The sequence below is a fragment of the Peromyscus maniculatus genome, chromosome 4 (assembly GCF_049852395.1).
Source record: "Peromyscus maniculatus bairdii isolate BWxNUB_F1_BW_parent chromosome 4, HU_Pman_BW_mat_3.1, whole genome shotgun sequence".
In the NCBI taxonomy this organism is placed as follows: domain Eukaryota; kingdom Metazoa; phylum Chordata; class Mammalia; order Rodentia; family Cricetidae; genus Peromyscus; species Peromyscus maniculatus.
Genome location: NC_134855.1, coordinates 155,218,110 through 155,290,198, shown reverse-complemented (window position 1 = coordinate 155,290,198; position 72,089 = coordinate 155,218,110).

The following is a 72,089-nucleotide window of genomic DNA, read 5'->3' as shown; positions in this document are numbered from 1 at the left end:
GGTTGGCTCTGTTTGCTGGCAGTGAGCAGAGGTACTACTCCCTTAAGAGATGGCATCCTGGCTTAGCGCTAGTAACTAAAACAGACAGCTCTTTTAAAGGATCTACTAATCAAACACTTATATAGTGTTAATGAACAGCAGGGGGATGCTACTCAGTGGTGGCATGGACCCAGAAAATTCCCAGAGTTGGGGCAATAAACATGGCTTTCAGAGATGGTGGTAAATGTGCCTCCACCATGAGACTTGACATTCAGGGAACCAAGGGAGAGGATCCAGTAGCAGCATGCATGATCTAAGCTATGCAACAGTTTTTCTGCTCACACAGACAAAAAAGGTTACAGATACACACTGAGGATACAACCTCTAAACAGGTCACAGTGTGTATAAAATATGTTCAGGCTTGAGAGAAAAGAGAAAGAGTATATACACAGAGAAATACACAGAGAGTCTGGATCCTGTGTGTTATTGTGTTGTGTTTGAGTTTTTTGGTGGCTAAGAGACATTGGATTATGGAAACTGCTGCATTAAGCTAACCTATATATTTTGAAAACATCTTGACTTCATTTAAGTCAAAAGATATGTTACTTTGGGGGATAGATTATGCTTTTGTTTCCACAGGAAATGAGAGGCTATGGATTCATTACAGGTTAAGGAAAATCATGTTTGATCATGGAAGACCCCCTGAAATCTTTTTTTTGTAGTTTTTTGAGACAGGGTTTCTCTGTGTACCTTTATGCCTTTCCTGGAACTCACTCTATAGCCCAGGCTGGCCTCTAACTCACAGAGATTCACCTGCCTCTGCCTCCTGAGTGATGGGATTAAAGCATGACCCCCTGAAATCTTGACTATAGACATAAAGAAATAAACTTAGTAAAACTACAAGATGTGATGTATATTTTACCTACTCAAACACATAACAAAAAATCATCTTGAACTGACTTGTGTACAATACACAATCTATACTTGTACTAATACAGATATGTATGTTAACTTGAAAATGTTATATATTTTCAGAGCAAGGGGACCAGACACCAATAAAATGATGGCCCTGATGATCCAGCATCCAGAACAATTTATAGGCTGCTGGCTGAGATGATCCAGCCTCACAGAATACTATCGCCAAGACTTAACAATTATACTGATATTCTTAGGTTCCCTCAAAGATTACCAGTGCTGTAGCTGGAGAGTCTCGGGGTCCTGCCAAGCCCCAGCAGTCTGACAGCCCACTTATAAAATAAACACACAGATGCTTACATTATTTAAACTGTTTGGCCTAATGGCTCAGGCTTCTAGCTATCTAGTTCTTACATCTTAAATTAATCAGTTTCTATAAATCTATTCCTTGCCACGTGGTTCATGGCTTACCAGCATCTTCACATGCTGCTTGTCATGGTGGTGGCTGGCAGTGTCTCCCTCTGCTTTCCTGTTCTCTCAATTCTCCTATCTGTTAGAACTGCCTATACTTCCTGCCTGGCTACTGGCCAATCAGTGTTTTATTTATTGACCAACCAGAGCAACATATTTGACATACAGACCATCCCATAGCACAGTGCCCAAAATCAACAGAAAGTAGTCTACAAAACTACATTCACATTCCCAAAAAATTAGTTATGGATATTTATTATTATTTAAGGGGGATTGGTCACAAGTTGTTATTGGTAATGGTCAGAAAAAAACTAAACAAAGGACATTGGATTCAGGGATCTCATTCTGAAAAGAAAGGGGGGATGTAGAAATGGTAGGATAAAAGGGTAAATTATTAAATCAGATTTAATCCAAAAAACTATTAACCTTAAATATTTTACATGGGTAAGGATTTTAGTTTATTGATCCAAATTTAGAGTTAATTTTTTTACAAGGTATGAATATTTCTACTCTTGTTTAAGGTATTGTGTTTATGCAGTTCATTGAAAAATGTAATATACAATTAGGAAATACAGATTAATAGTCATCTATAATAGTCAAACTTATAGTCATGTTAGGTATGATTTCAAGGCAATACAAAGGTATAGTTAGATATAGATGGTCTTCAAACAGTTCAAAGACCTACAGAATATGGCATTTAATATGTTTAATAACATGAGACTTTTCATGACAGTAAGACATGTCTACTCTTGACAGCACTGATCTACTTCAGAGAAGATGATGGGCATTGAAAAACTCCACATGGAGTTTTCTTTCTTTGTGACATAAGCTAGCCATTAGGGCAAGAAACTGCCCTTACCTCAATTTTTGACATTACACTGTCTAAACTGGACCAGCAGGACACAAGAAATATGAGTGTCAAACTTTGCTAAGACAAAGTAGGTTGGTCCTTCAAAATTCCCTGCTTCACAGGAAAGTGTCAGATATACTAGGCCTGTGGGCCAAAGATATATGCTTCAATGTTACAAAAGAACTTTGGGTGACTGTCCAGACAATGAGATGTCCCTGTCATTGGGTAATATTATATCCTTCTGGGGTCTTTGTTGGAGTTGAAGACTAATTTACCTAGTATAATTTTTCTTAGTTATAATAAAAAGGTAAATTAGATGTGAAACCTTAGACTCACCAAAATGAGAGAGAAAATAGAATATTTTCTCTAATTTTGCCAAATACAAATACTTGATAACTGTTTTTGTTTTATATAATTTTTCTATGTTAAAGTTAAAACTTTCCTTTTTAATTAGAAAAAAGGGGGAATGCTGTGGAATGATCCCTTTGTACACTGTGTAAATTATGTTGTGATTGCTTTAATAAAGAAACTGACTGGATAATAGCTGAACAGGATAAAATTAGGCAAGAGAGCCAGACTAGGAGAATGCTGGAGGGAAGAAGGACAGAATCAGGAGTCACCAGTGAGATACAGAGGGAGCAGGAGATTAACATGCCATGCTAATAAAGGTTTGCCATATGACAGAGTGTAAATAAAAAATACAAATTAACTTAAAATGTAAGAGCTAGTTAGTAATAAACCTGAGCTATTGGCTAAGTATTTATAATTCATATTCAGCCTCTGAGTCAGTTATTGGGAACTGGTATGTGGAAAAGAAACATCCAACTATAGCTATGTTTTATTTTGATGCTTGCCTCCTGCCTTATTCAGTTCCTCTGGCAACATATCAATCACCACCATAGCTAAAATTACCACCAATCATGTCATGGTTCAGGCCCTGAAACCTTCCAACATAGGTGACTAGGTCCTCAGGGCTTGTGATAACACTTTTCCATTATAAAATAAAACAAAGGGAGGTGTTGGGAGGCCTTGCTGGTCAGATGTTGTAGTCTATCATGGCCTAGCAGCTCTTTCCAAGCTCGACAACATGAGGACCTCCCTCCCAGCAGGACTTCCTGCTCTCTATCTGCTCTTATCTGCAGAATGTCTCTAGGCCAGGAGGACTAATCTTATCTGAAAGCTGTCTCTAAGCCTAGATATTGGATTTATCTCTAGCATGACTCTTGGCATTATTCCCTACTAGAAACTTTCCCCCTTCTGCATTTCTGGTAACTACAACTTGTACTAGGAGTTTGCTACAGGATCCTTCTGTCACAAATGAAGCCTTATGATAGGAACATTCTTTTTAATGCAAATTAGGTGATGCCCTGGCCACTGTCCTCAGCCTTTATATTCCCTTTCCTTTCTGGAATAAAGTGGAGTTGTAACACTTAAACTATATCCCCAGAGAGCCGTTTCCATCAACTCACAAGCTGTCCCACCCTTCACTCACTTCAGCTCCCTCCCCCTTTGTGGACTAACAGCTGATGATCCCCAAGGAAAATGGAGACCAACAGCCAGGCCCAGATGATCCAACAGACTTTGCAGTGGATGAGGAATTTGGGAAGACTGGCCTACTTGGTTTATGCCAAGTGAGGAAATTAACTCCCTCAGTGTCCTGCTTGTCTATAATTTGGACAGGGTCCAGGAAGCAGGCAAAGTGAAGGGGTGAAGGGCAGTTTTTCCACCCATTGGCTCGCTTTACCACATTTAAACCAAGATCCAGGTAGAGGTTCTTCTGTGCCCATCATTTTCTTTGAAGGAGATTAGCTGTTGAAAAGCTTTTTTAAAAAATAAACTTTTGAATGTCATATTCAGCAGATCTCTGAAGAGTTTGAGGACCATTGTCTCTTAAGTATATCTAAACTAGACAAACTTTGCTTCTTTTTAGTTCCTTGTTTTAAGCTTAAATTTGAGAACATATACAGGAGGATAAATAAAACTTATTCCTTTAATTAATTAATAATTAAACACATTAAATAATTGATTATTTATATAGTGACTGACATTCTATCCCAGTTAGGCTTAACCTTAAAAACAATTTTTAAATTGAAGCTCTTCTAGTATCAAAATAAAAAATTTAATCATAGATACAGCCAGTAGAGTAACTGACAACTTTGCTGATCTTTTTATAGTGCATCATTATAAAATATTGCAAGTTTTTGTATGGCTTAGTTTATCCAAACACTTAAAGATTAAAGTGAGTAAAGACAAAGAATTACTAGACAAATATTACTGTGAACCCGAGTAGACCTTAGGCACTTATAAATCTTGATTATCAAATACACCTTATTCATCAAACTATGTTGTTATTTATCTAAAATTTCTAGAAGCTTGATATTGAAAGGTTAGCAAAGACAAATAGACATACATCACAAATTAAGTTTTGTTATTCTGAATAGACCTTTATAACCTTAAAATTTTATGATCATACAAAAATCCATTATAATCCAAAATATTTGAGATTTGTTGCTTCCTTAGTCTAAAAGGAAGAGATAATGTTAAACAGGGCTCATTAGGACTGAGAAGTTTTGTAATTGTTGCTTTATGCCATGTGGTCATCTTAAGGTGGTGAAGTCACATGTTATGTAGTGTTTAAGCTTAGTAAAGATGGCTGCCAGCCATGTGGCTGCTTATATTCTGATGAGGCCATCAGCCAAGATAGAGGAGAGCCACATGATAATTACTTAGAAACATCTGTATTCCTTGTAGATACATAGCTTTTAAAAGAGAATTGAATCCAAGTTACTTACACATATACTCACAGGGTTCAATCCAAGTTACATGCACACTCATGTACACACGCATGCACGCGTGCGCGCGCACACACACACACACACACAATGTGTCAACTCATCTTTAGGAAAAATACATGTAATTGGCCATCATAAGCTCATCAAGAGTGGAATTATTAGGAGGTGTGGCATTGTTGAAGTAGTTATGGCCTTGTTGGATGAATTGTGTCACTGTGTAGGTGGGCTTTGAGGTCTTCTATGCTCAAGCTATGCCCAGTGACACAGTTCACTTCCTGTTGCCTGAAGATCCAGATATAGACTCTCAAGCACCACATATACCTGCATGCTGCCATGTCCTGTCATGATGAAAATGGACTAAACATCTGAAACTGTCAGCCACACCAATTGTTTTCATTTATAAGAGTTGCCATGGTCATGCTGTCTCTTCACAGTTATAGAAACCTTAACTAAGACTGAAATTGGTTCCAGGGACTGTGACATTGCTGTGATAGACCTAACCATCTTTTGTTTGAAGGAATGTTGACTTTGGTACTTTGGATTTGGAAGACAGTGGAATGCTTTAAGTACTGCTTAATGGGCATGCTAGTAGGAACATGCATGATTTGAACTGTAGGAAATTGGATCAAGAGATTTCAGAGGGGAAGAATTTTAGTATGTTGCCTAGAGATCATTCTTATGATATTTTGGTCAATAATCTACCTGAGTCTAAAGTGAAGAGTAGTGGATTAATTGTGTTGGCATAGGAAATCTCAAAGCAGCCTAGTAATAGACTCTATCATGTGGTTATTAGTGCTAACTCTAATGAATATATATATTGAAAAGGAGCAAGTTAAGCAAGTAAAAACACAAAATGTACAATTAAAGGAGAAAAAGGGCACCAGGAAGTGGAATGGAGCTAAGTCTTTTGTTCAATGAGATAAACAGATTAGAAATAGAATATATGGGGCAAGATCTCACCCAACTAAGTTTCCAACATGTGAAAAGGAACTAAGAAAAATCTTAGAGGCCAGTGTGGTGTGGCACACCTTTAATCCCAGTACTCCAGAGACACAAGCAGGTAGATCTCTGAGTTTGAGACCATGCTAGTCTACAGAGTAATTTCCAGGACAGCCAAACTTAACTAGTTGTAGTGATTTTTTTTGTGTGTGTGTGCTCAAACAAATAAAGCTTGCTGGGGATCAGAGTATGGAGATAGCCACTAGTTAACGAGAGAGGCCAGGCAATGGTGACACACACCTTTAATCTCAGCACTTGGGAGGAGGAAGAAGAAATATCAGGAGTTCAAGGCCACCCTGGGCTACAGAAGATTGATCCAGTCTAGAAGAGAAACAGAGTCAGGTGTAGCTAGAGTTTTCCTGCCTTGCCCACAGTCAGGACAAATCTTTGTCACCCGCCAGTCCCACAGCCACTCAGACCCAACCAAGTCAACACAGAAACTTATATTGCTTACAAACTGTATGGCCGTGGCAGGCTTCTTGCTAACTGTTCTTATAGCTTAAATTAATCCATTTCCATAAATCTATACCTTGCCACATGGCTCATGGCTTATCGGCATCTTCACATGCTGTTTGTCCTGGTGGCGGCTGGCAGTGATTCCTTCTGCCTTCCTGTTCTTTCTTTTCTCCCCTCTGTTAGTCCCGCTAATACTTCCTGCCTAGCCACAGGCCAATCAGTGTTTTATTTAATGACCAATCAGAGCAACACATTTGCCATACAGAACATCCCACAGCAGTCAGGTGGTGGAGGCTCACACCTTTAATCCCAGTACTTGGGATCTCATGTCTTTGATCCCAGTACTTGAGGTAGAGATATGTGGTGGTTTGTGTTCTCCAAAATATTGTGTACCTTAATAAACTTATCTGGGGTCAGAGAACAGAAAAGCCACTAGGTAGGCGGTGATAGCACACACCTTTAATCCTGGCATTCCAGAGATAGAAATCCCTCTGGATCTCTGTGAGTTCAAGGCCACATTGGAAATAGCCAAGCATGGTGACACGCCTTTAATCCCAGAAAGCCAGCCTTTAATCCCAGGGAGTGGTGGTAGAAAGTAGAAAGATATATAAGGTGTGAGGACCAGAAACTAGAGGCATTTGGCTGGTTCAGCATTTGGCTGGTTCAGCATTTGGCTGGTTTAGCATTCAAGCTTTGAAGCAGCAGTTCAGCTGAGACCCATTCCAGATGAGGACTCAGAGGCCTCCAGTCTGAGGAGACAAGACCAGCTGAGGATCTGGCGAGGTGAGATAGCTGTGGCTTGTTCTGTCTCTCTGATCTACCAGCATGGACCCCAATAACTCACCTTGGGTTTGATTTTATTAATAAGAACTTTTAAGATTCCTGCTATAGAGATAGGACGTGATATGGCTGGGTGGAGAGAGGAATATAAAGAAGGAGGAGACAGTAGCTCCCCTCCATTTTGGTCTGAGGATTTGGTTGAGATAAGAAGTTCCTCTAATGTCTGGCTCCTTTACTTCTCTGAACTTTCAGCATTTACCCCAATATCTAACTCTGGGTTTTATTATTAAAACCAATTAGAATTTGAGCTACACATTACTGCTCCAAAATATAGGTAAGGTGGCATTGTAAGGAAATACTGGTCTAAAGCAAGACCAAAAAGCAGCTGGGCAAACTCCAATATCTGCATCTCCATGTCAATGTCAAAATGCTCTTCAGACCTCCAATTACTTCCAGCTTTTTTGACTGCAAAATGTAGCAGGAATCTTAAAGAGTCTTATTAATAAAATCAAACCTGAGCCAGTTATTGGGGTGAACACTGGAAGATCAGAGAGACAGAACAAGCCATAGCTAACCTCACCTGGCCAACTTCTCAGCTGATCTTGTTTCCTCAGACTGGAAGCATCTGTGTCCTCATATCCAAAAGGCTCTCAGCTGAACTGTGCTGCTTGAAAGCCTGAAAGCTTAATCAGCCAAATGCTTCTAGTTTCCTGTCTTCATGCCTTATATATCTTTCTGATTTTGCCATCACTCCCTGGGATTAAAGGCATGTGTCACCATGCCTGGCTGTTTCCAATGTGCCCTTGAACTCACAGAGATCCAGAGGGATTTCTACCTCTGGAATGCTAGGATAAAAGGTGTGAGCACCACCATTTTCTAGCCTGTGTATCTAGTGGCTGTTCTGTTTCTGACCCCAGATAAATTTATTATTAGGGTGCACAATATTTTGGGGAACACAATACCACCACAGCAAAATACTTCTTTCTCTTGGGCTTGTTCCACTCCTTGTTAGCAGCTCTCCTTGGCAGGTATTCCATGGCTCTGGCATCTTGATCATCTTGAGGTCTCCAAGGCAATTCAGACTTCAACTTCACAGCTTTGTGAAATGGCCTCTCTAGGCCTCCATTCAGGTATACCCCTGACACATTCATGGCCTCAGCAGTTTTCCTTAGTCTCAGAAGATCCCATAACAAGTTTCTTCTATGCTTGACTCTAAAGCCAGAACTACATGGTTGCCAAGTTTTGCTGCTTGATGGGACTAGAACATCACCCCCTCTTTCAATTACATCTGCAGCAGCTTTCTGTTTCCAAGATTTTCTTCACTGGCAGTAGCACAAATCCTCATTGGTCTTAATAAAACCTAGAGCCATACATTGTGGAAAATGCTGAAAGATCAGGGAAGCAGAGCAGCCAGACATTAGAAAGACTTTTACAGAATCCTCAGCCAAAAATCCATTGAGTTCCTGTCTCCTCCTGCCTTATATGCCTCTCTCTCTGCCCAGCCATATCACTTGCTGTTTTAACCTCCCTAGTTCTAAGATTAAAGGCATGTGTGACACTCAATCACTGGGAGCAAAGGTATTTCCTCTTTTTGTCTAAAATTTTGAAAAAGGTTATAACTAATATAAGAAAAATTATATACACAAGTGCAATAACTATATACAATATATATAGGCAATAAAAACATCAACAATGTCTAGTCCATAAACATGTGACAAATTCACAGAAAATACTCTATTATCTATTTTATTTTGGTGAGTCCAAAAGGTTGTACCTATTTCACTTCTGTTCTAAATTGCATTACTAAAACTATCTTTTAATGTCTCTCAATCCTATCCATTTTACACCTCATTAGTGAGTTTCTTTTCTGAATTTGTTAATAGGGAAAACTATAACTATTTAGTCATCAACTCCTAATAAAGAAATAATAGTACCCAAGTAAGCAGGAAGTACAAGCAAGTGATTTCCAAAAAATGTGAGAAATGACAGAAACAGCAGTCTGCCTGGACAGTCACCCAGGGTTCCTCTGTACTGTTGGGCATCCATCTTCAGCTTATAGGCCTAGCATATCTGACAGACTTTTCTAGAAGCAAGATTTTTGAAGGATTGTCCCACCTTGTCTTGGCAAGGTTTGGCAGTCACTCACATTTGTGTCCTGCTTGTCCAATTTGGACAGCATATTGTCAGCAGTCAAGGCAAGAACACTTTCTTGCCCAGTGGCTTATTTTGCCACAAAGAAAGTAAACTCCATGTGGAGTTTCTTTGATGTCCATCATCTTCTCTGAAGTAGATTGGTGCTGCCAGAAGCAGACATGTCTCATTGCCATAAAAAAGAACCTATGTTACTAAAACATCTAAATACTATATTCTGCAGATCTCTGAGGTGTTTGAAGATGACCTATCTAAATATCTATCTCTTTGACCTTGAAAACATACTTAATGTGACTACAAGTTTGATTGTAATAGGTGACTAATTACTAACCTGCATTTCCTTATTATCCTAAATAGTTGTTAATAATAACTTTCAAGGACTAGAAATTTGTATTACATTGTTAAATGAGATGTACAGGTATAATACCTTGAACAAGACTAGAAATGTACATACACTATATTCTAATAAAATAATCTTAAATTTGTATCAATATACAAAAATCTATATCAGTGTAAAATGTTTAAAACTATTAATTGCTTTTTTGTTTAAAATGTAGATTCAATAATCTAACTTTTTATCTTATTTCTATATTCCCCCTGTTTCATTTCTGAGTAGACTCAATAATCTACCTTTATATTCCTATCATATCTGCTTCCCCTTTTTTTCTTTTCAAAACCAGGACCCTGAATCTCAATTCCTTTGCTTACCTTTTTTCCCGACAATTACCAATAACAACTTGTAACCAACCACCCTAAACAATGACAAATATTTATAACCCAATGAAAGACCAAAAACCACCCACACCACCTCTTGGAAATGTGGGCATCATGTTCTTAAATTTACTTCCTGCTCTCTTTGGGCAATGGCATCTTTACAGGACCCTGAAAGGAAATATTTGAGATCATTGTCAAGTCTGGGGAGAGATAGTTATATTATTTGTTGTCCAGTCTCTATCTAATGGGAAAATACAGGGCTTGTATCAAATCCTGGCCAGAGTAGTCTGTGAGGCTGGATCATCTCAGCTAGCCACCTCAAAATTGTCCCAAGCAATTTGCAGTCCAAAGCCAATTTTTAGTGTTGTTTTCAGCTTAGTGGTGTTACCGTAGTCCACATGGAATCATCATTGTGTAGCCCCACCCTCCTTTTGAAGACTTCAAAGACAGTTGTTAGGTATGGTCATGGTTCATTGCAGAAAACATAAGCATTTTAAATGTCATGCAGCACATCTCAAAGAGTTTTAAGTATCAATATTTATTATTTGCATCCAGAGTACAAAAACTTAATTCCTAGTTAACTAATAGAGACTGAAACCCAAAACCATGTACACAAAGCTAGATGGAGCATTTTTCTAAAATTAGCTAGTACTCTAATGACTATTGAAATCATGACAAGAGTTTAAAATATAAATATGTATTAATCTGATAAACTTTGAGATAATATTTATACCTTAATAAAAGTGTTAAAGAGTTAAAATAAAAACAAAGTGTAAGACAAATTGCTAAACGATCTTATTAATAAAAACCTGAGCCAGATATTGGGATGAAAGCTGAGGGATCATAGGAACAGCACAAGCCACAGCCACAAGTTCTTACCCTAGGAAATCCTTAGCCCAAGAGAGAGCTACTTCCTGTACACCCATGCCTACATCCTTTCTGTGCCCTGCCATCTCACTTCCTCTCTCCACCTAGCTACACTACTTCCTCTTTCTGCCCAACTCTAGCACTTCCTGTGTGCCTGTAGAGACCTCCAAACCTCAATGGGATTAAAGGTGTGAGGTACCATGCTTGGCTTTCTTCCCAGTGCAGCCTTGAACTTACAGAGATCAAGATGAATCTCTGCCTCCTGAATGCTAGGATTAAAGGTGTGTGCCATCACTGCCTGACCTCTATGTTTAATATGGTGGCTGGCTTTTTCCTCTGATCCTCATATAAGCTTTATTGGAGTACACAAATAAAATATCAACACACTAAATGCTTATGAGATTAGCAGCAATTAAATAGCCCCTAATTTTTGGTTTTTCTTCTTTCCCATATCAGGTGGCTCTTCTGACATGAGACAGAGATTTTAGATTTTACTTTAACAAGCATCCTTGGGTTTAGAGAAGGAGAGACCCACACTTCAACTCCAAATTCAGCTTTAATTTTTAATTGGACTAGGACTACAAAAAGACCATTTGCATTATGTGTCTGTAGAGAACAGAAGAAACAAACATTAAGAAACATTTATGAAATTTTATCCTGTTAGATATGTGATATACTAATAGGGCAATTTACCCTTTTTCTTGAGACACTTTTTCTGGATTATTTCTCCTTTATCTTCAGATGTCTCATTTGTCAAATGGTCTTTATATTCCTTAGATGGATGCCTTTTATTCTCCTGAAAGACAAAAACAACCCTAGTTTTGGGGATGTTCCCTTATGTCAAGTTATATCTGATCAAATGATAAGCATTTGTTAGTCATGTAAGTTAGTTTAAATTGAATGGTCACACTGTTTAATGAACTATCATCTCTTCTAATTAAGAGGTCTCTCTTGTTCAAATCTAATCTTTACCAACTTCGATGGTATCCATAGCTTTTTTTTTCTCCTGAGGAAACAAAAGCAGAACCTCTTTCCCAACATAACATATATCCTGGTTTCCATTCTGAGGTCAGCACATCTTTAAAGTATATTTGCTGATTTAATTCTGTAGTTTTTTCTATTATTCAATGTCTCTCTGCAGCTATCATTACTTTCTCATTAGCATTTAGAAAATTCAAAATTAATAAAGCATTATGCAATCATTTCTGGGGGTCTTTATTACCTCTTTCTGTTTATTTAACATATCTTTTAGAATTTGATTTGATCTTTCTATAACTGCTTATCCTGTAGGATTGTGTAGTATACCTGTAATGTGCTTTATATTGTAATAAACAAAAAACTGTTTCATATTACTAAAGACATATGCTGGAGCATTGTCAGCTTTAATTTGTACAGGTATTCCAATGAAGGCCATGACTTCTAATAGATATGTAATTACAGAATCAACCTTTTTGGAACTCAAAGAAGTTGCTAAATGAAATCCTGAATGTGTATCTATGGTATGGTGTACATACTTTTATTTTCCAAATTCTACAAAATGAGACACATCCATCTGCCAGATTTCATTCCTTTGAGTACCCTTTGGGTTACTTCCTACATGTAGTGGAGTTTGGTTGTATAAAGAACAAGTATGTCATTTCCTTATAATTTCCTTGGCTTATTGCCAGGTGACGGAAAAATCTTTTCATCAAACCTTTGTTATTGACATGTTTTTTTTTTAATGAAACTCTGAGGACTCCAGCACAATTCCTATCAATAATTGATCAGTTTCTTCATTACTTTATGCTAGAGGGCCTGGCAGAACTGCATGGGACTGGATTTGTATTATATATGTTTGGGATGATTCCTATTTCTGATTATTTCTTTAAACTGAATAAATTATGAAGTTAATTCGAACTCATCAGGAATTAATTAAGCAGTTTCAATGTGTAAAACAACTCTTTCTGCATATGAGAGTCAGTAACTATGTTGAAAGGTTCTGTAAAATCCATTAATATCATCAGAATAACATGTACTTCTGACTTTTGGATAGAATCATAAGGGCTTTGTTGCTGGGTCCTAACAGCTGCCTTGGGGGAGGGGGTGAGAAGGTGCAGTGTCAATGACATAGACACCACACCAGGACTCAGGTGAAGGCAAACAGCAGATTCATTTATTCAATAACGAAGAAAGCCTTATATAAGCTCATCCCAGCACCCAGGCTATATCCTGTAGCTCGAGTTTTCCTGCCATGCCCACAGTCAGGACAAATCTTTGTCACCCGCCAGTCCCACAGCCGCTCAGACCCAACCAAGTAAACACAGAGACTTATATTGCTTACAAACTGTATGGCCGTGGCAGGCTTCTTGCTAACTGTTCTTATATCTTAAATTAATCCATTTCCATAAATCTATTCCTTGCCATGTGGCTGGTGGCTTACCGGCATCTTCACATGCTGCTGGTCATGGCGGCAGCTGCAGTGTCTCTCCACCTCAGCCTTCTGCTTTCCACAATTCTCCTCTCTCCTTGTCCCACCTACTTCCTGCCTGGCCACTGGCCAACCAGTGTTTTATTCATTGACCAATCAGAGCAATTTGACATATAGACCGTCCCACAGCACTTCCCCTTTCTTTTTTTTTAAAGGTTTTAACTTTTACACATCTCCAAAGTCAGCTTGGTATATTTGGGAATTTGGGCGTAGCTTCTCTTACTACTTCCTGCTGGAGGGGGGCGCTGTATCTTATGGGGACACAAAGAAAATTTTAGGATCATGGAATAGTCCGTGAGACCGTATCGTCTGAGCCAGTTGCCTTGAAATGATTCTGGATGTTGGATCATCTGGGCCATGGTGTCATCGGAGACCTTTCAGGTGGTCTTGGCTGGTCAAACCTGATGTATCTTAATCTGGAACAAATCCATAGCCTCTGGTTTTCTGTGGAAACAAAAGCAGAGCCTCCTTTCCAAAGCAACATATCCTTACATCCAAATTTTGAAGTTAAGGTACCTTTAAAATACACATTTTGGCATAACTCAACAGCTTTTGCAATCAAATGTTTCTCTTCAGTTACGAATATCAAAGAGAACATAATCCAGATTCTCTGTGTGGTAGCCATTTTTATGTGGCTTATATTACCTTGAGCCTATTGCTTTAAACTGCAGCCTTCTAAGCCTGAAACGGTGCTGTGGCTGCTGGCTCCTCCCACTTCAGCTTCCCAACATGGCGGTGGTACCTTTTCCACCAGCTCTGGGAGCCATCATGGGTCTGTGCTTTTATCCAAGCAGCATGTAGCCCAGAAACCTCTTTTTGTTTTGTACTAGTAAAGGCTAAATCCACCATGCAGCTTAATGTGCCACTTGCAGAGGCCTCATTCCCGCCATACTACAGATCGAGCGCACACGCCAGGAACCCGCCAGGAACTCAAACCGGCAGCTGCTGCTCATTTGAGAGAGACAATTAGGAAGCTGTTTTTAGCTCCGTTTTAGAATCTTTTCTCAGGTTTTAGGTGGAAACTCTTGCCAACATGTTGGGTGCCATTTGTAGCTAGAGTTTTCCTGCCTTGCCCACAGTCAGGACAAATCTTTGTCACCCGCCCACACCCACAGCCGCTCAGACCCAACCAAGTAAACACAGAGACTTATATTGCTTACAAACTGTATGGCCGTGGCAGGCTTCGTGCTAACTGTTCTTATATCTTAAATTAATCCATTTCCATAAATCTATTCCTTGCCATGTGGCTGGTGGCTTACCGGCATCTTCACATGCTGCTGGTCATGGCGGTGGCTGCAGTGTCTCTCCACCTCAGCCTTCCGCTTTTCTCCTCTCTCCTTGTCCCACCTACTTCCTGCCTGGCCACTGGCCAACCAGTGTTTTATTCATTGACCAATCAGAGCAATTTGACATATAGACCATCCCACAGCAATATCCCGATCTGGTGACACTGTGTGGTCATCTCTCATTAGCTGGTCATGATCAGGAGCTCTGACAGTGCCTGCTGCTAGGCCCTCAAGCAGCCTCCAGGTTGGCTCATAAGGAAGTATGTTATGTGTATGCCTTGGCAACTGGTTTGAGGCAATTTTCTGGACCCTGTGGACCTGTCTTGCTACATATTATCCACCCTTTTATCATGTGGGACCTCAGCGGGAGTCAGAATTCTTTGCTCCAGCCTTGTTGACCCCATCTTAGGGAGGCTCAGCAACTGATCTATCCCTGTCTTAGGTTGGCTTGCCAAACAAGCTCTTATCCATCATTGACTATCAGCCCTCAAAGAACATCCATCCCTGGGAAGTCACCCTGGGTGGGGAGGATCAAGCAGTTGCCTTTTGAATTTCAGAAAACCAGGCATGAACCACCTGTGGAGGGCTAAGAATTGGAAGTCTAGGAGCCATTAACACCTGTAGAGTCACCTTAGTGGATGCCCATTGTTGCTGGATGTGTTGTCGAAGACACTTAAAAAGGAGAAAGATTAAAAGCACTATCCACCCAATCAAAACATAAGTGAGAATCCAGGGAAGATCAAATAGTTTTTTTACATTATGCCAAACCCTGACAAAAGTCTAACCAAATGGTTTCATGCCCAAAGTCTAAACCAAAAGTTTCAAAAAATCACCATATCCCTTCTACCCAATCCCAAGTTGCCAATTCCTGGCCTGTGGTTTTTCCCTATAAAAACTCTCTACACCTGGGCTCATTGCCACCACCACATCTCCTTCCATCTGCTGTGTGGTAGCCTAAGTTGAACCTGAATAAAAGAACACTTATGCGCTTGCATCAGAAACTGGATCCATGGTGGTCTCTGGGAATTTTGTGAAATGGGTACAAAGCATCATGCAAAGTGAGGAGAAGTGAGGGTCCACAAGTCTTCAGTTTTTGGAGGGGCAATGAGATCAAGAAAGGGGAGTATATATATTACCCATCCTGGGTGATTTTCTCCTTGGTAGAAGCAGGCTGATCCATGGCCAGGTGCACATCTCTTGCTGGGATCCATATTGGCATAGTGACACTCTGAGGAAAAACACAAGCATACACTCTCCCAAGGGTCAGCAGGGGGGCTGGTGGCTGCTATTGGAGGGAGATAGAATCTCACCATCTCACTGGGGCAGGGGCATGTCCTTGGCAGAGATGTCCAATACTTATAAGCCAGGCTGAGCCCCTTGTCATCAAAATTGAGAAAGTTTATATGGAAAAGGACCTCTGTTAAGGCCAAATGAGGTTCACTCCTAGCCTCAAGCAAGATCATCCTTGCCAACAGCTCCTTAAGAGCTCTGTTGTCCTCTCCACAATAGCAAGTTCCTGCAGATTGTAGGGGATGCCAATTGTATCAGAAATCTTCCAGGACCCCCAAAAGTCATTGAATTATTGAGAGGCATAGGCAGAGCCATTGTCAGTCTTAAGTGTCCAAGGTACCTCCATAACTACCATGGCTGACTTAAGGGCCTTGATAGCATTGATGGCCTTCTCCCCAGAAAGGGCAAGGGCATAAACAAAGGAGGAACAGGTATCTATTATCACATGTATAGCTGGAGGGCTTCTCTCCAGGTTCCACCAAGCCCCACAGTCCCACAATCCACGTATAAAATAATCACTCAGACACTTAGATTACTTATAAACTGTATGGCTATGGCAGGCTTCTTGCTAACTGTTCTTATATCTTAAATTAACCCATTTCTATAAATCTATACCTTGCCATGTGGCTGGTGGCTTACCGGCATCTTTACATGTTGCTTGTCCTGGCGGTGGCTGCAGTGTCTCTCTCCCCTTCTTCCTGTTTCCCCAATTCTCCTCTCTCCTTATCCCGCCTATACTTCCTGTCTGGTCACTGGCCATCAGTGTTTTATTTATATAGAATGATATCCACAGCACTTCCCCTTTTCTTCTTTTTTTTTTTTTAAAAAAAAGGAAGGTTTTAACTTTAACATGGTAAAATTACATATAACAAAACAATTATCAAGTAAGAATTACAGTTACAATATTAAAGAAGATGTCCTATCTCTCTTATATTTGTGAGTTTAAGGTTTTATATCTAACTTATCTTTTACCATAACTGAGGAAATTACAACTATCTAGTCTTCAACCACATCAAGACCTCAGAAGGATATAATGGTACCTGAGAAATGGTAGATGGATGCAAGCAACTTTCGGGAATCTTGTAAGAGTAGACCAAGACAACTGGCAGCCTGGATAGTCACCTAATGTTTCTCAGCATTGTTGGTGCATTCAAATTGGCTATAGGCCTAGAGTATCTGACAGACCATTTTCAGAAGCAGGAATTCTGAAAGACCATCTTACCCTGTCTTGGCAGAGTACAGTGGTTGCTTTCCTTGTGTCCCGCTTGTCCAGGAAGGACAGCATTGCATTTGTACTGTCAGCCGTCAAGGCAAGGGCAATTCTTTGCCCAGTAGGCCATTTTGTGCCAAAAACACAAACTTCCAAATGGAAATGTCTTAGAAGCCCAACATTCTCTCGGGATCAAATTGGTGCAGCCAGGAGTGATTGTGTCTCACATCAACAGAATTCTAAGTTATTTACATGCCATATTCTCTAGGTCTTTGAAGTGTTTGAAGACTACCTATCTATCTGAAATATATCTATGTATACCTAGAAGACTTATCTAACATGGCTATAAATATGATTATCATAGATGACTAATTATTAATCTATTTCTTAATTATCCATTACAATTTTAAATGAGTTACATAAACATAATATCTCAAACAAGAATAGAAATATATATACAGGATAACAAAATTAACTTTAAGTTTGTATCAATAAACTAAAATTTATACCAATGTAAAACATTTTAAACATAAACTAAAATTTATACCAATGTAAAACATTTTAAACTAATTGTTCTTTAAAAGTAGGTTTATTAATCTACACCTTTTTTAATCATCTCTATACCCTATATATCTATATCATATCCCCTTTTCTTTTTTAGAAAGAGATCACATTTATAATCAACCTGTTTTAAATAAAAATATTGGTTTTTCTCTGTCCCACACCAGAGGGCTCTTCTGATTTGGGACACAAGAATCTCTTAACCATTTTGTTTTAAGCAATATGTCTGGGTTTAGAGGGGGAGTGAGCCAATTCCACCTCTAAAGCCAGCTTGGTATATTTGGGAATTTGGGTGTAGCATCTCTTACTACTTCCTACTGGAGGGGGGTGCTGTATCTTATGGGGACGCAAGGAAAATTTTAGACCTATGGAGTAGTCCTTGAGGCTGTATTGTGGGAGCCAGTTGCCTTGAAACTGTTCTGGATGTTGGATCATCTGGGCCATGGTGTCATCAGAGATCTTTCAGGGGGTCTTGGCTGGTCAAACCTGATGTATCTTAATCTGGAACAAATCCATAGCCTCTGGCTTTCTGTGGAAACAAAAGCAGAACCTCTTTTTCAAAGTAACATATCCAAATTTTGAAGTCAAGATACCTTTAAAATTTACATTTTGGCATAACTGAACAGCTTTTACAATCAAATGTTTTTCTTTAGTTACAAATATCAAAGAGAACATAATCCAGATTTTCTGTGTGATAGGCATCTTTACGTGGCTTATTACCTTTACTGTTTTTTTTAAACAATTTATTTTTAGATACTATTTGTTTATATAATGGTATATATATATATATATATATATATATATATATATATATATATATATATATATATGTAGTCTTTTAAGCCTACGTACATTTTTAGATGTATTATAAACTATTTTATCTGAGTCAGTCTTATTGACTGTAGCCTTCTAAGCCTGAAATAGCGCTGTGGCTGCTGGCTCTGCTCCCTTCAGCTTTTCAACATGGCGGTGGTACGTTTTCTCCAGCTCTGGGAGTCATTAAGTCTCAGAAATAGTAGGTCTACGCTTTTATCAAAGCAGCGTGTAGCCCAGAAACCTCTTTTTTTAAAATACTAGTAAAGACTAAATCTACCACACAGCATAATGCGCCACTGACAGACGCCTCATTCCTGCCATACTGTTGGTCAAATGCACATGCTAGGAACCCGACAGTGTTCAAACCTGTGTTTTGCGGTGTCTAGCTGCCTGTATGAGACAAGAAGAAGGAACCTGGATTTGGCTCTGCTTAGAATTGGTTATTAAATATTCTCACGTTTAAGGTGGAAACTCGAGCCGTTGGGTGCCATTTTTAGCTGGAGGGCTTCTCTCCAGGTTCCACCACTCCCCACAGTCCCACAATCCACGTATAAAATAATCACTCAGACACTTAGATTACTTATACACTGTATGGCCATGGCAGGCTTCTTGCTAACTGTTCTTATATCTTAAATTAACCCATTTCTATAAATCTATACCTTGCCACGTGGCTGGTGGCTTACCGGCGTCTTTACATGCTACTTGTCCTGGCGGTGGCTGCAGTGTCTCTCTCCCCTTCTTCCTGTTTCCCCAATTCTCCTCTCTCCTTGTCCTGCCTATACTTCCTGTCTGGTCACTGGCCATCAGTGTTTTATTTATATAGAATGATCTCCACAGCACACATGAACATATTTAAGATTACAAAAGGTGGCATGATGTGTGACATCCGTCTGCCAGATGGTGTTAGGCAACAAGCCCCATGGATTGACCTCTGCATGTTGAAGTAGCCCTAGTGGGGTAAGAGGGGCACAAGTGGCACATGCCCAGGACAAATGTTCACACTGGGAAATTGGAAATTCTGGAAGAAGTCTATACAAATTCTGTGGAGACAGATGGAACTGCTCATTAAGATCCCTGGCTTGCTCTAAGAGATCCATACTGGCTGATAATATGATGGTGTCTATGACCTCAATTCCTTGAGCCAATATTCTGGGTAATTTGGAGTGAGTTTTAATATGTGACAGGTACCAATGGTCAGTCCTCTAATTTAGGACATCTTATATGAGCAGCATGGTGCTGGTGATGGGGGTCAGTGAGTCTTTGACTTGAGAAAAGGCCAGCACATGAACTGCCTGTACAGCTTACTGGCTGTCAGAAAAAACATTAATGGGCTCAGTCTGGCACTCCACTAGAACCTTAGGAGGGCCAATAACTCACCTAATTTAGTGGAACCAGGGTTAGGGATAACATATATAACATCTTTGGAGCCAGGACACTGGGTAAAAACACCATATCTGTTTTTATTGGAATCTGAAAAGGCCAAGGTGGCATGAGGGATAGAAGTGGAGGAAGGGACTGCATGGGGCTGTATATGGATTGCCCAGAGTCCAGGGAAGACACTACATTCAGTGCGGGGTATCTGAGGGAAAAAAATCTATGTACACTATGCTTTTATGTCTGTTAACTTTATTCCCCTAAGACAAAATTTTATCTATACAGCTACAGCTCCATTGGGCATTCAGGGCAGGAATAAATCTAGATACACCAAGCTCTTTGTCCACCTACTTTATTTCTCTGGGATAAAATCCTGTCTACATAGCTTCAGTTCCATCGTGACACTCAGTTCCTCTTTGTCCCCTCTTTTACTGCCCTCTTATAGTCCTGCTAATGACTAAGCTCTTATGCTTCCAGTCTCATCTTGATCCTCTGTTTCTTTGCCTTCCATCTCTACTTGCTCTCTACTCCTGGCTCTGATGAACTCTACAAGAGTCCGGCCTTACCATCTACAAAACCTGTGTTCTTCTCTTCTCCCTGGTCATTCCATTCTGTCTGCCTCTACAGAAAACACCTTCCTCTTCTTCCCCTGGCCATGCAGTTCTCTGCCTCTTCAGGAATGTTGCTCCACCTTACCTTCCACCTTGATATATAAAAACCTATTTTGTTCTCAGTCAATTGCTCTGAAGAACTACTAGGCCTCAAGGCAAGGGGATGGCCTGAGCTTCATTTGCATAAGAAATAAAGCTATGCATCTACTGCCTGCTTGGTTTTGCCTATGTGACCTTATCCAGGTATTGGCCCAAGCAGGAAGTCCACACACACATTCTATAGGAATTGTGAGCACAAGAAATTCATAACAAGGCACAGCTGAATATTAAGCTGTGTAACACCAAACAGTCCATGCTAGATAGCTTCCCACTTGACTGACCCTTGGCATGGTCAAGGTATAGCTTTAATACACAGCTGGACTCATTATAACATATTCTTGTGGTTTGCCACACCTGTATATTTATTTGAAGTGTGGAGAATTCTGCTAAGATCTTGTTTTTTAGCAAATGATTATCAATAATTCCTGTGAATCTTGCAAAAATGGTTATTTCCTGGAACGAGATAGAATCTACCCAGGGTGACTGGGTATTCTATAAAGAAAAGGGGAAGACAAGCTTATCTGGCTTTTATCCATAGTTCTCTGTGCCAGCATCCATGCCTTAAGGCCAAGTTGGAAGGACTGGTCAAACTTAGACGTGACCTTGTACAGGTCAGAATGTGCTTGGTGTATCCATAAAAGGGGCCCAGATTGCTACAATATTCCCCCAAATCCCCTGTTTGTCCATAGGACCATTGCCAATAAGGATCGTTGGGGATCATGGCTTTGCAGACTGGAGGTGGCTAGAATCCCCAAAACCTTTTGCAGCAAATCTTTAGCTTTTTGGGTAAGCCTAACATTAATGGAAAGATAGGTAAGGCCCTCCAACAATGAAAAGAGGTGTCTCATCTCTTGGTCAAGGATGGGTAAGAAAGGTTTAAGCTAATTAACCATGCCACATTATAGCCAGAAGTTGCTCCAGTCCCACCCGGCCCCCTGCAGTGCAGATAAATCTCTCTCACCCATGGTCCTGCAGCCCCTCACACCCAAGTAAACACACAGAGGCTTATATTACTTACAAACTGTATGGTCTATAGCTTTAGCCACTTGCCAGCTACCTCTTTCATCTTAAATCAACCCATTTCTATAAATCTATATGTTTTGCCATGTGGTCCGTGGCTTTATCAGTCTGCTGGCATCTTGCTTCTCCTTTGGTGGTAGCTGGTATCTCTCCAGACTCTGCCTTTCTCTTTCTTGTCTCTCTCCTTGGATTTCCTGCCTGTCTGTCAGCTGCCTTGCCATAGATTCAAAGCACCTTATTTATTAACCAATGGGAACAACATATATTCACAGTGTACAGAAACATATCCCCCAGCACAACATAATTGGTATAATTCTGAGAGTGAATACAATTCCTTCATTTCCAATTCAAAGGAAAGGGGGCAGACTTGCTTAGCAATGGAAAAGCCTAAAAATGAAAAAAGGGTGTACCATTTGGCTCTTATCTGGAGCCACCATCAGATGTAATGATGTGAGATCTTCTAATACTCCCTTGGCAGTCTTTTGCAGGTAGGCTGCATCTGGGTATGCCAGGAGAGCATCTATATAATGTATCAAAAGAACATCCCTGGGGACATTGACCAAAGCTTGAGGAACATATAATTGGCCAATAGTGTGGCTATTCTTCATTTCTTGGGGCAAAACAGTTCATTGGTATCTCTTAGCTGGTTTATGCATATTAGGTTCCCACATATTAAAGGCAAAATGATCTTTATCCTGTGGTGCCAGGGGAATTTTAAAAAAGTAATCTTTAATATCTAAAACTAATATATAATCCGATGGAAGAATCACACTAGGGTAAAGAAGGCCTGGCTGTGTAGACCCCATTTTTTTCCATTTGACCATTAACTACATGAAGATCCTGCAGGAGGCAGTAGTATCCTAATCTCTTGGGGATAACAAATATGGGGATGCTATGTTTACTTGTGGATGGTTCTGTGTGTCCCGTCTTTAGCTGTTCTGCAACCAATTCCTTTAGGATTGACAGCTTGGATTCAATTATAGGCCACTGTTCCACCCATACTTCTTGGTTCAAAAGCCATGCCAATGAAATGGGGCTAGGGAGCTTGATCGTGGTGGATTTCATGGGGACAGTGGCCCTTAAAATTGGGAGTGCAGGTCTCATGCAAGGTCATAGATTACAAGACCCACCTTTTCATGGTCCTCAATGTCTTTAAAAAGCCCTGTTATCTGTAGTTAGGACAACACCCATATCCTCCAATATATCTCTGCTCTACAGGCTCCTAGGTATAGTGAAAATAATAGGGTGAATGGATTCCCAATTGCCATCAAGGTCCTTCCAATGGGTGATAATCTTAGAATCTTGTTGGCCCAACACCACTGATGGGAGGGCCAGGGTTAAACTTCCAGTGAGAGAAGCAAAGCACCTCAGTCTTGATTAAAATGGTGGCACCCACACCTGTGTCCACCAAACCTTTGATAGCTTGTCCATCAGGATAGTCAGCATTGGGGAGTGTGGAAAAATGGGCATTGTCCAATGTATTTTTGGATTTCCAGAGTTTAAAGGGGCTAGTGTTTTGGCAGACTGTGACCTACAATCCTTTGCCCATTGAAATTCCTTATTGTATCTGGGGCATTGGGTCCTAGGTTTTATTCCAGCGCAGTCACACCACAAATGACATGGTTTGCCACATCCCCAGTAAGTTCTAGCTACCTTGGAGCCCTTGGGGGTGTCATTAGCATGCTGTCTATCAGTGAGGAGAGCATCCTGGGAGGTGGTAAGAGCAGCAAATGGACTGGTGCTGGGGTCAAGATTCTGGTGGCCTGTACCCATTTATGTATGATTTAAGATCCTTGAAGGCCAAGTCAGAATCCTGTTAGTAGTTGGCTCAATGGCCAATATTTGCCTGAAGGATGGGATGGACAAAGTTACCTCACCCAGGGATCAGGTCAAGAGTTACTGGAATGTTAATGAAGGGGGTTCATTTATGCTTGAGCTTCTGCTTTATCAGTATAAGTTGATTTCCAGGTAAGAAAGGTGGCCAGCTCCAGCACAGCTTTGAGCAGACTATGCCAATCAAAGTATGTCTGTAGTTGCATTGCCCATTGAATGAGAACCTGTTTGAAATGAGTCTGGACCCAACTCATTAGCTGTCTTACAGATGAGGGAGAGTTTAGCTATAGAGTGGGAATTCAAGGCTGGATAGTGGCATTTAGACCCAGGTTAACTGCATAAGCTTCCACAGGTCTCCCAGTTTTGAATGGGGCTGGCTGTGGGCAGTGAGGGGTATACAGTGAAGCAGGCAGGGGAGTGGCCAGCCTCTGAGGCAGATGGGTCCTGGGGCAGATAGCCACCCATCCCTGTGGTGGAAGTGGGGCCAATGGCAGAGCAGCACATGGAGTCTTATTGACAGCTGAGTTCTCCTTGACAGATTTTGCAGGGGCCAAACTGTCTGTTTCCTCCTCATCAGATGCCATAGAGAGGTCAGACATGGAAGGGGAGGAGTTGATGAAGAGTTTACCCATCTTGTAGAGGGAGACAACAGGCAAGCAACAGTCAGAAGATGATAGTTAACAGGGGTAGAAATTTGTATTGGATCCTTATGTCTTGTGCTTAGTGGGGGACTTCTGTGGTTGTTCAGACCATGGCCATATGCCCACATGGTGTCTCTGGATGAGGGACAATGTTCAGAAGCCAAGCCTTGGTTACACTTCTTGGGGGTGGGTCAGCCCTTATGTGGAGGTGCTGGGCAAACTGGAACAGAAAAAAATGTGCCTTCCTAATGGGACAGGCAAACAAGCATGGCAGACAACAAAAAAAGAAGGAAAGAAATGGGGGTCCCAACTCTTACCTGCCAAAGGGACCAAAAGAACACAACACTGAAAGGCCTTTTCACGGAAACACACCATCTTGGGGGTGTTGTTCAGTGCCACAAGTGAATGGAAGGAGATGATCAGAACCTATACCAAGAAAGAGAAAGTAACAGAAGCCCCATGTTCAGGTGCCATATGTTGCTGGGTACTAACAGCTGCCTTAGGGGAGAAGGGGAGAAGGCACAGTGTCAATGACACAGACACCAGGAATCAAGTGAAGGAAAACTGCAGACTTGATTATTCAATAATGGGGAAGGCCTTATATACCCTCCCAGCACCCAGGTCATCCCTCATTGGCTGGGCACAATCAGGAGCTCTGGCAGTGATCTGGTGACATTGCATGGTTGCCCCTCATTAATCAGGACCTCTGACAGTGCCTGTTTCTAGGCCCTCAGGCAGAATCCATATGATTTAAGATCAGGAACTCTGGACAGTGCCTAGTGCTAGACCCTCAGGCAGACTGCAGGTTGGCTCATAAGGACATATGTTATGTGCATGCCTTGACAACTGGTTTGAGCCAATTTTCTTGACCCTATGGCCTGTCCTACTACAGGCTTTGAGCCACTTTGTTTAAATTTCCTGATTTATAACCTGCCTTCCTTAATTTGTTTGCAACAGAATAAAATGTAGGGGCTCCAGAAATTGGTGTTCTCCATACATGAGGAAGAATCCAGTCAGTTCTCTTTATAAATTGAATTCTATTGCTGGTGGGATATTTGTTGTTAATCTCTCAAAAAAATTACTGCAAGCTCTTTGCCAAGGTTCACTTTCTGCCCATAATCCGTCAATTTTATCATTAGTAAAAGGCATTACAATTTGTATGACAGCTGTTGAAAATGATATGGAAGCAATTTCCTCAATATATAGTTTGGTCTATTCTTGATAATTGATGAGTCTCAATTTTCCTTTTAGAATCAACTCAGAAACCTTTTCCACATAAGTTTTCAATTTTTCACTCTGTTTATGTGGTAAAAAGACCCATTCTAAGATAAAATCTTCCCTCTGCATTAATTTTCCTGTAGGAGAATGGATAGAGGGTTAAAAAAAAGCGGAATGCAATCAAGCTCTGGATCCAAATGATACACATGTGCATACTGTAATTTCTTCTCCACCAAAGCCAATTCTCTCTCAGCTTCAGCTGATAATTCTCTTGGACTATTAAGTCCTTATCACCTTAAAAGGTTTGGAACAAATTGATCAGTTCTGTATTTTTTACTCAAATGTGGGCCATATAATGGCAATGTCTCCCAGCAATCTCTGAAAGTCATTAAGTGTCTGCAACTGATTTCTCCTAATTTGTACCTTTGGGGGTCTAATTTTTTTTGTAGACCTATTTTATATCCCAGGTAACTAGTAGAATCTCCTCTTTGTATTTTTCAGGAGCAATTTATGATCCCCAAGAAGGCAAAATTTTTACTTCTTCAAACATTCTTTCTAAAGGATTTACATTTGAATCAGCTACTAATATGTCATCCATATAATGGTAAACTATAGATTGAGGAAATTGCTTCCATATCATTTTCAACAGCTGTCATACAAAATATTAGCACAGGGTGGGGGCTCTTTAACATTCCCTTTTGGAGAAACTTCCATTGATATATCTTAACAAGCTGAGAATTATTATAAGTAGACATTGTGAAGGCAAAATTTTCTCTGTCTTTTTCTTGTAAAGGTATAGTGAAGAAACAGTCTTTTAAATCAATAACTATAAGAGGCCATAATTTAGGTAATAGAGAGGGCAAAGGAATTCCAGACTGTAGAGAGCCAGTCTGAATCACCTTATTAATGGCTCTTAGATCTGTTATTATTCTCCATTTTCCAGATTTCTTTTTAATAGTAAATACAGGAGAATCCTAAGGGCTGGTTGATTCTTCAATATGCTGAACATTCAGATGCTCCCATACCAGTTGTTCTAAGGACTTCAGTTTCTCTGATGTTAAAAGTCATTGCTCAAAACATACATGTTTGTGAATTAACTACTTTAAAAGTTGGGCTGTTGGTGTGTTTGAAAGATGTTGTGCCTGTTCTTGTACAACTTGAGTGGTCGGTGACTGTTCTTTATAATACCTTCTAATATTTTCCCCCAGAAACATATGTTAATTTATAGCTTGTTTCTAAGATTGGAGGAATGTTAATCTGAGTATTCCATTGCTGTAACAAATCATGTCCCCATAAATTCATTGCTATGTTAGCCACATAAGACTTTAATTTTTCTCTCTGTCCTTCTAGCCCTATGCATTCGACCCATATTGTGCTCTGTTTCACTTGAGATAATCTTTCGGTCCCTAACAGCTGAACATTTACCTCCTGAAAAGGTCAATTTGGATGCCAAGATTCTGGTGCATTTATTGTTACATCCACACCTGTGTCTATAAGACCTTCAATGACAACATCATTTATTCATATTTTAGTCTTTGTTCATTTATAGAAGCTTGCCAAAATATTTGCTTTTCAGTTTCTACTGTTTTTTTGTTCTCTCTTCTATAGCTGTTCTATCATCCAGAGAAGTATGGCTTTTTACAATATGCATTAGGTTCTTTAATTGCTCTGGGAAGGTGTTTCCTCCACAATGACAGGTAATGACTTAACTGAATTTGACACGGGTACTGAAAGAGGCATTTCCCATTGGCAAATGGTTGCCTTGATTGTCCCTTATTGATCTACATTCATTAGTCCAATGTCTGCCTTTGCCACACCTTCTACATACTCTGGGAGAGGTACTCTGTTGGGATTATTCTTAGAAAAAACATTGTTTCTAGGAATGCCCTGTTTACAATACCTTTTTAGGTGGCCTTGTTTACTGCAATTAAAACACCTGACATTTTGATTTTTCTTCAAACCTCTGAAAGTCAACTCTCCTATCCAAGCACATCATAGTTATGAGATTTAATATTGACTGTATCTCAGATCCATTCCTCTAGAGGTGCTGATATTGCCTTTAACAGCCCAATTACCCTTTTGCATTGTGCAATAGCATTTTCAAAAGCTAAAGATTCTTTTATTATTTGTCTAGCTTCTGAAATTTATATCATTCTCTTTATAGCTGAAGTCAATCTTTGTAAGAAATCAATGAAGTTTTTTTGGGGGGCCTTTAATAACTTTAGTAAATGATTCAGTTTTCTTTCCTACTTCTTCATTCTGTTCCAAGCATTCAAAGCTGCTGCATGGCATAAGGTCAGACTGTGGTCATCCTATATAGATTGTGTTTGTACATTAGCATAATGACCCTCTCCAAGAAGTTGGTCTTGAGAATTTCCATACCTCTTGCCCTATTTTCTTATTCAGTGGTCTTAGCCTCATCTTTCCTTCAGGTCCTCCATTTTAATTGATGACCAGGCTCCCAAATTGATGTTACCAAATCTCTCCAGTCTTGAGGGATAATTCTATTACAAGTTGACCATGAGTTTAACATCTGCTTCACAAAAAGGTGAATGCATGTCATATGAGGTTATTGCTTCCTTGAATCTTCTTAAATCTAACATTTCCACAGGAGTCCAATCAGCACTTCATACAGCCTTGGAGATATCTACCATTTGGTAATTCCTGTAAGGTTACTGGTTAAATTAAAGTTGGTTGTTTGAAAACCTTAGGTTGTTCCATTCTAACCTTATAATTCAACACTGAGATTGGTTCTCCTTTAAATTCCTCGTTCTGCACCTGAATATCTCTATGATCTGTTTTAATAATTTTTTCTAAAACTTATATCTTAGCATTCATAGTAACCAACTTTTTAATGATAAAACAGATAATGTTTGTATTTGACGTTAGATAAATCCCATCTAAATTAGTTATCGTCTCATTTTATTGTTCCATTTTCAAACTTTCCAGTGTATTATCATACAAAGACCTAACTTCATTTATTGTAATAGTGTTTCCAATTTTTTAATGTGGGAAAACTCTCTTTTAACTAATTCCTCCCTTTAAGAATTTCAAATTGTCTCACCAAATCTGCCAACAATGACAAAGATGACAGTGAAATGTGAAGCTGACTGCTGCTTCATAGAATAGTAGAAGCCAGGGAGGGTTTCAAGGCAGCTACCTAGTTTGGCAGCAGCCTGAGAAGGGAGTCCAGGGAAAGCCTACAACCGAATGCTGTCTGAAAAATGCATACAGGGGACTGTGGGGAATAAACATGTGCAGTGGGAACTGCCTAAAGGCAGAGCTGGCTGGTGGTGAGGGGCCAAATCTGGCAGCTGATTGAGCTCATGTGCCTGTGGAGATTGTTGCAGAGAGGCTGCAACAAAAACTTAGCCATCAGGGTAGTGACTCTGGCTGTATGAAGCTCCAGCCTCTTTCACTGGCTACAAAGCCTCAGGCAAGTGGCTTTTTTTCATGAATTCTTGCCCTACAAGTTGGATGCCAGATGTAGTGTGAATTATAATTGGTCTTAATAATAAAAACCCAGAGTCAGATATTGGGGTAAATGTTGAAAGTTCTGAGAAGTAAAGGAGCCAGCCACTAGAGAGACTTCTTACCTCTACTGAATCCTCAGACTAAAAAAGGGAGAGCTCCTGTCTCTTCCTCTGTTTATTCCTTTCTCTACCCAGCCATATCACTTCCTGTCTCCGCCTCCCTCATGCTGGGATTAAAGGTGTGTGCCTCTTAAGTACTGGGATCAAAGGAATGAGATCCCAAGTGCTGGCATTAAAGATGTGGGCCACCATGTCCTGGCCTCTATGGTTAACTAGTGGCTAGCTCCACATGCTGATCTCTAGGCAGACTTTATTTGTTAGAGCATAAACAAAATATTACCACAGTAATGTATTTCCTATGCCATTATATGTTGGAAGTATGGGATCTGTTTTTTATTTTGATTTTACAGGGAATTACAGGTAAGAGATTACATGAATCTTAGAAGAGACTTTGAACTTTTGAATTTAAAACATTGTTGAGACTGTGATAGACTATGGGGACTTTAGTAGTTGGACTAAATGAATTTTGCATTATGATATTGTTACAAGTTTATGGGGGTTGGGGGTGGACTGTGGTAGTTTGAATGTAATTGGCTCCCATAAGCTCATAGGGAGTGGCACTATTAAGAGGTGTAGCTTTACTGGAGTAAGTATGGCCTTGTTGGATGAAGTATATTACCGTATATTTGGGCTTTGAGTCTTTTATGCTCAAGCTATGCCCAGGGATACAATTCACTTTCTCTTGCCTGAAAATCAAAATGTAGGACTCTCAGCTCCTTCTCCAGTACCAAGTCTGCCTGAATACTACAATGACCTACCATGATGATAATGGACTAAACCTCTGAAACTGTAAGCCACCCCAATTAAATGTTTTTCTTTATGAAAGTTGCCATGGTCATGGTGTCTCTTGAAAATGATCAGTACACACTTTAGGGGAGTTGGATCAACAGTTTGGTTCAGAGTAGATGCTTTAAGACAACTCGTGTGTGCTAGTGGTATGCACACTACAGCAGGCCTGCTCCTTCCCTTGCTTCTGACTCTCAATTTTACAAGAAATTTACAGATCCATCAACTGTAGCTTAAAGACAGGAGGTTTACACAGTGGATGTATGTGTATGTATGAGAGGGGGACCAGACAATTACAAACAGGATTTGGAGCAGAGGAAAAAGAAACAGGATGAGGAATTTCCATTTACACCTCCCCATCACTTGGTTGGTAGCATTTGGATATTGCAAAGGTTGATAAGTTTAGAGGCCCTTAAGTAGAGTGCTAGGTGAAGGGGTCAGAGGTTCTCCAAGAGGCATCCCAAAGGGGAGCCATGCAGTATGGATGACATAGTTACCATAGGTGAGGTAGAGGACAAGGTCCAAGACCTGAAGCCCAAGGCTTTCCAATGATTCAGGAGGGCTGAACAGAGGAAGACGCAAGCTGTTCAGTGGATTGTTACCACACTGGACAAGGATCAAGGCTAAAGGCTGGAGAAAACATAGAGCCTGGTACCAGGACATTTAAATGAAGCCAAAAGACTAAAATTGAGTTCTAAAACAAGCCTCATCCAAGGGCGAGAGGTCAGGTAGAGGGTCAACCATAGCTTTAAAGACCATGACTGGAAGTACCACTGCTTCCAAGAATACCAGATGGGTGTCAAACACTCAGCAGTCACTCCTTGGATTCAGGGAAGCATTTACACTGACCAAAGGGAAAACTTATCAATTGTTGCTGATAGATGGGGTACCCAGTGATTGGTGAGCTGGAAGGTGATTCTGTTATGGAGTGGGCAGATGGGGTCCTGGTGTGGCTTAGACTCCCAAGCTGACACCAGGAGACCCTACCAACTCATTAGCATGAATGTTAAGGTTTACATGGCAAAAATACCTTGGCAGATTGAAGCCAAGGAATGCCACAGCAGAGATCACACCACACAATAGAGCTCATGCTAGAGATTTATTAGTGGAGGAAGGAAAGGACCATCACAGAGCAGGGACAAGAGAGAGAAAAAGAGAGACAGACAGACAGAGTAAGAGAGCAAGATAGTGGTCTGGCCTGTGATGGTGGGGTATGAGTGTCACATTTGGCAGCTGCTGTTGATAGAGCTGCTGGCTCTAGTCTCTGAAAGCAGGCTGGACTAACAATGCTGACCTCTCAAACTCCACTGAAGGGGAGGCATCTTGTGTACATGAATAAAAAAGCTTTCTTTAATTAATTTCTTGTTTTAACTAATGTGGCCATGATGGTTTGTGTTAGAGGTCTTCTCCTCCATCTTTGAGATTAACATTGGGAGGTCCCAGCAAGATCAAGACCCCAACCCAAACTCAGAAATTCAGAACCCAGACCCTTCCCTCTGGCCCTTCAGGACTGAAGACTTTCTCCCTAGTTGGTATGTACCTTGGAGACATTCCAGGCCCTAAGACATACCTTCAGGGCTTTGGTCTGCCTGAGCAAAGGGCTGTATCAAAAACATGAAAAGTACAAGCATCTTCTTTTTCTTTTTTACAGAGGCCTCCTCTGGTAAGTCATAGAAACTTTCAAACTTTTCTGTGACATCTGGTTTCTAATTCTGTTCTGGTTCTGTGGGATCCTGATCTGGGAAAATTGGGGAGTCCCCAGTCCAGGATAAAGGAAGATATCCCAAGACCCTCTTGTTATTTCTGGTTAACTTAAGAGTTCATCCAGAGCTACCAATGTTTTTTTGACCTGCCTTGGAACCCTGAGGACATCCTGGTGATAGTGAAGGGTGAGAAAATCAGAGAGCCCTGGCACCTGAGTATCCACTGGCAGTGTTCCAATGCCTAGGCTGCACAACAGAGCTGAGGAAGCCTGAGGGCACTGTGTGATGTTGTGGGGGCAGCCCTTGTTTTGGAGAAGACCAGCACAGGATATCATGTAGCTGGAATTTTCCTGGTTCTGCCTGGCCCACTGTCAGGACAAATCTCTCTCACCTGCCAGTCCTGCAGCTGCTCAGACCCAACCAAGTAAACACACAGAGACTTATATTATTTATAAACTGTATGGTCATGGCAGGCTTCTTGCTATCTAGTTCTTCTATCTTAAATTAACCCATTTCCATTCATCTATACTTTGCCACATGGCTTGTGGCTCACCAGCATCTTCACATAGCTTGTCATGGCAGTGGCTGACAGCGTCTCCTGACTCAGCCTTCCTGTTCCCAGAATTCTCTTCTCTGCTTGTCCCGTCTATACTTCCTGCCTAGCTACTGACCAATTAGCATTTTATTTATATAGAGCGATATCCACAGCAATATCAGGCAGACTGGAGGTGAAGATGAAACTCATATAGGCCCAGCCTAACTGAAACAGGGAAACCTGACACTCAGGGAGCCTCTGGTGGGTTCCCAGAATCTGAATTGTGCAGGGAGGAACTGAAAAAATACTCCCATTTGTTATGAACGTGTCTTTGGTCAAATTGGTGAACCTCTGAATGATGCCAACTATTGTCATCAGCATCTCTGTTGATACTTTACTCTGTTTCTGGACTTGGGTTTTGCTTGTCTTTGTGCATTTAGCCTGGGGCAAGTTCTATACAATGGTTCCATTTTCCCTCTCTCAGTCTCTTGTGTGTGTTTCTGTGACAGTTACAGGTGAATTTGAGAGCTGGGCCAATCTTTAGCTGCCACCACTCCCACACTGCCAGGCTAGAGCAATATGGGTACCTCCCAGCATGCCATCCTATGTGTACCTTTTGTGTACTTCCCATGCACAGGCCCAAATCCACAACTGCTGCTTGCTATTGCTGCTTGGATGGCCAGGGCTCAGAATCCCTCATCTCTGAGCTTTCTGGTCACTGAACTCAGTTTAGCAGGACCTAGATGTCTTTTGGGTGTGGGTAATGTTGAAATACTGTTTTATGTTGTTCTGCTCTGTTGGAAAGCTGGCTCTGGAGTAGGAAAGTTTCTTTCCTATATCAGGAGAGCCACTTGACTGTGGCAGGGATAAAAAGAGCAAGGCAGAGCAACTAGGAAAATTAGACCATTGGTTTAATTGCCTAAAACTTCTGCTAAGATATAAACCTAATCTCTATAAAACTATTATGTGAGCCTTACATATTTCATGGTTTATAAATGCATTGAATATCATTAAAAATCTACAGAATCTATTTGTAGCAAAAGTTGACTTAAAACTTATAACACAAGGTTAATTATTAGAAGGCTATATAGATGTCCTAGTTAGGGTTTCTATTGCTGCAATGAAACACCATGACCAAAACACAAGTTGAGAAGAAAGGGTTTATTTGGCTTACACTTCCACATTGCTGTTCATCACTGAAGGAAGTCAGGACAATAACTCAAACAGGGTAGAATCCTAGAGGCAGAAACTGATGCAAAGGCCATGGAGAGGTGCTGCTTACTGGCTTGCCTAGCCTGCTTTCTTATAGAACCCAGGACCACCAGCCCAGGGATGGCACCACCCACCATGAGCTGGGCCCTTTCTCACTGGTCACTAACTGAGATAATGTCTTACAGTTGGATCTCATGGAGGCATTTCCTGAAATGAGGCTCCTTCCTCTCTAATGACTCTAGGTTATGTCAAGTTGATACAAAACCAGCTGGTACAATCATAGAACAAAGGCTTAATCTGTCAATGTCTATAGTTGTGGGCAAATATTCAAATACGCTAACCTTGCTTTTTAACCCCTGTAGTTCTACTTCTGACTGTTTCTGTTAACTAAAATATGTCAACAAAAAACATGGGGTTTTGGGTTTTTTGTTTGTTTGTTTGTTTGTTTTTCAGAGCTCAGGACTGAACCCAGGGCCTTGCACTTGATAGGCAAGCACTCTATCATTGAGCTAGATACCCAACCCTAAAACATGGCTTTTATGCTTAAAGGCTCACGCTGAGAAAGATTCAAGGCTACACTGGAATCCCAAAAACCTACCACTGTCACTGGTCAAATAAATTTAGGACCACAACTATTAAATACTAGAGACTGGGATATTCCTATCTCATGATACAGCAAGACAATAACCTAAGCAGTCTAACAGAGAGCCGATACAATATCTCTCTTTATATAAGATCTATCCAGGCGGCCATTGGGCAGGATCCCCTCCACCCCCACCCCCACTGGGAAGGCTCCCCTTCTCCAAGACCCCCAGCAAACCCTGCAATCTCCACGCCCTGCCCCCATGCCCATCCGCCAAGACCCCAGACACCTCCTGAGACTTAGAGACCAGCCCCTAGCTCACTTCTTGCCCCAGATCTCCCATCTGGACAAGAGATGAGTGTCTGGGCTCAGACCCAGAGAGGCTTGCCCCTAGATCCCATCCCTGGGCACCAGCCATTCTGGAGAAGACCTGCCCAACTTGGCCCCAGGTGCTGGCCATCTGGCAGAATCCCCTCCACCCCCATCCCCACCGTGAAGGCTTCCCTTCTCCAAGACCCCTGGAAGACCCTGCCATCTCCACGCCCTGCCCCTACGCCCATCCACCCAAGACCCCAGCCACTTCCTGAGGCTTAGAAACCAGCCTCCAGCTCCCTTCCTACCATGGAACTCCGATCTGGACAAAAGCCCCCAGCTCCCATCCTGCCAAGGACCTCCCATCTGGACAAGAGACCCCAGCCACTTCTTGAGACTTAGAGACCAGCCCCCAGCTTCCATCCTGCCCTGCACCTCCCATCTGGACAAGAGCTCCCATCTGGACAAGAGAGAGAAGCTTCCTGAATCTGTCAGCTCTGTCTGGACCAAGAGCACTAATAAGACCAAGAACGAATCCACAAGGAGATGGGCAGACATCAAGGCAGAAGTAAATACAACAAAATGAAGAGCAATATAGCATCACCAGAACCTAGCCCTTCTCCACCAGCTAGACCTGAACATCACAAAGTGGAAGAAGCAGAAGAAATCAACCTTATGAATAACATCATGAAGAGGGTAGAGGCTAATATAGAAGAAATTACAAATGAAATTGAGGAAAAGACAAACAAAAAACGGGGAGAACGCTATAAAAAAAAACTAGAGGAAAGGACAAATAAAGCAGAAGAAAACAATAAATCCCTGAAAGAAAATCATGAAAAAGCAATGAAACAGATGAAGGAAACAGTCCAAGACCTGAAAAGGGAAATAGATAAAATTAAGAAGACACAAACAGAGGGAATGCTGGAAATAGAAAATCTGAGTAAATGAATGGGAACTTCAGATGCAAGTATAATCAACAGAATGCAAGAGATGGAAGAGAAGATCTTTGGCATTGAAGATACAGTAGAAGAAATAGATTCATCAGTCAAAGAAAACACTAAAACCAACAAAGTCATGACCCAAAATGTCCAAGAAATTCGGAACACCATGAAAAGAACAAACCTACGAATAATAGGGATAGAGGAAAGAGAAGAATACCAACTCAAAGGAACAGAAAATATATTCAACAAGATCATAGAAGAAAACTTCCACAACTTAAAGAAGGAAATGCCTATGAAGAGACAAGAAGCCTATAGAACACCAAACAGACTAGACCCGCAAAAAATTCCCCTTGCCACATAATAATTACATAATAAATGTACAGAATAAAGAAAGAATATTAAGAGCACCAAAAGAAAAAGGCCAAGTGACCTATAAAGGCAAACATATCAGAATAACACACAATTTCTCAATGAAGACTTTGAAAGCCAGAAGGACCTGGACAGAAGTAATGCAAACACTAAGAGACAATGGATGCCAGCCTAGGCTAATATACCCAGCAAAACTTACAATCATCATAGATGGAGTGAACAAGACATTTCAAGACAAAGCCAGATTTAGACAATACTTATCCACAAACCCAGCCCTACAGAAGCACTAGAAGGAAAATTCCAACCTAAGGAAGTCAGATACACCCCTGAAAACACAGGCAATAGATAATGCCACAGCAGTAAATCCCAAAGAAGAGAAGTACACACACCAAAAAATAACCACCAAAAATAACAGGAATGAAGAATCAGTGGTCATTAATATCCCGTAATATCAATGGACTTAATTCACCTATAAAAAGACACAGGCTTACAGAATAGATATGAAAGCAGGACCAATCTTTCTGCTGCATACAATAAACACACCTCAAATTCAAAGATAGACACTACCTGAGAATAAAAGGCTGGGAAAAGACTTTGCAATCAAATGGTCTTAAAAAGCAAGTGGGTGCAGTCATCCTAATATCCAGCAAAATAGACTTCAAACTAAAATCAATCAAAAGAGATCAAGAAGTGCATTACATACTCATCACAGGAAAGATCCACCAAGATGAAGTTTCAATTCTGAACATCTATGCCCCAAACACAAGGGCACCACATATGTAAAAGAAACATTACTAAAACTTAAACTACATATAAAACTCCACACATTAATAGTGGGAGACTTCAACACCCCAATTTCACCACTGGACAGATCTCCCAAAACGAAACTTAACAGAGAAATAAAGGACTTAAATGATGTTATGACTCAAATGGACTTAATCGATATCTACAGAATATTCCATCCTAAATAAAAAGAATATACCTTCTTTCTCAGCACCCCATGGAACCTTCTCAAAAATCAACCACATACTTGGCCACAAAGCAAATCTCAACACATACAAAACAATTGGAATAACTTCCTGGGATCTATCAGACCACCATGGTTTAAAGTTAGATTTCAACAACAACAAAAACTACAGAAAGCCTACAATCTCATGGAAACTGAATAATGCTCAACTGAATCACCAATGGGTTAAGGAAGAAATAAAGAAAGAAATTGAAGACTTCCTAGAGATCAACAAAAATGAAGATACCACATACCCAAACTTATGGGACACTATGAAAGCACTGCTAAGAGGGAAATTCATAGCACTAAATGCCCACATAAAGAAGTTGGAGAAATCCCACACTAGTGACTTAACAGCACACCTGAAAGCTCAAGAACAAGAAGCAAAGTCTCCCAGGAAGAATAGACACCAGGAAATTATCAAAGTGAGAGGTGAAATTAATAAATTAGAAACTAAGAGAATAATACAAAAAAATTAATGAAACAAAGAGTTGGTTCTTTGAGAAAATCAACAAGATAGACAAGCCCTTATCCAAACTAACCAAAAGACACAAAGAGAATCCAAATCAACAAAATCAGAAATGAAAAGGGGGACATAACAACAGACATTGAGGAAATCCAGAGAATTATAAGGTCATATTTCAAAAACCTCTACTCCACAAAACTGGAAAACCTAAAAGAAATGGACATTTTTCTGGATAGGTACCACATACCTAAGTTAAATCAAGACCAAATAAACTATTTAAAAATAGTCCAATAACCCCTAAGGAAATAGAAACAGTCATTAAAAGTCTCCCAACCAAAAAAAGCCCAGGACCAGATGGTTTCAGTGCAGAATCCTACCAGATCTTCAAAGAAGAGTTAATACCAATACTCTCTAAATTGTTCCACACAATAGAAACAGAAGGAACATTACCAAATTCCTTCTATGAGGCTACAATTACCCTGATTCCTAAACCAAACAAGGATGCAACAAAGAAAGAGAACTACAGACCGATCTCCCTCATGAACATTGATGCAAAAATACTCAATAAAATACTGGCAAACAGACTCCAAGAACACATCAGAACAATTATCCACCATGATCAAGTAGGCTTCATCCCAGGGATGCAAGGGTGGTTCAACATACGAAAGTCCATCAATGTAATACACCATATAAAAAACTCAAAGAAAAAAACCACATGATCATCTCACTAGATGCAGAAAAGGCATTTGACAAAATCCAACACCCCTTCATGATAAAAGTCTTGGAGCAATCAGGAATACAGGGAACATACCTAAACATAATAAAGGCAAATTACAGCAAGCCAACAGCCAACATCAAATTAAATGGAGAGGCACTCAAAGCAATTCCACTAAAATCAGGAACGAGGCAAGGCTGTCCACTCTCCCCATACTTATTCAATATAGTACTTGAAGTTCTAGCCAGAGCAATAAGACAACATAAGGAGATTAAGGGGATACAAATTGGAAAGGAAGAAGTCAAGCTTTCCCTATTGCAGATGACATGATAGTATACTTGAGTGACTCCAAAGATTCCATCCAGGAATTGATAAAGCTTATAAACACCTTCAGCAACATAGCAGGATACAAGATCAACTCAAAAAAAATCAGTAGCCCTCCTATATACAATGGACAAAGAAGCTGAGAAGGCAATTAGAGATACATCACCCTTTACAATAGCCACAAATGACATAAAATACCTTGGGGTAATGCTAACCAAGCAAGTGAAGGACCTATATGACAAGAACTTTAAGTCCCTGAAAAAAGAAATTGAAGATGTCAGAAAATGGAAAGATCTCCCATGCTCATGGATAGGCAGGGTTAACATAGTAAAAATGGCAATCTTACCAAAAGCAATCTACAGATTCAATGCAATCCCCATCAAAATACCAACACAATTCTTCACAGACCTGGAAAGAATAATACTCAACTTCATATGGAAAAACAAAAAACCCAGGATAGCCAAAAGAATCCTGTACAATAAAACAACCTCTGGAGGCATCACAATCCCTGACTTCAAGCTCTACTATAGAGCTACAGTAATAAAAACAGCTTGGTAGTGGCATAAAAACTGACAGGTGGACCAATGGAATCGAATTGAAGACCCTGACATTAACCCGCACACCTATGGACATATAATTTTTCACAAAGAAGACAAAAGTGTACAATGGAAAAAAGAAAGTATCTTCAACAAATGGTGCTGGCATAACTGGATATCAACCTGTAGAAGGCTGCAAATAGATCCATATCTGTCACCGTGCACAAAACTTAAGTCCAAGTGGATCAAGGACCTCAACATAAATCCAGCTACACTGAACCTGCTAGAAGAGAAAGTAGGAAGTAGTCTGGAACGCATTGGCATAGGAGAACACTTCCTAAATATAACACCAGTAGCACAGACACTGAGAGAAACAATCAATCAATGGGACCTCTTAAAACTGAGAAGCTTTTGTAGAGCAAAGGATATGGTCAACAAGGCAAAGTGACAGCCTACAGAATGGGAAAAGATCTTCACCAACCCCACATGTGACAGAGGACTGATATCCAGAATATATAAGGAACTCCAGAAATTAGACATCAAAATGACCAACAGTCCAATTGAGAAATGGGCTTTAGAACTAAACAGAGAATTCTCAACAGAGGAAACTCAAATGGCTGAAAGACATTTAAGGAATTGCTCAACATCCCTAATCATCAGGGAAATGCAAAGCAAAATGACTCTGAGATACCACCTTACACCTGTCAGAATGGCTAAGATCAAAAACACTGAAGACACTTTATGCTGGAGAGGATGTGGAACTAGGGGAACTCTCCTCCACTGCTGGTGGGAATGCAAGCTTGTACAACCACTTTGGAAATCAATATGGCGCTTTCTTAGAAAATTGGGAATCAATCTCCCCCAAGATCCAGCTATACCACTCCTGGGCATATACCCAATTAATGTTCAATCATACCACAAGAGCACTTGCTCAGCTATGTTCATATCAGCATTGTTTGTAATAGCCAAAACCTGGAAACAACCTAGATGCCCTTCAACTGAAGAATGGATAAATAAATTGTGGCACATATACACAATGGAATACTACTCAGCAGAGAAAAACAATGACATCATGAGGTTTGCAGGCAAATGGATGGATCTAGAAAAAAATTATCCTGAGTGAGGTAACCCAGACTCAGAAAGACAAATATGGTATGTACTCACTCATAGGAAGATGCTAGATGTGGAACAAGGATGACTGGACTGCTACTCACATCACCAGTGAGGCTACCTGGAAAACAGGACCCCAAGAAAGACACGGAGAAATGGATGAGATCTACATGAACAGCCTGGACATGAGTGGGAGCAATGAAGGGTGAGGGTCAAGGGAAAGAGAGCAGGAGATCCTAGCTGGATCAAGAAAAGAGAGGGAGAACAAGGAATAGGAGACCATGGTAAATGAAGACCACATGAGAAAAGGAAGAAACAAAGAGCTAAAGAGGCCCAAAGAAATCCACAAAGATACCCCCACAAAAGACTGCTGGTAATGGTCGAGACACAGCCAGGACTGACCTGCTCTGGTGATGGGATGGCCAAACACTCTAATAGTTGTGCCATAAGCCCTACCCAAGGACTGAGGAATCTGGATGCAGACATCCATAGCTAGGCCCCGGGTGGAGCGCTGGGAGTCTGATTAGTGAGAAAGGGGAGGGTTTATATGAGCGAGAATTGTTGAAACTAAGGTTGGATAAAGCACAGGGACAAATAACCAAATGAATGGAAACACATGAACCATGAACCAAGGCCTGAGGGGCCCCCAACTGGATCGGGCCCTCTGTATAGGTGAGACAGTTGATTGACTTGATCTGTTTGGGAGGCATCTGGTCAGTGGTACTGGGTCCTGGGCTCGTTGCATGAGTTGGCTGTTTGAAACCTGGGACTTATGCAGGGACGCTTGGCTCAGTCTGGGAGGAGGGGATTGGACCTGCCTGGACTGAGTCTATCGGGTCGAACCCAGTCCTCGGGGGAGACCTTGATCTGGAGGATGTGGGAATGGGAGGTGTGCTGGGGGGAAGGGGAGGGGGGCGGGAGGGAGGAGAACAAGGGAATCTATGGCTATTATGTAGAACTGAATGGTATTTTAAAATGAATAATAATAGAAAAAAATTGAAAATCTGTGAATGAATAAAACTGGACTTGTACATACAAAAAAGAAATAGAATAAATGAAACTGGTGAGAACAAAAAAATAAAATAAAATTATAAAAAAAGAAATGGTCTATAGAACTAAACAGAGAATTCTCAACAGAGGAAATGGCTAAAAGACATTTAAGGAATTGCTCAACATCCCTAATCATCAGGGAAATGCAAATCAAAATGACTCTGAGATACCACCTTACACCCATCAGAATGGCTAAGATCAAAACACTGAAGACACATTATGCTGGAGAGGACATGGAGCTAGGGGAACTCTCCTCCACTGCTGGTGGGAATGCAAGCTTGTACAACCACTTTGGAAATCAATATGGAGCTTTCTTAGAAAATTGGGAATCAATCTCCCCTAAGATCCAGCGATACCACTCTTGGGCACATGCCTAAGGAATGCTCAATCATACCACAAGGGCACATGATCAGCTATATTCATATCAGCATTGTTTGTAATAGCCAGAACCTGGAAACAACCTAGATGCCCTTCAACTGTAGAATGGATAAATAAAATGTGGTACATATACACAATGGAATACTACTCAGCAGAGAAAAACTATGACATCATGAGGTTTGCAGGCAAATGGAGGGATTTAGAAAAAGTCAGCCTGAGTGAGGTAATCCAGACTCAGAAAGACAAACATGGTATGTACTCACTCATAGGAGGATACTAGATGTAAAACAAAGATGACTGACTGCTACTCACAACTCCAGGGAGGCTACCTAGAAAACAGGACCCCAAGAAAGACATGGGAATCACCCAACGACAGAGAAATGGATGAGATCTACATGAACAACATGGACGTGAGTGGGGGTAATGAATGGCAAGGATCGAGGGAAAGAGAGCTTAGGGGATCAGGAGATCCCAGCTAGATCAAAAACAGAGAGGGAGAACAAGGAATAAGAGACCATGATAAATGAAGACCACATGAGAATAGGAAGAAGCAAAGTGCTAGAGAAGTCCACAGAAATCCACAAAGATAGCACCACAATAGAATACTGGCAATGGTCAAGAGACAGCCTGAACTGACCTACTCTGGTGATATGATGGCCAAACACCCTAACTGTCATGCTGGAACTCTCATCCAGTGACTGATGGAAGCAGATGCCTGGACTGAATCTACAAAGTTGAACTCAATCGTCAGGGGAGTCTTTGTCATGGAGGAAATGGGAATGGAGATGGGCTGGGGGGAAGGTAGGAGGGGGGCAGGAAGGGGGAGAACAAGGGAATCAATGGCTGATATGTAAACAAAAAAAATAAAAATAATCTATCCAGGCTAACAGAGACTGACCTAAGAATATATGTCTGTAAGCAAAATGTGGTGGTATTGTGTTCCCCAAAATATAGTGCACCCTAATAAACTTATCTGGGGTCAGAGACAGAACAGCCACTAGATACAAAGGCTAGAAAATGGTGGCACTAACACCTTTAATCCTAGCATTCCAGAGGCAGAAATCCCTCGGATCTCAGTGAGTTCAAGGCCACATTGGAAACAGCCTGGCATGGTGACTCACACCTTTAATCCCAGAAAGTGAGCCTTTAATCCCAGGGAGTGGTGGTAGAAAGCAGAAAGGTTTATAAGGCTTGAGGACCAGAAACTAGAAGCATTTGGACTGGTTAAGCATTCAGGCTTCTAGCACAATTCAGCTGAGACCAATTCTGGATGAGGACTCAGAAGCCTTCAGTCTGAGGAAACAAGACCAGCGGAGGATCCAGTGAGGTGAGGTAGCTGTGGCTTGTTCTGGCTCTTTGATTTTCCAGTGTTCACCCCAATAACTGCCCTCAGGTTTGATTTTATTAATAAGAACTTTTAAGATTCCTGCTACAGCAAAATCCATGAGAGTCTGTTTAAGGGGTACCAGGGATTTATTAAGGTATGAAATGGGGAAATATATTCACGTATAGCAGACATGGTAAATCCAGTTTCAGAGTCCTTGGAAAGTAGGGGACTGATCACACGCTGCTTTACATTGACTGACCTGGTCTTCACCACCCAAGAGAGAACCCCCTTTTCTCTTCCCTTTAGAGAGGTCACATAGGCAGACAAGAAGCACCACCTCCATCAGGCCAGGTAGCCCAAGGACATTGTCAGAGCAAATACCCACTACACTTCCCCTTTTTGTCTAAATAAGAAGGTTCTAAACCCAATACAAAGCTATATACAATAAGAGTTATCAAGTATTGTCCAGGAGAAATAAAGGGTAATAACATAAACAAAATGGAACTACAACCAGCAAGAACAACATCAAGCAAGAAACACAGACTAAATGTCCAGACCAAGGATAGATGGCAAATTACAGAGATTACTCCAATAGCTGTCCTATCCTGTACCTGATATGTCCTTAGCTAAGATATGAGAGGAATGTAACTGTAACCATCTTGTCTTTAACCCCATCAAAGACCTGAAAATATTACCTGATTGAACAGGAAGTGCAAGCAAGCAACTTCTGAAAAAGTGAAAGATATGACAGAGCTGGATACCTGGACAGTCACCCAATGTTTCTCTGCAATGTTGGGGCATCCACTTTTGGCTACAGGTCTAGAATATCTGAGAGACCATTATCAGGAGAGGAAATTTTGAAAGACTGTCCTACCCTGTCTTGGCAAGATTCAGCAGTTGCTTTTCTTTGTGTCTTGCTCATCCAGAATGGACAGCATGCTTATTGTCAGCAGCCAAGGCAAGTGCAATTCTTTGCCCAGCCATTTTTGCCAAGAAGAAGACAAATTCCATATGGAGTGTCTTCTATGCCCAGTATCAGTGCTGCCAGGAGCAATTGTGTCTCATGTCAACAGAATTCTAAGTTATTAAAGCATTTAAGTACCATATTCTCTAGGTCTATGAAGTATTTGAAGATTATCTATCCATCTGACATATATATATATATATATATATATATATAATCTGTATATCTAGAAAACCTAACTATAATTATATAACTATATAACTATACAATTATATATATAATTAAATATATAATTATATTATATATAGTTAAATATATAATTATATATTATATATAATTAATTATAATTATATATAATTAAATATATATAATTATATAACTGTGGTGGTATTCTAATTGTACTGAAATGTGATTTTGATTGTATGTTAATAAATAAAGTTGCCCGGGGGTCAGAGCTATTAGAGCCATAGACAGAGTGTGGCGGTGGTGGCACACGCCTTTAATCCCATAGATCTCTGTGTGTTCAGCGATACAGCCAGCATTGGAGACATATGCCTTTAAGACCTAGGGGGCTGTACATTCAGACAGTGACGAGGCAGTCACGTGTTTGGGTTTACAACCAATGAGAAGGCAGAACAAAATACTATAAAAAGACGAACAGACAGGATATAGCTCTCTTTTCGGGAAGCTGGGACACCACAGGAGGAAGAGTCAGATTTTAGCTCTGAGCTCTGACCTCTCGGCTTTCTCTTTTACATTGTTTCTGTGTTTCTTATTTAATAAGACTGTTGGATACAGCTACATCTGGCGCCCAACGTTCGTATTACGAATTCATGAAAAAGCTGTTTGCCTGTGGCCTTATGAGCCCCAGCTCAGGCCCAAGCTACACTCAGCCAGTTGTGGTGGTGCACGCTGGTAGCATTTGCTGAAGGAGACAGAGGCAGTAGGATCTCGAGTTTGAGGCCGGCCTAGGAGGCTTGGGAGAAGCTTTGGCCTGGACTGAGCCACAAACAGTGGTGGGGCCATGGAAGCAGTGGCTACTGCTCCATGTTGCCAGCTCCTTCTCATCGTGTTGGTGACTGCGGTGATGCTGCTACCTGGGACGAAGGTTTACTGCTGCTGGTTCAGAGAAGAATTGCCAGGACCATCGTGTTACAAGAAAGCATCAGCAAAGGTCAGTTTGGAAAAGTTTGGCAAGACAAATGGTGGGGAGAAATTGTTGTGAAGATTTTCTGTTCTAGGGAAGAACGTTCATGGTTCTGAGAGACAGAAATTTATCAGACTGTGATTGCTCCAAACCACGGAGGAGGCACAAAAAGAAAGAAAGAAAGAAAGAAAGAAAGAAAGAAAGAAAGAAAGAAAGAAAGGAAGGAAGGAAGGAAGGAAGGAAGGAAGGAAGGAAGGAAGGAAGGAAGGAAGGAAGGAAGGAAGGAAGGAAGAAAGGAAGAAAGAAAGAAAGAAAGAAAGAAAGAAAGAAAGAAAGAAAGAAAGAAAGAAAGAAAGAAAGAAAGAAAAAGAAAAAGAAAAAAAAAGTCTGCCTGGAACCATGACCACACCTAACAGCAACTTTGAAATCTTCAAAAGGACTATGGTAAAGCCATTAAGCTGATTAACACCTCGGAAAGATCTGTTTTGGACTACAAACTACTTAGGACAATTTTTAGATGGCTAGCTGAGATGATCCAGCCTGACAGACTACTTGAACAAGGACTTGAAACAAGCCCTGAACTTTCCTATTATGCAGAGACTGGACAAATGATACAGGACTTGATGATTAACCCCCAAATTTTCTTTTCAAGATTCCCTAAAGATATCTTCACCCCTAGAAAGCAAAAAGAAAAGATAATATAGATATGAGACAGATCATCGAGTCTACTCTGAGAAAAAAGATAAAGAAATAATAGGATAAATAGGTAGATCATTGAATCTACACTGAAGAAAAGGGGAAGATATAAAAATTACAAAAGGTAGACTACTGAATGTATTATGAAAAGAAAAAAGAGTGAATATGGATATAAGATAAAAAGGGAGATTGTGGAATCTACTTTTAAAAAGGAACTACTTGTTTTAAATAAGATAAGTAATGAAAATTTTTTGGTCTGAGTTTATCAGATGTTACTGGACTGGACATTGTTACTATATATAATGGAGTTTTTATCTGAATCTGTCAAATGTTAATGGACTAGACATCATTAATGTAATTTTTGGCTGTATATATTGTATATACTTATTGGATAGTTTTTCTTGTATTAGTTATAAACTTTCTTTAATTTTAGACAAAAAGAGAGGAAATGTGGTGGTATTGTATTCCCCAAAATATTGTGTACCTTAATAAACTTATCTGGGGTCAGAGAACATAAAAGCCACTAGTTTGGCAGTGACAGCACACGCCTTTAATCCTGGCATTCCAGAGATAGAAATCCCTCTGGATCTCTGTGAGTTCAAGGCCACATTGGAAACAGCCAAGCATGGTGACACGCCTTTAATCCCAGAAAGCCAGCCTTTAATCCCAGAGAGTGGTGGTAGAAAGCAGAAAGGTATATAAGGTGTGAGGACCAGAAACTAGAAGCATTTTGGCTGGTTAAGCATTTGACTGGTTAAGCTTTCAGGCTTTGGAGCAACACAGTTCAGCTGAGATTCATTCTGGATGAGGACTCAGAGACTTCTAGTCTGAGGAAACAGGACCAGCTGAGGAACTGGCAAGGTGAGATAGCTGTGGCTTGTTCTGTCTCTCTGATCTACCAGCATTGACCCCAATAACTGGTCTCGGGTTTGATTTTATTAATAAGAACTTTTAAGATTCATGCTACATATAACTATACATATGACAAGCATGAGTGACTATTGACCTGTAATTCTTATCAACCTAAATAGCGTAAAGACTAAGACTAAGTCTTCACATTATAAAACTAAACAATCTGTAAACAGATGTACAGTATAAGGACAATGACCTCGAATTTGTGACAATATATAAAATATCTTAATCAGAGGTAGAAACGTATGGTGCAATATGATAACAACATCCTTAATATGTATCAATGTACAAAGTATCCTAAACAGAATTAGAACATACATATGTCTAACCTCTTTGTCTTTGCTAACTTTGTTAGTCTTTAGCTATTTTTGATAAACTGGGTCACACAGGAAACTGATAATCTGTAATGGTTCACTATGAAAAGTTAAATTGCCAGTCTCCCTATGAACTGTATATATGATTTCAAGTTTTATATTGATACAAAATCATCTTCAATTCAACAATTATAATTTTTAATGCTAAACTTAACAAGGATAAAACTGTAAAATCCTAATATTACATAAGCCACTAAATTTTAAACTGTTATAGATAATTAAGACATGCAGATTAATATTCACCTTATAAACAATCAAATTCCTTATAAATATAATTCATTTATAGGCACAAGCTTTATTTAGCCCCCTGTATATGTTTTCAAGGTTAAATTTAGGACAAGAAACTAAAAAAAAAAAAGTGAAGTGTATTTAAAACCAGGTATACCTAATAGACAGCCCTCAAACTTTTCAGAAATCTACTGAATGTGGCATTTAAAATATTTAACAGAAAAAGCTTACTATGACAAACGGAGATCCCAGCTCCTAGCAGCCACTCTAAAGTCTCCAAAGAAGATAATAGGGCCCCACCTATTCCACCTGGATTGTGGTAACACTAACCACTGGAAAAAATTGTCCCATGCCACACCTGCTGCCAGGGTCTACCCAAGCTGTGGACAGTGTTGGAGTGACTGCTCTCCCCTGCCTCCTCAGAGTAAGGTCAGGCCCCCAGGTTCCTCCTCTGCAGCAACATCTCCCACCACTGCTGCTTGCCATTGCTGCTTGGATGGCCAGGGCTCAGAATCCCTCATCTCTGAGCTTTCTGGTCACTAAACTCAGTTTAGCAGGACCCAGATGTCTTTTGGGTGTGGGTGATGTTGAAATACTGTTTTATGTTGTTCTGCTCTGTTGGAAAGCTGGCTCTGGAGTTGGAAAGTTTCTTTCCTATATCAGGAGAGCCACTTGACTGTGGTAGGGAAAAAAAGAGCAAGGCAGAGCAGCTAAAAAAAAAATTAGACCATTGGTTTAATTGCCTAAAACTTGTGCTAAGATATAAACCTTATCTCTATAGGACTGTTATATGGGTGCTATGTACTACAGGTTTACCTTATTAACAAGCTTCATAGTAAAGGATATACAGATTCCATATGTAACTTTTATTATTTAATAAAGAAATTTACTTTATTAAATTACTACTCTTGGTAATCAACTATATATATATAATATCATTTATATACATATAAATGATAAATAATTGGATAAAAAGTTTAAGGTTTACAAAGGCCTAAAAATAATCCAAATTATAAATATCCAGTGTAGCTAGAGTTTTCCTGCCTGTCCAAAGTCAGGACAAACCTCTCTCACCCGCCAGTCCCACAGCCGCTCAGACCTAACCAAGTAAACACAGAGACTTATATTGCTTACAAACTGTATGGTCGTGGCAGGCTTCTTGCTAACTGTTCTTATATCTTAAATTAACCCATATCTATAAACGTATACCTTGCCACATGGCTCGTGGCTTACCGGCATCTTCACATGCGGCTTGCATTGGTGGCGGCTAGCAGTGTCTCTCACTCAGTGTCCTTCCACTTCCCAGAATTCTTCTCCTCCTTGTCCCACCTACAATCCAAGGATATAAAAAGTCTAAATAAATTATGAGGATCTAATAAAATGACCTAAAATATATAAGTACAAATTGCTCTATGTTATTGTTATACTAAGATTTCAAAGGTTCAGAGTTTTAACACTGATCAATAAAATTCTGATAAGCTGGTAAAACACTACTATTATCAGACACAAACTCAAGATTTTAAATTTCCTTTGACTTTCTTCTACGTATAGACTTAAAAATGCTTCTCGGCATGTTAAAAACATCTCTATTAAATCTATATACCTAGCCCTCTGGATAGAAAAAAACATATTCATACTTTTTAACCCAAAGGTGTGAGTCCACTCCAGCTGTTTTACAGATACCTGTTGACTACTTTCTACAATGTAGATTTCAATACAAATTATAAAAAATGATGATGTAAGCTTCAGGGTGTTGAAAAAAATCATACAACATGGCTTTACCTCAAACAGGTCAAATAGACTCCAGATAAGCACTCCTGTCAATCAACAGCCTGAGCTCTCCTGCCTATTGCCTATCCCTGAGGGGGGAGCTCCAAACACAACAGTTTCTTTCAAGTTCTTTAGCTTTAACTTTTATCTCTAGTCTGTACCCATCTTGACAGAGTTCCACTTAGCTGGCAGACACCATCCAGAGACCGGCTACAGACTGCACACTGCTCCAAAGGTGGTCTACACCAGACCAGCCCTACATAGTCCTACAAAACCAGAAAGCCTAGGACTAGCTGAAAGCTGAAGGAACCAGTCCAGACAATGTGATTGCTTCCAGTCCCTTCAGCTGGGTCAGAAAACCAGATGCTTCTGATGAATACCCCATTGCCCAAATCTCCTCTTGGCCTTTGGCTAATGTGGTGGTTTGAATAGGTATGGCCCCCATTGACTCTAGTATTTGAAAGCTTGGCCCATAGGGAGTGGCAATATTAGGAGGTGTGGCCTTGTAGTAGGTGTGGCCTTGTTGGAGAAAGTGTGTCACTGTGGGGTTGGGCTTTGAGGTCTCATATATGCTCAATCCATGCTCAATGTTGCAGAGTCCTTCTGCTACCTGCAGATCAAGTTGTAGAGCTCTCAACTCCTTCTCCAGCATCGTGTGTGCCTGCATGCTGCCATGTTTCCCACAATGATGATAATGGACTAAACTATAAACCTGCCCTAATGAAATGTTTTCATTTATAAAAGTTGTTGTAGTCATGGTGCCTCTTCATAGGAATAGAAACCCCAAATAAGACAGCTAATATTTCAGTCTTCCTGGGCCCTGACAATGGTATTCTAATTTCAGCAGGAAGTGGTCACAGAGAATACATCTCCCTTTGTCCTCAACAAAGGGCTTGAATATTAGGTCCAAGAAAACTCCCTGGCAAAGGGACAAAATGACTACCTATAATATCTACTGGCATGCCAAGATTATATAGACTTAAAATATTTGTTCTATCTATGCTAACTAATCAGGTATAATTTTGAATGAAAAATGCATCTTCTAATGAATTACAAATGTTTTTTCCCCTCAACTTAAGGAATGCTAATACCCTATCAAGGATTTGACAGGGACACATAAGACAAGAGGGGGATGAAGAACCAACCTGCCCCATCTTAGGCTTAAAAGCCATCTTATAGTAAAGACAAACTAGGTTCTTTCCTGTGTATGATTAAACCTCTGTTTCTCAAGAATCGGACTATGTTCCACCTGTAAACTTAACTATAAATGGTTCTGTACTGCCTGTTCCAGAAACAACAACATCCTCGTTCCAAAAAGTTAATAACCATCTTGCAACCCTACCTTTTTTTCAAAAGGGCTGTTATGGCTCTTTTCCAACTAGCTATTGTTATACCTTTTTCCAACTAGCTATTGTTATGACCACCTTGCAATGATGTCTTTATTTCAGGGGGTCCTTATGACTTACTTGTTATACTTGTGTTCTGCTCCTGTAACCCTGCCTATTTTGCCCACCAAACCTTCCATTTAGAAATCCCTAACTCTGAGCTATAAAAACCTTGTCTTTCCCACATCCAATGCTGACCTCTCAAACCCTGCTTTAGGGGGAGATGACCCATGTATATGAATGAAAGATGCTTTCTTTAATTAATTGCTTGCTTTAATTAATTTGGCCACAATTTGGATTGGTGGTCTTTTTCCTCCCATCTGTGTGACTAACAGCACCAGGCCCTTCTCCCCTGGCTAGGCTTGTCTTAGAACTCAGAAGACTGAGACACTGTAGGCAGTCTGTAATGTGACTGAATCCACCATATAAAAGGAGGCATTCTCAAGTCCCAGGATATTCATTAGACAAGGCTTTATATCCTGAACTAAGCTATGCATGAAGTGCATGAAGGTCATAACTCTCTGGAGTCCCAGCCCATGGGAAAAAGAGGGCAGGAGTTTCTCACAGTCAAGGGCTTTAAAAATCACTCTCTAGTCTCAATTTAGCACACCAGTCATGTTTGCCTTTTCTCTAGGCTGGAGTCCCTTTCTGCAGAATCAAATCTTAAAAATACATTGCTTTCACTGGTCTCTAGACCTTGTTATTGCTGAGTAGGGGTCCTGGATCTCACAGTTTTGATGATCTCTGTGTTTGGAAAGATGGTTAGGTCTCTGCTGAGTGGGAGATTCTCCTGCCCATTCTTGGTGTGGTCAGGTCTGTGGGAGACTTTGTCTTTTCCTAGTACTTCAGAAAAATCCTGAGGTGATTAGAGAAAAGTCACACAAAGTAAAACAGGGGGAGCTGGAGAACTCTCCAGAAGATGGGAGGCTTTTAAACAGTGCCAAACAGGAAAACTTCATTTATGCAGTAGAAAAAGTTAATAAGAAACCCATTAAGCCTCAGTGGCTGGTGATTTCAGAGGTTGGAAATATGAGCCTGAATGAATCCAGGTGTGCAGAAAAACTGCCATCCCAGGGGAGGTAGAGTAACTGGATGGAGTGTGGAGTCTCTATCTGTAGCTTGTTCTCCTATAGAGAACAGCTGGGGACAGACTACACCAGACCCTGCACGTGCAAGGAGACTCCAGTATAGAAGATGACTAACTCTAGGAAGGGCTGGTGTGCAAGATCCCTTTGGGAGGAGGTGCATGAGGACTCCAGTACAGGGATCAGCCAAAAATGGTGACTGAAATCAGAAAATGACATCAGTGTGTTGTCAACTTTTTTTTTATTGCACCATATGCTTTCTGTGTCATCTGGTTTTGAGATGTGCATGTGTGCATGAATAAGTGTGGAAGAGGCCTGCTCTGAGATGTTGGTCCATAAAGGAGTGGTGCCATGTTTGCGTCAGGGGAGGGCAGAGTGAGTTGGTGGGATAGACTGATGCTGGGGCTCAGGTGAAGGCCACTGGGGAGGTGTGGCTGAGAGGCTCATGTCTTGACTTGGCTGAGATCCACCATTAAGCTTTATCATTAGGAATGGACAAGCTTTCAGCTCCAGGGGAGGGCATGGCCTGAATGATTTTCTTCAAAGCTAAAAACAGAACAACATCTAACAAGTAAGTCAAACTTTATTCCTTCATGCTAATGATAAAATAATACCATCCCTCCAGAGAACATAAAACTTGCTAAGGGAGTGATAAAAATTATCTTCCATCTCTAAAACCACAGTTAACAGAACCCTTCTCACCATTTCTCTTCTGCCTTTTCTTGTTTACAGAGAGTGCAACACATGAGACGACGCAGGGTATCCGATAGTTTTGTGATTTGTACAGGGGTCTTAGTTTGCTATAAGATGCAATGTATGCATTTTGCATTCAACTCTTACGTAGGGAAACAAAATTTTAAAAAGACAATAAATCAGTGAAAGAAAATTGCTGGGAAAGATACAAATAAAACTGTGGTGGTATTCTAATTGTACTGAAATGTGATTTTGATTGTATGTTAATAAATAAAGTTGCCCAGGGGTCAGAGCTATTGGAGCCATAGACAGAGCCGGTAGTGGTGGCGCATGCCTTTAACCCCATAGGTCTCTGTGTGTTCAGGGATACAGCCAGCATTGGAGACATATGCCTTTAAGACCTGGGGGGCTGTATATACAGACAGTGACGAGGCAGTCACGTGTTTGGGTTTACAACCAATGAGAAGGCAGAATGACTATGAAATGACTTACACACAGGGAAATAGCTCTCTTTCGGGAAGCTAGGACCACTGCAGGAGGAAGGGTGAGATTTTAGCTCTGAGCTCTGACCTCTTGGCTTTCTCTTTAACATTGGTTCTGTGTTTCTTATTTAATAAGACGGTTGGTTACATCTACATAAAACTGAAAAATAGATGGATTAAAAAAAAAACAGATTTGTATGGCAGTCCTCACCAGTCAATGAGTGCATGAGAACCCGCCTGTCAGCTGGACCAGTCAATGAGTGCATGAGAACCCGCCTGCCAGCTGGACCAGTCAATGAGTGCATGAGAACCCGCCTTACAGCTGGACCAGTCAATGAGTGCATGAGAACCCGCCTGCCAGCTGGACAGCCCCCACCCCTGTACTCTGTTCTACCAACCTCATAACTCTTGCCACAGCCATCCCTTCCCCACAACTCTGGCAGACTCCATTGGCCCAAGCACAGTCCATACCTGTCAGAAGAACAGGTGAGTGACCTGCTCTCCAGCCTAGCTGCCCCACTCCCCAGACACTGATCTGCAGGGCACATCCTGTAGCTCTGCCCCTCACAAATAGCCTTGGCAGCTTTACTGGAGGCCAGGTTTGTCCAAGGGACTCCAGGTAGCACACTGCTCCTTAAAGCCCACACAACAACCCCAGACTATACTCCCTCCGCTGGGCTCCATATTCTGGTCTACAACTTTGGAAGAATTTAGTATTACCAGAGGCCAGTCCACATTGAGGAACCTAAGGCCCCCAAAACCCCAGCAGAAACACCCTACTGGACTTGAAGATTTGCCAGTCACCAGAACCCTTGGCCACATGGGTCAGAAGACCAGAGAGGGAACAGAAACTAAGGAACAAAACACCCATCCAACAAAGACAAATGAGGAATCAATACCTGGACCTGCAATCATCCCAAATCCTGATGCCTAAACACTAGTGTAAGAACATAATCAATGAAAGAAAGATCAATATGGCACCACCAGAACCCAGCTCTACCATGACAGCAAGACCTGAACATCCCAATTCAGCTAAAGCAAAAGAAAATGACCTTAAAATAACTTTATGAAAATGATAGAAGTCCTTAAAGAAGAAATTAAAAACTCCCTTAAAGAAATGGAGGGAAAGAAAAACAAAAATTGTAGGAAATTAATAGATCCCTTAAAGAATACCAGGAAACTAAGAAAACATGAAAAAGTGAAGGAAATGGTTCAAGATTTGAAAATAGAAATAGAAGGAATAAAGAAAACCCAAACTGAGAGAATTCCAGAAATGAAAAATCTAGGTAAGTAAACAGGAACTACAAATACAAGCATCACCAACAGAATACAAGAAATGGAAGAAAGAATCTCAGGTGTTGAAAATACAATAGAAGAAATAGATTCATCAGTCAAAGAAAATATTAAATCTAAAAATTCCTAACACAAAACACTCAGGAAATGTGGGACACTATGAAAAGACCAAAACTAAGAATAATAGGAATGGAAGAATAATCCCAACTCAAAGGTCCAGAAAATATATTCAACAAAATCATAGAAGAAAAATTTCCCAATCTAAAGAAAGACATGCCTATAAAGGTACAAGAAATTTACGGAACACCAAATAGACTGGATCATGAAAAAAGTCCCCTCAGCACATAATATCAAAACATTAAACATACAGAATAAAGAAAGACTATTAAAAGCTACAAAGGAAAAAGACCAAGTAACATATAAAGGCAGACCTATCAGAATTACACCTAACTTCTCAGTGGTGACTCTAAAAGCTGGAAGGGCCTAGACAGATGTCTTGCAGACTCTAAGAAGCCACGGATGATAGCCCAGACTACTATACCCAACAAAACTTTCAATCACAATAGATAGAGAAAACAAGATATTTCACGACAAGGCCAAATTTAAACATCATCTATCCACAAATCCTGTGGTGATATATTCTGTACCCTAATAAAACATACCTGAAGATCAGAGAACAGAACAAGCCACTAGATTAAACATAGAGGCCAGGCAGTAGTGGTACATACCTTTAATCCTAGCACTCGAGAGACAGAGGTCCTTCTGGATCTCTGTGAGTTCAAAGCTACCCTGGACTACAAGAGAATGATTCAGCCTAGGAGAGAAACAGAGACAGGCAGTGGTGGCACACACCTTTAATCCCAGTTCTGGAAAGCATGCATGCCTTTAATCCCCAAAGTGATGGCTTGGTGAAGAGAGGTATATAAGGCATGAGGAGACACAGAAGTGTCCCTTTCAACTAGAAGCCCTTTCAGCTGGAACTCTTTTAGGCTGAGGAGCTGGTGAGGTAAGAGGTGGTAGCTGTGGCTTGCTCTGCTTCTTTGATCTTTCAGCATTTACCACAATATCTGATGGCTCCTGGTTTTTTTTTAATTAATAAGACCTTTAGAAATGCGAGCAACAAAATCCAGCCTTACAGAAGGTACTAGAAGAAAAACTCCAATCCAAGAAAATTAACTACACCCACAAAAAAACCACAGGCAATAGATAATCTCACACCAGCAAAACCCAAAGGGACACACACACATACACACACACACACACTACAAAACCATCACCACCACCACCAACAACAATGTAACAGGAATTAACAATCATTGGTCTTTGATATCTCTCAATATCAATGGATTCAATTCCCTGACAAAAAGACATGAGCTAATAGAATGAATACAAAACAGAATCCATCCTTCTGCTGCATACAAAAAACACACCTCAACATCAAACATAGGGATTACCTCAGAGTAAAGGGTTGAAAAAAGATTTTCCCATCAAATGGACCTAAGAAGCAAGCTGGTATAATTATCCTAATATCTAAAAAAAATAGACTTCAAATCAAAATTAATCAAAAGAAATAGAGAAAGGCATTTCATATTCATCAAAGAAAAAAATCTACCAACATGATGTCTCAATTCTGAACAACTATGCACCAAATATAAGGGTACCCAAATTTGTAAAAGAAACATTACTAAAGCCTAAATCACACATTGAAACTCACACATTAAGAGTGGGAGACTTTAACACTCTACTCTCACCATGGACAAGGCATACCAACAGAAATTAGACAGAGAAATAAGAACTAACAGACATTATGACTCAACTAGACCTAACATATCTACAGAACATCTCACCCAAACACAAAAGAATACATTTTCTTCTCAATATCTCATATAACCCCCACTAAAATTGACCACATGCTCAGCCACAAAGCAAGTCTCAACAGATATAAAAAAACTTGGACTCACCCCTGTATCTTATCAGATCACCATAGACTAAAGGTGTAGTTCAACAACAACACAAAATACAGAAAGCCTACAAACCCATGAAAACTGAACAACTCTATATTGAATGACTACCATGTTAAGGCAGAAATAAAGAAAGAAATTAAAGACTTCCTAAAATTCAATAAAAATGAATGTACAACATACCCAAACTTATGGGACATAATGAAAGTGGTGCTAAGAGGAAAGTACATTGCACTAAGTGCATTCATGAATAATTTGGAGAAATCTCTTATTATCAACTTATCAGCACACCTGAAAGCTCTAGAAGAAAAAGAAGCAAACACACCCAAAATGAGTAGATGAAAGGAAATAATCAAACTGAGGTCTAAAAATAATAAAATAAAAACAAAAAGAACAGTAAAAAGAATCAATGAAACAGAGTTGGTTCTTGATGAAATCAACAAGATAGACAAACCGTTATCCAAATTAACTAAAGGCAGAGAAAGAATATTCAAGTTAACAAACTCAGAAACAAAAATAAAGACATAACAAAGAAATCCAGAAAATCATTAAGTCATACTTCAAAAACCTGTACTCCACAAAATTGGAAAATCTAAAAGAAAGGTACAAATTTCTTGATAGATACCACATACCAAAATTAAATCATGATCAAAAAACAATTTAAATAGACCTATAACCCCTAAAAATTAGAAGCAGTTATTAAAAGTTTCCCAAATGAAAAAAAGCACAAGGCCAGATGGTTTTAGCGCAGTATTCTACCAGATTTTAAAGAAGAGCAAATACTAATACTCCTCAAATTATTCCACAAAATAGAAACAGAACATTGTAAAATTCTTTTGATGAGGCCACACTCACCCTGATACCCAATCCACACCAAGATTCAACTAAGAGAAAGAATTACAGATCAATTTCCCTCTTGAAAATGATGCAAAAATACTCAATAAAATACTGGCAAACCAAATCCAAGAACACTTCAAAAAGATCATCCACCATGATCAAGTAGGCTTCATCCCAGAGATGTAGAGGTAGTTCAACATATGAAAGAAAGTCTGCCAATGTAATCCACCATATAAACAAACTGCAAGAAAAAAAATACAGGATCACATTATTAGATGCTAAAAAAGCCTTTGACAAAATCCAACACCCCTTCATGATAAAAGACTTGGAGAGATCGGGGATACAAGGAATACCTCAACATAATAAAAGCAATATACAGTAAGATGATAGCCAACATCAAATTAAATGGAGAGAAACACAATGAAATTCCACTAAAATCAGAAACAAGACAAGTCTGCTCACTCTCTCCTTATCTATTTAATATGGTACTTGAAGTTCTAGCTAGAACAATAAGAAAACTAATGGAGATCAAGAGGATACAAATTAGAAAAGAAGAAGTCAAAGTATTGCTATTTTTAGATGATATGACAGTATACATAAGCAACCCAAAAAATTCTACCAGGGAATGCCTAGAGCTAAAAAACACCTTCAGTAATGTGGCTGGATACAAGATTAACTAAAAAAAATCAGTAGCCCTCCTATATACAAATGATAAGTAGGCTGAGAAAGAAATCAGGGAAACAACACCCTTCATAATAGCCAATATATCTTGGGGTAACTCTAGTCAATCAAGTGAAGGACCTGGATGACAAGAACTTCAAGTTTTTAAAGAAAGAAATTGGAGAATGTAGTGGAATACTATTTTAAGGTGTGTTACTTTTGGTTATGTTGCATTTGTTTAACTCTGTGAAACTATGTTACTGTGCCTGTATAAAACACCTGATGGTCTGAAAAAGAATTGGCCAATGAGGATAGGCATGACTGCCAGAGAATGTACGGGAAAAATCTGGGAAGAGAAGAGATCAAGGAGCCAGAGAAGGAGGAGGACTCCAGGGGCCGGCCACCCAGCTACACAGCAAGCCACGGACTAAGAGTATGATTTACAGAAGTAAGAAAATGGGAAAAGCCCAGAGGCAAAAGGTAGATGAGATAAGTTAAGGAAAGCTGGCAAGAAACTAAGCCAAGTTAAGGCTGGGCATTCATAAGAATATGCCTCTGTGTGTGATTTATTTGGGAGCTGTGTGACGGGCCCCCTCAAACGAGTAGAAAACATAAAACACAGGAGAAGATATCAGAAGACTGAAAGATCTCCCATACTCATCAATCAGTAGGATCAACACAGTAAAAATGCCAATCTTACCAAAAGCAATATACAGATCCAATGCAATTCCCATCAAAATTCCAATGTCATTCTTTATAGACATTGAAAGAAAAATACTCAGTTTCATATGGAAAAACAATATACCCAGGATAGCTAAAACAATTCTGCACAATAAAAGAATTTCTGGAGGTATCACTATTCCTGAGTTCAAGCTCTACTACAGAGCTATAGTAATAAAATCAGCATGGTATTGGCATGAAGATAGGCAGGGGGATCAATGGAACTGAATTGAAGACCCAGATGTAAACCACATACCTATGGACACTAATTTTTCACAAAGAAGCCAAAATTATACAATGGAAAAAAGAAAGCATCTTCAACAAATGGTGCTGGCACAACTGGATGTTCACATGTAGAATAATACAAGTCAATCCATATCTGTCACCCTGCAAAAAACTCAAATCTACCTGTGTAGCTAGAGTTTTCCTGCCTTGCCCACAGTCAGGACAAATCTTTGTCACCCACCAGTCCCATAGCCGCTCAGACCCGACCAAGTAAACACAGACTTATATTGCTTACAAACTGTATGGCCATGGCAGGCTTCTTGCTAACTGTTCTTATAGAGTAAATTAATCCATTTCCATAAATCTATACCTTGCCACATGGCTCATGGCTTACCGGTGTCTTCACATGCAGCTTGTCATGGTGGTGGCTGGCAGTGTCTCTCTCTGCCTTCCTGTTCCAATTCTCCTCTCTGTTAGTCCCGCCTAAACTTCCTGCCTGGCCACTGGCCAATCAGTGTTTTATGTATTGACCAATCAGAGCAATTTAACATACAGACCATCCCACAGCACACTTGGATCAAAGACCTCAACATAAATCTAGGTACACTGAACCTGCTAGAAGAGAAAGTGGGAACTAGCCTTGAATGCATTGGCACAGGAGACAACTTCCTGAATAGAACATCAGTAGCACAGACACTAAAATGGACAATTAATAAATGGTATTTCATGAAACTAGAAGCTTCTGTAAAGCAAAGGACACTGTTAATAGGGCAAAATGACACTCTACAGAATGGAAAATAATCTTCACCAACACCACATCCGATGAAGGGTCAATCTTTTTTTTTTATGTGAAAAAGCTCATTTTAATAAAACTTTTTTTTTTTACATTTTATTTTACAATACTATTCAGTTCCACATAATAGCCACAGATTCCCTCGTTCTTTCCCCTCCTGCCCCCTTCCCCTTCCCCCCAGCACATGCCCCATTCCCATCTCCTCCAGATCAAGGTCTCCCCTGAGGACTGGGAACGACCTGATAGACCCAGTCCAGGCAGGTCCAGTCCCCTCTTCCCAGATTGAGCTAAGCGTCCCTGCATAAGTCCCAGGCTTCAAACAGCCAACTCATGCAATGAGCCCAGAACCTGGTACCACTGCCTAGATGCCTCCCAAACAGATCAAGCCAATCAACTGCCTCACCCATTCAGAGGGCCTGATCCAGTATAAATTGTGGCACATATACACAATGGAATACTACTCAGCAGAGAAAAACAATGACATCATGAGGTTTGCAGGCAAATGGATGGATCTAGAAAAAATCATCCTGAGTGAGGTAACCCAGACATTTGTCAGAAAGACAAATATGGTATGTACTCACTCATAGGAAGATACTAGATGTGGAACAAGGATGACTGGACTGCTACTCACATCACCAGTGAGGCTACCTGGAAAACGGGACCCCAAGAAAGACACGGAGAGGTGGATGAGATCTGCATGGACAGCCTGGACATGAGTGGGAGCGGTGAGGGCCAAGGGTTGAGGGAAAAAGAGCAGGAGATCCTAGCTGGATCAGGAAAAGAGAGGGAGAACAAGGAATGGGAGACCATGATGAATGAAGACCACATGAGAAAAGGAGGAGACAAAAAGCTGGAGAGGCCCACAGAAATCCACGAAGATGCCCCCACGAAGGACTGCTGGCAGTGGTTGGGAGACAGCCGGGACTGGCCTACTCTGGTGATGGGATGGCCAAACACCCTGATAGTTGTGCCATAAGCCCCATCCAAGGACTGAGGAATCTGGATGCAGACATCCACGGCTGGGCCCCTAAAGGAGCGCTGGAAGTCTAATTGGTGAGAAAGAGGAGGGTTTATGTGAGCGAGAATTGTTGAGACCACGGTTGGATAAAGTGCGGGGACAGATGACCAAATGAATGGAAACACATGAACTATGAACTGAAGGGTCAATCTTTAAAATATATAAAGAATTCAAAACACCAAATAAGCCAATTTAACAATGAGGTACAGATCTAAACAGAATTTTCAACAGAAAAAAAACAAAAAACTCAATTATGGGAACTTTAACTATGCTATGACCTGTTCTCCAATTTGGCATTCGTTCAAGAGGCGGGGTTTACATTCAGCTGGTTGGGATGGATCATAGAGTTTCCCCAAACTTGAGAAAGAGTGCCCCCGGAGAAGGGGAGTCGGGCTGAAGATTGTGTGGGCCCTTTTGAGCCAGGAAGGGAACGGTGGCGGGTGTGTCGCAGCTGTGGTGATTGTCTCAGGTTCTTATCTTTATATTTGTCCCAAGTTTTATATTGTAGTAAATAGTAAAAGAAATAGCTACATCTGGCACTTAATGTGTAGCATTATTAAACCACAAAAGGGTGGCATAATTCTGACATGTCAACTGCTGCCCTGCCAGGTGGAGCAGTGGAGAGCATAGACCCACCCTATTAGACTGCTTACCTGGATTCGGGGGGGGGGGTTCTGAACCCCTCTCCAGACTGCCAGTCCAAGCAGTTCAGTTGCCTTGAGACCCACTTAGGGCACACACCTTTACGGTTGCTGTCACCAAGGGCCGAGGTTCGCCTCTTCACGGTCACTAGTGACAGACACTGAAGTCATGACCCAAATAGCTGCAGTTGCCTCCAGCCAGGCCTGTGGGACCAGTTCTGCCTGGTGCTCACAAGCACCAGGAGGAAGCTAGCCCAGCTGCCTGGCCACCCCTAACAACACAATTGTAGCTGCCCTGGCCAGAGTGCAATCACTTAAGTGTGCTGAGTCAGAAGGCCGGCTTCCCTTTCACCTGGATCATGCCTTGGTGCCCTGCATGTTTCACCTGCTGGTCAAACATCATCACTACATCTGAATACCTTCATACAACCAGCATCAGTGTGTAAGACACTTGGAAAACTAGACCATTAAATTAATTAATTAATTAAATTTAAAAAAGAAAGGGGGGGAAAGACAGTCTTAAAATCTTTCCCATGTAAAAAGTTGGAACTATGACATACAGAGAATTAGAATCTTGTTTATTGCTACTATGGACAGGATGCAAATAGACAAGATAAATAAGGAGATAAACAACTTAGCTGGAATCGATACAATATCAGTCATAATTATTATCAGTTTGGTAACTCGTATTTTATTCTTAAAATTTGTTTGATAACTGTGCCAAATATAGAAACTGACTGATAAGATACAAACCTTATAAAAATTTACTATTCATAAAATACAAGTCTTAGAAAAGGTTACTATTGATAATATATAAGCCTTACAAATACTTATTAAAGAAGATAATAAAAATTTGATTGATAAAATATAAGCTTTAGAAATAATTACTAATGAAAATAATAAAAACATGACTGGAAAGATGCAAGCGTCAGAAATACTTACTAATGAAAATAATATAATTTTGACTGATAAGATACAAGCATCGGAGAAACTTACTAGTGATGATAATAAAAATATTCAGACACAAATAGAGTAAGTTAGAGCAGAACCTACCTTACTACTGCATTATGAAATTTAAGAGGAGCAGATCAAAGTTATCAGAAAACCAAACTTAATTTATCCAGTCACCATACAGGAACAACCACCAAATGACAGGTATCTCTGAGGCTATGGAGAGACTTATTGGAATCCTATCGAAATGTTAAGATTTGAGGAGATTTAAATAAGCAATAGTTTCATATGGTATGCATTCACCTTTTGTGAGGCAGATGTTAAATTTATGGGTAACTAGTAATAGAATTACTCCAAAAGACTGAAAAAATTTAGTTACAGCAGTATTCAAGGCTGGTTCTCAGATACAATGGAAGACTTGCTGGAAAGATGAGACTAGGATCATTGAATAACAAAGTAAGGATAGAGGTATTGAAATTTCCCAAGATCAATTTCTCAGTGAGGGCAACTATACTGATGTACAAAGACAGTCTGTATGTGATGAACAGACCTTAGCTCTATACCATACAGCAGCTTTGAATGCTTGGGACAGAAAGAGAACTGAGTCACTTACTAAAATCATACAAGGCCCAAAAGAAGCCTTCACTATTTTTTTTTTACAAAAATTGACTTTAGCTGTGAATAAAATGATATCATATCCAGAAGCTAGACAAAGATTAATTGAATATTTAGCTCTTGAAAATGCTAACTCACAATACAAAAGGATAATCAGGCATTGAAAGGTGAGATCAGCACCCATAGAGAAATGGATCTAGGATACAGTCAATACTGAATATCATAACTATGATAATGCTTGGATGGGAGAGGTGATTCCCAGAGGCTTGAAGAAAAATTAAACAGGTGTTTTAATTGTGGCAAACAAGGTCATCTAAAAAGGGATTGTAGGCAAGGTGTTCTTAGAAAGAAACAATGGTTTTTCTAGAAATAATGCAAACAGAAGGCTGCAGCCTTCTGGAGTATGCAGAAGGTGTGGCAAAGCTGACATTCGACCAATAAGTGCAGATCAACAAAGGACAGACTAGGTAACTTTTTGCCATCAGGAAACACCTTGAGGGGCCTCCCACAGGTCCCCATGTCAAATTTAGTTTAATGACTTCCTGTGACCATTGGGGAAACTCCTCCACAGAGCAATAAAAAGATCTAGTTCTTGCTGTTAAAAATCATGCTGCTCTAGATGACAGAAAAGCTTCAGTAGATAAGACAAACTTTTCAAGAGAGACCATAAAACAAGTATTTTGGCAAATTTCTATAAGTAATAAAAAACTACAGTTAAAATTGAGGGTGTGTTTAGACACAGGGGCAGATGTAAGTATAATTGCACTAACATCTTGGCATCCAAATTATCCTCTTCAGGAAGTAAATGTTCAGCTTCTAGGGATTGGAACCTTATCTCAGGTGAAATAGCCTGCAAGATGGGTCAAATGCATAGGGTCAGAAGGACAGAGAAGAAAATTAAAACCGTATGTAGCTAACATAGCAATGAATTTATGGGGATATGATCTATTGCAGCAATGGAAAACACAGATCAACATTCCACCCATCTCAGAAACAAACCATAAAATAAAGAATGCTTCTGAGAGAAATATTAGAAGGTATTCTCAAGAGCAGTCAGAGACTGTTCAACTTGTGCATAAACAGGACCCAATAGCTGGTGATTTTCGAAGGTACCAACAGCCCTACCCTTAAAATGGTTATCTGACAAACCTGTCTGGGGGGGGGGTAGTAATGGCCTTTAACATCAGAAGAATTACAGGCACTAGGACAGCTGATACAGGAGCAGTTAAATACTCAACACATTGAAGAATCGACCAGTCCTTGAATTTCTCCTATATTTATCATTTAAAAGAAATCTGGAACATGGAGAATGTTAACAGATTTGAGAGCCATAAATAAAGTAATTCAACCAATGGGCTCTTTACAGCCTGGAATTCTGCTGCCTTCTCTAGTACCTAAAATATGGTCTATTAAAGTTGTTGATTTAAAAGAATGCTTTCTTACTACACCTTTATAAGAACAGGACAAGCCGGGCGTTGGTGGCGCACGCCTTTAATCCCAGCACTCGGGAGGCAGAGCCAGGCGGATCTCTGTGAGTTTGAGGCCAGCCTGGGCTACCAAGTGAGCTCCAGGAAAGGCGCAAAGCTACACAGAGAAACCCTGTCTCGAAAAAACCAAAAAAAAAATAAAATAAAAAAAAAATAAGAACAGGACAGAGAAAAATTTGCCTTCATGGTGCCTATGTATAATAATTCCCAGCCCATTAAAAGGTGCCAGTGAAAAGTTCTCCCACAAAGGATGTTAAACAGCCTCACCTTGTGCCAATATTTTATATAACAGCTAGTGGAAATAACTTGTAAACAGTTTCCTCAGTCTATAATTTACCATTATATGGATGATATCTTACTAGCTGATTCAAACATAGATACCTTAGAAAATGTTTAAAGAAGTAAAAATAATATCACTTTTCTGGGGATTACAAAATACTCCTGAAAAAAATCAAAGGGGAGATTCTATCAATTACCAAGCACATAAAATAGGTTTATAAAAAATTCAACCACATAAGGTACAAATCAGGAGAGATGATGTACATGAACTCTTAATGATTTTCAAAAATTGCTGGGAAATATTAACTGCCCAAAATTGGATTAACAACTCAAGAACTAAGAAATTTATTTCAAACATTACAAGGTGATAAAGACTTAATTAGCCCAAGAAAATTATCAGCTGAAGTGAGAGAGAATTGTCTCTAGTAATAAACATTACAGAATGCTCATGGGGATTGTGTACAGCCAGAGCTTGATTGTATCCTAATCATTCTACCTTCAACTCATTCTCCTATAGGAACTCTTATTCAGAGAGAAGATAATATTTTAGAATGGATATTTTTGTCACACAAACAAAGTAAAAAATTAAAGACCTATGTAGAAAAAGTTTTTGAATTGATTCTGAAAGGAAAATTGAGACTTTATCAATTAACAGGAATGGACCCAACAGAAATTGTAGTACCTTTTACTAATGCTGAAATTTCCTCATTATTGGCAGAAAATGAACATTGGCAAAGAGTTTGCAGTAATTTTTTTGGAGAGATTAACAGCAAATATCCTAAAAGCAAGACACTTTAATTTATAAAAAGAACCAATCGGGTCCTTCTTCACATTGTGCAGGAAACACCAATATCTAGAGCCTCTACATTCTATACCGATGTAAATAAATCAGGAAAGGCAGGTTATAAATCAGTAAATTTAAGTGTCTCAAAGCCTTTATGATTCTATTCAAAAGTCAGAATTATACCCTATTCTCTTGGTATCATTACATTTTCCAGAACCTCTTAATATAGTTACTGATTCTCAATATGCAGAAAGAGTTGTTTTACATATTGAAACCACTGAACTTATTCTTGATGATTCAGAATTAACTTCATTATTTATTCAATTACAGGAAATAGTCAGAAACAGGAATCATCCCTTGTATATAACACATATCAGATGCCATACAGGTCTACCAGGCCCTCTAGCACAAGATAATGATGAAAATGATAAGCTATTGGTAGGAAATGTGCTAGAAGCCTCAGAATTTTATAAGAAACACTATGTTAATAGATTTTTCTATCCCTTGGCAAGAAGACAAGAAAATTATTAGGAAATGCCTTACTTGTTTTTTTTTTTTTTTTTTTTTTTGTATAACCAAACTCCATTACCTGCAGGAACTAAACAAAAAGGTACTTAAAGAAATGAAATTTGGAAAATGGATGTGTTTCTTTTCTCAGTGTTTGGAAAAATTAAACAATGTACACAATACCATAGGTACATATTTAGGATTTCAATGGACAATTGCTTTGAATTCTGAAAAGACTGATTCTGTAATTATACATCTATTAGAAGTTATAGCCATCATGGGGATACCTGTACAAATAAAGGCTGACAATGCTCCAATATATGTGTCTACTAAAATGAAACATTTTTTTTGTATATTACAACATAAAGCATATTATAGGTATACCATACAACCCTACAAGCCAAGCAGTTATAGAAAGATCTAATCGCACTTTTAAAAAATGCTTAATAGAACAGAAATGGGTATTAATGACCCCTGGAGGTTGCATAATGCTTTATTAGCTTTAATTTTTTAATACTAATGAAAGGGAACAACAGCTGCAGAGAGACACTAGATAATAGAAAACAAAAAACAAACAAACAAACCAAAAACAAACAATAACAACAAAAAAAACCCACTGAACTAAATCATCCTGTATACTTTAAAGATGTGTTGATCTCAGAGTGGAAACCAGGATATATGTTACATTGAGGAAGAAGTTTTGCTTTTGTTTCCACAGAAGAAAAGCTATGGGTACCATCAAAAATTAACAAATATTTAATTTGAACATGGGAGAACTCTTGATTAAGAGAGACAATAGTTCATCAAATCATGGGAAATCAACCTCACAAAAAAGAAAACTCATCAAAACTAAATCTGGGCAGGGTTTTGTTTTTGCCTTTCCAGGGGAATAAACACATCCAACCAAGGAGTCTAAAGACCTTTGTACAAATGAAGCATGTGAAGAAGAAGAGAGAATCATTTGGAAAAAATGTTCCAAGAAAAGGAGTAAATTGGCCTAACAGTATAGCTCAATTCTAACAGGGTAAGATTTCACAGATCTTTCAAAATGTCTGTTTTTGCTGATGTCTACAGACATGTTAAGCAGATGGTCTTTATGTAATTACATCTCAATTAAAAACTAAAACTGGCATTGGAGTTGGACTGTGCCTCTCTCCTTCTCTAAACCCAAGCATGCTTGTTAAAAGAAAATCTACAGTCTCTGTCTCATGTCAGAAGAGCCATCTGGTATGGGACAGAAAAAAAACAATTTAGAGACTATTATATTGTCACTAATCTCATATCCCTCTGATTTATTTAGACTCTTTAAATTTTTCTTAAGGTATAAGTATTTTCTCAAAATTTAAACTTTCTCTTTTGATATTGTCTCATAGAGTTCTAACTAATTCTAACCTTTAGGCTTCATGTAGCTTCCTGTATGTGATTTCAGGCTTGAGTCTGAAGCAGGTATTTAGTAATTAAACCTGTGTATCCTGGATGTAGTTAATAGATTCTGGTCCTTTAACTTCCCTAAGATTTGCTACATATGACATTTAATATGTTTAAGTTTTCTGCAGTGAATGATGAACATTCCTAACAGTGACCTCTGAAGTCTTCAAAAGATGATGGGACTCCACAACAATGATTCCACCTGGATTATTATCAGGTACTAAGGGGGTCCAGCCCCTCAATAGTCCCCCCCAGGGTCCTGGAAGAATCTACAACCAGCTGTTAATTAATCTTTGATGAGAAGAAATGAATCTATGTACACGAAACTCCTTACTCTATATACTTTATTATTCTGTGTCAGTTACAAGCTTATATTCTGCTCTCATATTTAGAACATTTTTAGCCTGATTTCTCTCTACACTTGCCTGCAATCCCCTCTAGGTTCTGTCTTAATTCCTTCATCTAGTTCTGCCCCTTCTAGGTTCTCATCCATCTTGTTCCTCCCCATATCATCACCTCTCCCATCTCCTTTTCTCTCCTCATCTCGTTCTTCCTCATCTTGTTCTTCCCCATCTGGCTCTTCCTCATCTTCCATCTTATTCCTCTAGTACACTCTTCTAGCCCTTCAATCTACTTCTTCCCCATCTCAGTTTGTTCCTCTCAAGTTCTTACCCATCTAGTTCTTCCTTTCTCTTTTCTTCCATTCTCTTTTCTCTTCTCTGCCCTGGAAGTCCTGGTATATATACACTTACAAGCAGTATTCCCTTAGCAGTGCAAAGCCAGGCTTCCAGGGTCAAACGGAGGGGTGATAAGAATCACATAGGGAGGTAATAACCATTAATTATCATTTGCAACCCCAAAGGGAAGTGACCAATGGGGAAATGAATTAACTAAAGGCTAAATTCAGGTAATATCTAAGAAGAGGGCTCTTATGTACTCAACTATTATCTTAAACGTGATTGGTAGAAAGTGTTAAGAATCTATAAGTTGCTAGGTCAATGGAAGAAAATAAAACTATCTTCTTTTTTCCTGTGGCTCCTATCTGTCCGAGCTATCTGACGTTTTTTCTGCAGGACGGGGGAAGTGTGCTCAGTCGCTAGGCAGCCTGTGTACAGCTCTGGTGATAGTTAAAGGGAGATCTGGAACTAGAGGTAAGGTTTGGGAAAGGAGGAAGTAAAGCTTAATTGGCACATCTGCCAGGCCTTCTCAAACAGGTAGCCTGGATGCTTAAGTCTGTTCTTAGAGAGTACAGAGGTATCTCTGATAAAGTACTTTCCTCCATCTGGCGATGCACCTGGCTGGATGCTGCTAATGATGATAATTACAGGGAAGCTTGAACTGGGGTTCTGGCTGAGCATAGCTGTCAGTGCAGGTTATCCAAATATTCCTAGAAGTGGTTAGATAAGGAGGTAGAGGTCTATAAAGTTAGTAAGGCTGTAAGAAAGGAGGGTCAGAGCTAAATTGTGTGAAGCTATTACTTAACATCCACCTGACCTAGGTGGTATCTCCTTGCGGAATTTATCTTAAATCAGGAGTCTTGCATGTGGATTGTTATTACTGCTAGTTCTTGAAAGTGGCCAAGGGAGATATCTGATTCCAGAGAAAGCCTTTCCTGAGGCAGTTCTCCAAATACCTGGAATGTGTATGTCCAGAGAGTGATCAGTCCACACTGTTAGCCCTTCTTAGGGAAAAGTCAATTGAGAAATCTATGAAGGCACACATGATTTTCATAACAGAAGACAGCTGATATATAACAAGCCAAGTAACACCAAAAACGCCTTGGGATTTGGCTTCCTCTGGAGGAATTCCCTGATTCCTCCAGGTAGTGACTTTGCCATAACCAGCTGAGTTCTTATGATATATTCCTGTGGCCTGCAGCAGACTGTGGTAATGCCACTAAGCTGACAAACACCACCCAAGATCAGCTTTGGACTACAAACTGCTCAGGACAATTTCAAGATAGTTAGTTTAAATGGTCCAGCCGCACAGACTACCCCAATCAGGCTTCAGATAGCCTTCCATTGTCCCATCACACCAAGACTGGAAAAGAGCTGGATTCCCCAGGATGTGATCATTATCTCTATTTTCTCAGATTCCCCTAAAGATGCCAACACCCCATGTCAACAGGAAATAGTCTATAAAACATGACACCCACATCCCCACGTGGTAGGGTGGACAATTTTTGCTCATTCAGTGGATTATAGATGTTTGTCATTGGTCAGAGGGGCTGGTTGCAAGTTGTTACTAGTCATGGTCAAGAAAATACTATTTAAATGAGGTTATATTCCAGGGATTTCTTTCTGAAAAAAAAAAGGGGGGGGATTGTAGATGTAACCAACCGTCTTATTAAATAAGAAACACAGAAACAATGTAAAAGAGAAAGCCGAGAAGTCAGAGCTCAGAGCTAAAATCTCACCCTTCCTCCTGCTGTCCCAGCTTCGCGAAAAGAGACCTACTTCCTGTCGGTTCGTTTTTTTAAAGTATGTTGTTCTGCCTTCTCATTGGTTGTAAACCCAAACACATGACTGCCTCGTCACTGTCTGAATGTACAGCCCCCTAGGTCTTAAAGGCATATGTCTCCAATGCTGGCTGTATCCCTGAACACACAGAGATCTTATGGGATTAAAGGCGTGTGCCACCACCGCCACACTCTTGCTATGGCTCTAATAGCTCTGACCCTGAACACAGATATCTATGGGATTAAAGGCATGTGCCACCACCGCCCGGCTCTTGCTATGGCTCTAATAGCTCTGACCCCCGGACAACTTTATTTATTAACATACAATCAAAATAATATTTCAGTACAATTAGATTACCACCACAGGGGATATAGGAATAAAGGTAGATTATTGAATCTACTTTAATCCCAGAAGCAACTATTAATCTCAAAAATTTACATTAGTATGGATTTTTATATATTGATACAAATTTAAAGTATTTTTGTCATTCTGCATATATGTTTCTACTCTTGCTTAAGATATTTTTGAATATTGATACAAATTTAAGATTATTTTTGTTATACTGTACATATGTTTCTATTATGCAGCTCATACCTATGTAGCTCATTTAATTATGCAATGTGAAGTTTTAGTTCTTGAAAGTCATTTAGGATAATAAAGAAATACAGGTCAATAGTCACCCATAATCATCAAGCTTACAGTCATTTTAGCTAAGTTTTCAAGATCATACATATTTTAGAGAGATGGGTGATCTTCAAACACTCCAAAGACCTACAGAATATGGCATTTAAAATGTTTTAATAACATAGGCTTTCCTTGACAATGAAACATGTCTGCTCCTGGCAGCATCAATCTACTTCAAGAAAGAATGGTGGGCATTGAAAAAACTCCATATGGGAGTTTGCTTTCTTCATGGCAAAAGACAGACATTTGGGCAAGAAACTGCCCTTGACTTAACTGCTGACAGTATGCTGTCCAAACTCTGCAAGCAGGACAACACACAAAAATGACTACTCAACTTTGCCAAGACAGGGTAGGACAGTCCTTCAAAATGTCCTGCTTCTCAGAAATGCCTGTCAGATATTCTAGGCCGATAGGCCTAAGATGGATGCCCCAATGTTACAGAGGAATACTGGGTGACTTTCCAGGCACTCAGCTGTTTCTGTTATTTCTTAGTTTTGGAAGTCATTTGCTCTGCACTTCCTGTTTACTCAGGTAATATTATATTCTTCTCAGGTCTTTGATGGGGTTGAAGACTAGATAGTTACAGTTACAGTTCTCCCTAATGATGGTACAAAGTATATTAGGTACAAAACTTTTGATTCTTCAGAAAAAGACAGCTAATGGAGTAATCTCTCTAAATTTGCCAGTTGCATATGAGCTGGACATTGAGAATGTATTTCCTAATTGATAATTGTTCTTGTTGTATGTAGTTTCATTTTTGTTAAGGTTATTATCTTTCCATTCTATTTAGACATTGCCTGATGATCATTCTTGTATATAGTTTTACTATGTTAGAGTTAGAAACTTTTCTTTTTAATTAAACAAAAGGGGGAAATGTTATGGGAATCTTAATTATGTTGTGGCCTGTTATACAATTAGAATCAGAAATTGATTTAAAAGGTAGGGTTTACATTCACCTGGTCAGGATGGAACATAGAGTTTTCCCAGACTTGAGAAAGAGCTGCCCCCGAGAAGAGGAGGAGGGGCCAGATGCTTGTATGAGCCTTGTTGAGCCAGGAATTGAAGAGTGGTGAGTGTGTTGTGGGTGTGGTGATTGCCACAGGTTCTTATATTTATATTTGTCCCCAACTTTTATATTGTAATAAATGGTAAAAGAAATCACTACATCAAATGACAGAAAACACTTAAAAATGTTCAACTTCCTTAGCAATCAGGGAAATGCAAATCAAAATGTGTAGCAGGAATCTTAAAAGTTCTTATTGATTAATCAAACCTGAGGCCGGTTATTGGGGTGAATACTGGAAGGTCATAGAGACAGAACAAGCCACAGCTATCTCACCTCACTGGATCCTCAGCTGGTCTTGTCTCCTCAGACTGGAGGCCTCTGAGTCCTCATCCAGAATGGGTCTCAGCTGAATTACTGCTCAAAAGCCTGAATGCTCAACCAGCCAAAATCTTAACCAGCCAAATGCTTCTAGTTTCTGGTCCTCACGCCTTATATATCTTTCTGCTTTCTACCACCACTCCCTGGGATTAAAGGCTGGCTTTCTGGGATTAAAGGCGTGTGTCACCATGCTTGGCTATTTCCAATGTGGCCTTGAACTCACAGAGATCCAGAGGGATTTCTATCTCTGGAATGCTAGGATTAAAGGTGTGAGTGCCACCATTTTCTAGCCTTTGTATTTAGTGGCTGTCTGTTCTCTGACCCCAGATAAATTTATTAGAGTACACAATATTTTGGGGAACACAATACCACCACAAAAATGACTTTGAGATTATATTTTATATCTGTCACAATGGCTAAGATCAAATACACAAATGACAGCTTATGCTGGAGAGGTTGAGGAGCAAGAGGAACACTCTCCATTGCTGGTGGGAGTGTAAACTTGTACAGCTACTTTGGAAATATGGCAGTTTCTCAGAAAATTGGAAATCAATCTACCTCAAGACCCAACTATATCACTCCTGGGCATATACCCAAAGGATGTTCCATCATACCACAAGGACACTTGCTCAACTATGCTCATAGCAGTTTTATTCATAATAACCATAACTTGGAAACAATCTAGATGTCCATCAACTGAAGAATAGACTGAAGAATGGATAACAAAAATGTGGTACATTTACACAATGGAATATTCCTCAGCTGTTAAAAACAATGGCATCAGGAAATTTGAAGGCAAATGGATGGAACTAGAAAAAAATCAACATGAGTGAGGTAATCCAGACCCAGAAAGACCAATTTGGTATGTACTCACTCATAAGAGGATATTAGCTGCGAAGTAAAGGATAACCAGGCTACAATCCACAGACCCAGAGAGGCTAAGTAATAAGGAAGACTCAAGCAGGGAGGGGGCAAATGCATGGATCTCCCTTGAAAGGGGAAATAGAATAGAAGAAGTTCTGGGTGGATTGGGGGTGGGTGAGGATGGGACTGTGAGGGATCAGGTTGGGAGGTTGATGAAGGGGGAGAGTACTGAAAGAGGTAACTAGAAATGAAAGCGTTTCAGGGTCAGGTAGGAACCTGATACAAAGGAAACTCCCAGGAATCTCCAAGAATGACCCCAGCTAAGACTCCAAGCAATGGTGGATACATAGCCTGAACCGACCATCTCCTGTAACTAGGCAAGACTTCAAGTAGAGGGATTGGGACACCAACCCAGCC